We start from the raw sequence: 70311 nt of genomic DNA, 5'->3' as shown, positions 1-70311 counted from the left end.
TACTAAACACTTGGGAGAGTACAGTACAACAATAAACATTCACCCTCCCCGCCCCCAGGGAGTTTACTACGTTCCAAGCACCGTACCGATGGCTGGGACGGGTACGAGGTAATCGTCGGACACGGTGCCCATCCCACACAAGGCTCGCGGTCTCGATCCCCATTTTACGGAGGAGGCGACCGAGGCACAGAGAACTGAAGCGAGTCGGGCGAGGTCACACGGCAGACGGACGGGGGAGTTGGGATTTGAACCCAGCTCCTTCGGATCCCTAAGCCGGCGCTCTATCTCCCGGGCCACCCCGCCTCTCCCTGTTTTCTGGGCTGGCAGGCGGAAGGGTACCCCCGACCCCGTCCGCCGTGTCCAGAGAAGATGGCAGTAGGAACGGCTGAGGTTCTGGTCCGTCGGCTCTGCCGTCCAATGCGCGACCCTCCCCTCCGTCTCCCCGGCTGGACCGACAGCTCCTCGAGAGCGAGAATAGTGTCTTCTGCCTCTCTCGTACTCTCCCTGGCGATCGGTATGGCGGCCCGCACGTAGAAGACGGTAAGCTCCCCGAGGCCGGGCGTAAGGTTCACCAACTATCGTGCTTTCTGGGGCGTTTCTTTCAGCGCTCCGCACGCGGACCGTAAGCTCCTCGAGGGCGGGATCGATCGAGGCCGTCGGGTCCGTCGTACTTTTCCAAGCGCTCGGTCCACTGTTTTGCACTCACTAATCTCCCGCGGGGCACGGGTGAGGTCTACCGGCTCTCGCGTGCTATTGCCTGAGCGATCCACAGTGACTTCTTATTTACCTTGCCCCGAGTTCACGGGGCAAGTAAGAATATAAATATCTATGCATAAATAAGCATTGTCACGGCGAACGGCCTTTCTTTTAGATGGGACCGAAGAGATTCAACTCTGGGCTTGAGCCGGACCCTTGAAAATGAACATTGTAGGAAGGAAATCTGCATCCCGTGTTCTCCTGCCCACCTCCTCTCTGGGGTATGCCAAAGCCAGCCTCGATCTAAGGTACGGAGCCGGGAATTCGGAAAAAAGCAAGCGAGAGCACTCCGGATCGCTTCCTTCCCCTCTCCTCACCCTCCTCTTCCATCCCCCGAACACACGGGCTTCGTCTGACGTGCGGAGCCGAGCGTCCCGGGTAAAGGGGTCGAGAGGACTCTGGCTTCCCGCTTGTCCCTCTCCTCGCCCTCCTCTCCCCGTCCCTCGAACACAGCCTGAGCGTGCAATACAGAGCCGGGAATCCCCGGAGAACAGGCGGGAGCACTCCGGGCAGGGTGTCGTCCCCTCTCTTCACCGACTTCTCTCCACCCAGCCGAACATGGCCTGGTCCCGAGGTACGGAGGCAGAAACTCCGGGCGAGCGTTCGAGAGCTCTCTGGCTTGCTGCCTTCCTTTCTTCTTGTCCTCCTCTCACCATCTCCTGAAATGCATCTGTGTGTCCTCTAGGTGCTTCCGTTTGCGGGCGCGGCCGGGCTCGGCCCCGTCGCCGTCCTCCCCGCGAGAACGGTCCGTCGTCGCGGTCGAGCGCGGAGCCGAGCGGCCGTCGAGCGAGGCCGAGTCTCGCTTGTTTCCGGCATCGGGAAAACCGGCTCGTCGGAAGAAGGTGAGTGCCGCCCGGAGGCCGGATCCCCGGCCTCTACTCGGGTCCCCGCTGCCGCGACTGGAGCGTGGGCTCACCCCATGAGGAGGGAAACCTATTCGGCTCAAAGGTTCGGCCTAGAAATGGACGGGAGCACCCCGGGAACCCTTTGACTCGGACGGTCGAGGCTCTCGCTCAGAGGGCTTTTAGAAGCCGTGGGTCCCGGTGGGACGAGCCCGGACTTGGGAGTCGATGGCCGCGAGTTCTAGCGGAGGCTCTGCCGTTTGGCTGCGGTGTGATATTTCGTCGCCGAGTCACTTCACCTCTCTGGGCCGTCCTCTCCGCCTCCGTAACAGGAGGATTAAAGCATAATGATAACGCTAGCATTTATGAAGCGGTTACTACGTGCCAAGCACCGTCGTATGCGCCGGGGAGGTCACCAGGTGATCGGGTTGTGCCACGGGGGGCTCACGGTCTTCATCCCCATTTTCCAAGGTGAGGTCACTGAGGCTCCGAGCAGAGAAGCGACCCGCTCAAGGTCACACCTCTGTCACGTGGCAGAGCGGGGATCGCAACCCGGGTCCTTCCGACTCCGGCCCGCGATCTGTCCGCTGAGCCGAGAGTTCCTCGGCCCGATGGGATTCCTCTCTGGGCCTAGGCTGATTAGTAGAATCGAGTAAGACGTCTGATGAATGATAGTTGTGGTCTTTTTGGCCTGTGCTCCGCTGTGGGAGAGAGGAATAATTCGGTCCCACCTGGGCCTCACAGTTCAAAACGGGTCTCGAATCCCCGTTTTGCCGACGAGGGAACCGAGAGGCGGAGAAGTGAAGCGACTTGGCTTGGCAGGTGTGCCGTTTGACTACGTAAACCCCCCCCCCCCCAAAAAAAAATGGGGAGACCCCTAAATCACGTATGCCTCTCACTGACCGTGCAGAGCGGCGAATTGGCATAATCGGACACGCGACCCGGCCTTAGGCCGGAAGCCGAGCGGGACAGAAGCGGGGAGGAGAGAAGCCCCTCGGCTTAGTGGAAAGGGCGGGGGCTTGGGAGTCAGAGGCCCCGGGCTTCCACTGTGGTTTAGCTCCCGGGGTGTTGGGAGATCCTGGTCAAATCATCCTCCAAGATAAACTCTTACAGAGAGTAAGTACTCAGGAGGGGGATTGAGGTAGTAGACCCCTACCAGGATGCTGAGAGGGTCTCCGAGGGTAGATCTGCTGCCTCCAGGAAAGGGTTATGTGTATGTGCTTGCTCCGAGGGGCAGGCTCTCGGAGGCTCTGCCCACTAGATAACCTGCACGGTGTCAGCTGGGAGACTGAATGTGGCCAGGAGAAGCCTCTGCTCTCTCTGAGGGAGCCTGGCCCCAACGGAGAAGGTTAGCGCACCCCACCGCCTAACGCCCAGCCTCTGGTTTCCGAATCCCCCCTCTACCCCTCCAGCTCCGGGGTGGGCGACCCCCAGACACATGGGGCTTAGGAACCCCCAGACGGGACCCCAAATGCAGGGCTCATTTTTCACGGGCAATGTCGTTTACCGTCCAATTCTGTGTCTCCTTAGAGTGAAGGGGAGGATCGGTCTGCGTCGACTTTGATTCGATTTCGACCCAAAGGGACGTATCAAGCACACCACCACTGTGTCCCATCAATTAGCTCTCGTTCTGACCTCACGATTTTCCCATTAAGCCGATAGGCAACGGCGGAGAGCCCCTGCCTTGGTTTTCAGGGGGCGGCTGTGTGTGTGTGTGTGTGTGTGTCCAGGCGTGTTGAGGCCATCAAGGTATGTGCTCTATGGAGAATGGCTTTAGATTTCCCCACTGTGTTGCCTTTAACTTTGTAGCTCCACTTAGCAATTGAGATGGCAGAAGGGTCTAAACGGTAAGCTCACCTCTAGACTGTAAATTGGCTGTGGGCGGGGAACATGTCGACCAACTCTGGATTGTACACTACCGAGTGCCGATTGAGTCTGTCCGCGCTAAATGCTCGTGATTGAGGACTGTCTTTGCCTGTCACCCAGCTGAGCCTAGAGACTGAATTATGCATATTCTAGGGGGTAATTATTATTGTGGTATCAGCTGAGCATGCACTGGGTTCAATCAGTCATTTTGATGGAGCGCTTACTGTTTGCAGAGCACTGAACCGAACACTTTGGAGAGAACGGTACAACAGTAATCATTCCCCTTCCCCGGCCTCAGTGAGTTGACTACGGCCAAGCACCGTACCAATGTCTGGGACGGGTACGATGTAATCGTCGGACACGGTCCCCGTCCCACATGAGGCTCACCGTCTCGATCCCCATCGTACGGAGGAGGCACCTGAGGCGCAGAGAACTAAAGGGAGTCGGCCGAGGTTACACGGCCGACGGGTGGGGGAGTCATGATGTGAACCCAGCTCCTTTGGATGTCTAAGCTGGCGATCTAGAACAATAATCTAAATGATGGCATTTGTTGAGTGCTAAGTATGTGTGAAGCAGTGTTATAAGCGCTGATGGGGATACAAGGTGATCAGGTTGTCCCACGGGGGGCTCACCATCTTAATCCCCATTTTACAGATGTGGGAACTGAGGCTTAGAGAAGTTAAGTGACTGGGCCAAGGGCACACAGCAGACATGTGGCGGAGCGGGGATTCAAACCCATGACCTCTGACTCTAAAGCCCATGCTCTTTCCACAGAGCCACGCTGCTTCTCTATTGATGTACTATCTACTAGTAGATCTATCTCCTGGGCCACCCTGCTTCTCCAGTTTTCCTGGGCTCGCAGGCAGGAGGGTACCCCCGACCCTATGAGCCGTGTCCAGAGCAGATGCCGGTAGGAAAGGTGGAGGTTCCGGTCTGTCATCACTGCCGTCGAACGTGTGACCCTCCCCTCAGTGTCTCCGGCTAGACCGACAGCTGCTCGAGAGTGAGAATTGTGTCTTCTGCCTCTCTCATACTCTCCCAGGCGATCGGTTTAGCACCCCGCACGTAGTAGCCGGTAAGGTCCCAGAGGCTGGGCATCAGGGTCACCAACTATCATGTTTTCTCAGGCGTTGATTTTGGTGTTCTGCATGCAGACCCTAAGGTCCTCGAGGGCGGGATTGATCGATGGCGTCAGGTCTATCTTACTCTTGAAAGTGCTTTGTACAGTGTTTTGCACTCACTAAGCACCCGCGGGGCATGGAAGAGGTCTACCGGCTCTGTCGTGCTTTGTCAAGTGCATGGCATGCAGTAAGCACTCTTTTGCTATCGCCGGCTCGATCCTCAGGGACTTCTTTAGTATCTTGCCCAAAGTTCACAGGGCAACTAGGCATCTAAATATGTATTCACAAGTAGGCATTGTCAAGGCGAACCGCCTTTCTTGTAGATGGTCCCTAACAGACTCAATCCCGGGCTTGAGCCGAACCCCTGACGATGTATTTTCTAGGAGGGAAAATGTGCACCCCTTGTTCTCCCGCCTGCCTCCTCTCTGGGGTATGCCAAAGCCAGCCTCGACCAAGGGTACGGAGCTGGGAATTTGGAAAAAGCAGGCGAGAGTGCTCTGGGTTGCTTCCTTCCCCTCTCCTTGCCCTCCTCTTCCATCCCCCTCAACACACAGGCTTTACCCGATGTGCCGAGCCAAGCGTCTTGGGTCAAGGGGTCGAGAGGACTGTGGCTTTCTGCTGTTTCCTCTCCTCACCCTTCTGTCCCCGTCCCTCACACGGAGCCCGAGCGTGAAGTTCAGAGCCAGGAATCCCCAGAGAGCAGGCGAGAGCCCTCTGGGCAGGGGGTCGTCCCCTCTCTTCACCCACCTCTGTCCATCCCCCCGAACGCAGACTCGGCCCCAGGTACGGAGGCAGAAGCTCTGGGAAAGCAGGTGAGAGTTCTCTGGAGTGCTGCCTTCCTTTCTTGTTGCCCTCCTCTCACCATCCCGTGAATTGTGTCTGCGTGTCCTCCAGGTGCTTCTGTTTGCACGCGCGACAGGGGTCATCCCCGTCACCGGCCTCCTCGTGAGAGCGGCCGTCGAGAGAGGTCGAGTCGAGCTCGTTTCCGGCATTGGGAAGACCGTCTCGTCGGAAGAAGGTGAGTGCCGGCCAGGGGCCGGACACCCGGCCTCCGCTCGGGTCCCTGCTGCCGCAATTGGAGCGTGCGCTCACCCCGTGAGCAGGGAAACCCATTCGGCTCCAAGCTTTGGCCTAAAAATGGACAGGAGCGTCCCGGGAACCCTCTGGCTCGGATGGTCGAGGCTCTCGCCCGGAGGACCTTTAGAAGCCGTGGGGCCTACTGGAAAGAGCCCGGACTTGGGAGTCGTTGGCCGTGAGTTCTAACGGCGGCTCTGCCGTTTGTCTTGGGTGTGATCTTTCGTCGACGAGTCACTTCACTTTCCTGGGCCATCCTCTCCACCTCCATAATAGGACGATTACATCCAAATAATTATGCTAGCGTTTTTTAAGCGGTTACTATGTGCCAAGCACCGTTGTAAGTGCTGGGGAGGTTACTAGCCGATCGTGTTGTGCCACGGGGGGCTCACAGTCTTCATCCCCATGTTCCAAGATGAAGTCACTGAGGCTCGCAGAAGTGAAGCGACTTGCTGAAGGTGACACCTCTGTCCCGTGGCAGAGCAGGGATCGGAACCCGGGTCCTTCGGACCCCGGCCCGCGATCTGTCCACCGACCCGAGAGGTTCTCGGCGTGACGGGAATCCTCCGTGGGCCTAGGGTAATTTCTAGACTCGAGCAAGACGTCTGATGAGTGTTAGTTGTTGTGGTAGGGGCGTGTGCTCGACTGGTCGAGAGAGGAAGAATTCGGTCCCACCCGGGCGTCACAGTTCTAAACCGGTCCCGCATCCCCGTGTTGGCGACGAGGGAACCGAGAGGCAGAGAAGTGAAGTGATTTGGCCGAGGTCACACGGCAGACGAGTGGCGGAGCTGAAATTAGAACTCCAGTCCCCTGACTCCCTGGGTGCCGCTTTGCTCACAGGTAGCCCTCAATACATATGATGGATTGATCTTTCCATTGGGACGCACACCCTCCCCCACGTACCGGTTAAACATCCATCAGAGGTCTTTAAGGAACACTTACTAAGGACAGAAAGCACTGTACTACGTACCTGGGGGAGTTGAATGCAGTAGAAATGGCAAACGTGTTCCTTGCCCATAAGGAGCTGTCAGTCTGGAGAGTGAAAAACCAGCCTGGCCACTCTTCCCTGTCTTTGTCTTCCTGGGGCCTCCTCACCCTGGGCTTCAAAGCTGTCCATCACCTCGCCCCCTCCTACCTCACCTCCCTTCTCTCCTTCTCCAGCCCAGCCCGCACCCTCCGCTCCTCCTCCGCTAATCTCCTCACCATACCTCGTTCTCGCCTGTCCCGCCATCGACCCCCGGCCCACGTCATCCCCCGGGCCTGGAATGCCCTCCCTCTGCCCATCCGCCTAGCTATCTCTCTTCCTCCCTTCAAGGCCCTGCTGAGAGCTCACCTCCTCCAGGAGGCCTTCCCAAACTGAGCCCCTTCCTTCCTCTCCCCCTCGTCCGCTCCTCCATCCCCTCCCATCCTACCTCCTTCCCTTCCCCACAGCACCTGTGTATATGTATATATGCTTGTACATATTTATTACTCTATTTATATATTTTACTTGTCCATTTCTATTCTATTTATTTTATTTTGTTAGTTTGTTGGGTTTTTTCCTCTGTCTCCCCTTTGTAGACTGTGAGCCCAATGTTGGGTAGGGACCGTCTCTCTATATGTTGCCAATTTGTACTTTCCAAGCGCTTAGTACAGTGCTCTGCGCATAGTAAGCGCTCAGTAAATAGGAATGATTGATTGGTTCATTGTGGCCAGGTCACTTGCTTCCCCTCCAACTGTGTTTGTTTCTGGCCACCCTTCCCCTCTCGTTTTCTTTCTGCCCACCTCCCCCTCTCTTTCTGTTTGCTCCCCTCTCTTTCTTCTTGGCCCCCTCCCCTCTCTCTTTCTCCCTGCCTCTCTCCCAGGGTGTGTTTCTTTCTCCCCCCCCACTCTCTTTCTTCCTGCCACCATTCACTCCCTTTCTTCTTGCCACCCTTCCTGGCCCCCCGTTTCTTCCTGACCCCTCCCCTCTCAGTTGTCTTCTGCCCCCCTTTTCCCCTATTCTTTTTGGCCCCTCTCTGTTTCTTCCTGCTCCCCCCTGGTCCGAGGTTTTTCCTGCCCTCCTTCTGGCTTCCTGACCTCCCTCCCCTTTGTCTTTCCAGCTGTCCCTCTCTCTATTTGTTCTTGCCTCCTTCCATTCTGTCTGTCTTTCTTTCCCCTTCTTCCCCCTTCAGTTTTTTTGTGTGCCCATTCTGTCTAATTTTCTTTCTGCCCCCCTCCCCCTCTCTCTTGTCCTTGCCTCCCCATTACCTTTCTCTTCTTCCTGCTCCCCTCACCTTGTCTTTCTTCCTTCCTTCCCACCCTTCCCCTCTCTCTTTTTTCCTTCCCCCCCCCCACCATCCCCTAGTTCTTAGCACCTAGTAAGCGCTTAATAAATGCCATAATGATTGTTCTTGCCCAACCATCCCCTCTTTGTTTCTTCCTGCCCCCTCCCTCTGTATGCTTGACCCCCCTCCCCTTCTCTTTCTTGCTGCTCCCCTCCCCTCTCTCTGTTTCCTCTGGCCCTCCATCCCCTGTGTGTATTCCTGCCCCCATCCCCTATGTGTCTCTTCATCCCCCCATCCCCTCTCTGGGTCTTCCTGGTCCCCCATCTAGTTTCTTTATCTTCCTGCCCCCCATCCCCTTTAGGTCTCTTCCCGCCCTCCTCCCTATCTCTCTCTTGTTCTGCTCCCCATAATTTCTCCAATTTTTTCTGCTCCCCGCTTCATTCCTCCATCACTCTTCCTAACCCCCTCCCCCTCTCTTTCTTTCAGCACTCCTCTCTTTCTTCCTGCCCCTCCATTCAGTCTCTCTTTCTTCCTGTCCCTCCAGCCCCTCTGTTTCTTCCTGCCACCCTCTGGTTTTTCCAGCCCCCTCATCTCCTCTGTAATGCATCCTGGACCCCCAACCCCTCTCTCGTTCTTCCCATCCCCCCCACCCCCCCTCCGTAGACCGTGAACCCGGTCTTGACCAGGGACCGTCTCTTTCTGTTGCTGGTGTGTATGGACCAAGCGCTTAGTAGAGCGCTCTGCACACAGTAAGTGTTCAGTAAGTGCGAAGGAAGGATTGAAGGGTAATTCTGGCCCCCCCTCGCCATCTGTTTCTTCCAGGACCCCATTCCTGTCTCTGTTTCTTCCTCCCCCAACCCCCCTCATTCTTTCTTCCTGCCCCCATATCCTCTGTTTGTTCCTGCACTCTTCCCCTCTCTCGTTTTTCTTGCCCCCCATCCCCTCTCTCTTTCTCCCCGATCCCAAACGCTATCAGTTTCTTCGTGCCCCTTTCCCTCTCTCTGTTTTCTCCTTCTCTCGGTCCCCTCTATTTTTCTTCCCACCCCCCTTCCCCCCATCTCTTTGCTCCAGTTTTCCCATCCAGCTGCCTTGCTTCCGGACATCCACCCCTTCTCTCGGTTCTTCCTGCCACTGCTCCCCTTTCTCTTTCTTGCTGCCTTTCTTTCCCTGTATGGTTCCCTCTGCTTCCCCCACCCCTCCATCTGTTTTCTTCCTGCCCCCCATCTCCTCTCTGATTCTTTCTGAACCCCCATCCCCTCTTTTGTCTTCCTGCCCCCTCCCCCTTTGCCTTTGTTCCAGCCCACCCTCCCGCCTCTCTCTTTCTTCTTGCTCCTCATTCCCTAGGTTTTTTCCTGACCCCATCTCCTAGCACTTGGTTTTTCCTGACCACATCTCCTAGCACTTTGTCCGTGTCCAACTTCCCCCTCTCTCTTTTCTCCCGCTCGACGTTTTCTCTTTATTTCCCCTGTCCCCTACCACCTCTCTGTTAATTCCTGCAGGCCTCCCCTCCCCCACACCTTCTCGGTTTCAGGCTTCCCTCCTACCCCTTTCTGTGTGGTCCAGGCCTCTCTCCCCTTCTCTGTTTCTTCCTGGCCTCAATCTCTCTGTCTCTTCTGCCCATTTCACCCTCTCTGGTTTTTCATGCCCCCCCTCCAGCTTTCAGTATTTTTCTGCCACTTCTCAGCTTTTCTTTTTCTCCCCCTATGGGTTTCCTTATGTCCCCTTTCCCCTCTGTGTTTCTTCCTGCCCGCCCCCACCCCCAACCTCCTTCTCCCTGCTCCCCCATCTAGTCCCTCTTTCTTCCTGCCCTCCATCCCCTCTTGGTTTCTTCCTGCCCCCCATCCCCTTTCGGTTTCTTCCTGCCCCCCATCCCCTCTCAGTTTCTTCCTGCCCCCCCATCCCCTTTCTGTTTCTTCATTCGGTCCCACGGGTTCAACTAGCATCTCTACGCTGATGACACCCAGATCTACATCTCTGCCCCTGTTCTCTCCCCCTCCCTCCAAGCTCGCATTTCCTCCTGCCTTCAGGACATCTCCACCTGGATGTCCGCCCGCCACCTGAAGCTCAACATGTCGAAGACTGAGCTCCTTGTCGTCCCTCCCAAACCTTGTCCTCTCCCTGACTTTCCCATCTCTGTTGACGGCACTACCATCCTTCCCGTCTCACAAGCCCGCAACCTAGGTGTCATCCTCGACTCCGCTGTCTCATTCACCCCTCACATCCAAGCCGTCACCAAAACCTGCCGGTCTCAGCTCCGCAACATGGGCAAGATCCGCCCTTTCCTCTCCATCCAAACTGCTACCCAGCTCATTCAAGCTCTCATCCTATCCCGTCTGGACTATAGCACCAGCCTTCTCTCTGATCTCCCATCCTCGTGTCTCTCTCCACTTCAATCCAAACTTCATGCTGCTGCCCGGATTGTCTTTGTCCAGAAACGCTCTGGGCATATCACTCCCCTCCTCAAAAACCCCCAATGGCTACCAATCAATCTGCGCATCAGGCAGAAACTCCTTACCCTGGGCTTCAAGGCTGTACATCACCTCGCCCCCTCCTACCTCTCCTCCCTTTTCGCCTTCTACTGCCCAGCCCGCACCCTCCGCTCCTCTGCCGCTAATCTCCTCACCGTTAGGCCTCGTTCTTGCCTGTCCCGCCATCAACCCCCAGCCCACGTCATCCCCCAGGCCTGGAATGCCCTCCGTCTGCCCCTCCGCCAAGCTAGCTCTCTTCCTCCCTTCAAGGCCCTGCTGAGCGCTCACCTCCTCCAGGAGGCCTTCCCAGACTGAGCCCCTTCCTTCCTCTCCCCCTCGTCCCCCTTTCCATCCCCCCTTCTTACCTCCTTCCCTTCCCCACAGCAGCTGTATATATGTAAATATGGTGGCACATATGTATTACTCAATTTATTTATGTATGTATTTAGTTATTTATTTATTTTACCTGTACATTTCTATCCAAATAATTTTATTTTGTTGGTATGTTTGGTTTTGTTCTCTGTCTCCCCCTTTTAGACTGTGAGCCCACTGTTGGGTAGGGACTGTCTCTGTGTGTTGCCAATTTGTACTTCCCAAGCGCTTAGTACAGTGCTCCGCACATGGTAAGCGCTCCATAAATACGATGGATTGATTGATTGATTCCTGCCCCCCATCCCCTCTCCGTTTCTTCCTGCCCCCCATCCCCTTTCTGTTTCTTCCGGTCCTCCTCCCCGTGTCTCTTTTGTCTGCCCCCCGCCATCACCTCTCTAATATTTTCTGCCCCTCCTTCTCCTCTATCTTTTTTCCGTACCCCCTCCCCCTCTTTTTGTCAGCACTCCTGTCTTTCTTCCTGTCCCGCCACCCCCTGTCTTTCTTCCTGGTACTCCCTGTTTCCTCCAGCCCCCTCATCTTGCTTCTAGTTCTTCCTGCCCCCTCCCCCATCCCCTCTCGCTTTCTTCCTGCCCTTGCTCCCCCTCTCTAGACGGTGTACCCGTTCCTGGCCAGGGACCGTCTCTTATAGGTTGCTGACCAAATGCTGAGTGCAAGAGCTCTGCACCCAGTAGGTGTTCAGTAAGTACGAAGGAATGAATGTTGAGGTCTTTTTGCCCCTCTCCACATCAGTTTCTTCTAGGCCACCCTTTCTGTCTCTGTCCGTCCCCCCTCCCCCATCCCTCTCATACTTTCTTCCTGCCCCCCAATCTTCTCAGTTTCTTCCTGGGCCCCTCCCCCCCCCCCCTTCCTAGCCCCCATCCCCTCTCAGTGTATTCCTGACCCCATCCCCGATCAGTTTCTTTGTGTCCCTTTCCCCTTCTCTCTTTTTTCCTGCTCTCAGTCCCCTCTATCTGTCTTCCTGCCCCCCTTCCCCCTATCTCCTGTTTCCTGCTTTCTATCATCCGGACACCCATCCCTTCTCTGCTTCCTCGTGCCACCCGGCCCCTTTCTCTCTCCTCCGGCCCTCCTCCCCCTCTATTCTTCTTCCTGTCTCCCCTCGCCCTCTCTTTTTCTTCTTGCCCTCTCTCCCCTCTCTCTTTTTTCCTGCCCCCCATCTCTTCTCTGGTTCTTTCAGAACCCCCATCCCCTCTCTTTTCTTCCCGGCCCCTCTCCCTTGGCCTTTCTTCCTGCCCACCCTCCCCCCGCCCTTCTTGCCCCCCATCTTCTCTTGGTTTTTATCTGACCCGATCTCTTAGCACTTGTTTCGTGCCCCCTTCCCCCTCTCTCTTTCCTCCCGCTTTCCATCCCCTCAATTGTTCTTCCCGCCCCCCCGTCACCTCTCTGTGATTTTTGGCGGCCCCCTCAACCGGTATTTTTTTTTTTTTTTGCCCCCCACCCTTTCTCTGGGTTTCTGGCCTCTCACCCCTTCTCTGTTTCTTCCTGGCCTCACTCTTCTTGTTGGTTCCTGCCCACTTCACCCTTGCTGTTACTTCACGCCCCCCCCGCCCCCACTCTCTGTATCTTTCTGTTGCCTCTCCTCTTTTCTGTTTTGTCATGCCCCCATCCCCGTCACCCTCTCTGTCTCGTCATGCCCCTCTCAGGGTCGCTGTTTCTTTCTGCCGCCTTTCATCTTTCTGTTTCCCCCCACCCCCCCCGCCCCGTCTTCCCCTCCGTTTCTTCCTGCCCCCCTCACTATGTCTGTATCTTCCTACCCCCTCCCACTTTCTTTTTCCTGTCCCCCTTCCCCTATTTCTTTCATTCAGACTTTCATTCCATCGTATTTTTTGAGCGCGGACTTTGTGCAGAGCACTGTACTGATTGCTTGGGAAGTACAAGTTGGCCACCTATAGAGACGGTCCCTACCCAACAATGGGCTCAAGGTCTAGAAGGGGGAGGTGGACAAGGAAACAAAGCATGTGGACAGGTGTCTAGGTGTCGCAACAAATAGAATTAAATTAGATGTACTTCAGGAACCAGATAAATGGAACAGGAAATATGTACAAGTCCAATAGAGTAATCAATGTACACAAACATATGTACAGGTGCTGTGGGGAGGGGAAGGAGGTAGGGCTGGGGCGATGGTGAGGAGGGGAGGAAAAAGGGGGCTCAGTTTGAGAAAGGGGGCTCAGTCTCTTACCTCCTACCCCCCCATCACCTTCTCGGTTTCGGTCCTCCTTCACCCTCTCTCTTTCTTCCTGCCAGCTTTCCCCGGCTTTCTTTCTTCCTGCACCTCTGTGTTTCTACCTGCCCTCCTTCACCCGTTGTTTTTTCCTGCCCCCTTCTCTGTCATGTAGCCTCCCCTCTCCCTTTGGGTTTCTTCCTGTCCCCACTCTGTTTCTTCTTGCCCCCCTTCACCCTTTGTCTTTATTACTACACGCTTCCCCCTCGTTCTTTCTTCCTGGCCCTCTGTATCCTCTCTCTTTCTTCCTGGCTCCAGGCCCCACTCTCTTTCTTCCTGCCCCCCTTCACACTCTCTCTTTCTGCCTGCACCCCCTACCCACTGGGTTTCTTAGGGCGCCCTTTCCCCCTGTATTTTTTCTGGCCCCCGTACCCTCTCTTTCTTCCTGCCCCCATCTCCTCTCAGCGTCTTCCTGCCCCCCTCTCTGTTTCTTCCTGCCTCCCCCACCACGTTTCTTCCTGCCCCCCCCGCCCCCCTCTCTGTTTCCTTCTGCTCCCCCCCACCCTCTGTCTTTCTTCTGCCTCCCTTCCCCTCTCTGTCTCTCCCGGCACCCTCCCCCACTCCACCTCCCCCGGCACCTTTGGGGATTTCCTACTGCTCCTCCTCCCCCTCAGTTTCGTCCTGCCCCCCTTTACCCTCTTTTTCTTCCTGCCTTCCCTTCACCCTCTCTGTTTCTTTCTGTTCTCCTCCCCATCTAGGATTCCTCATGCTCCCTTTCACCCTCTCTGTGTCTTCCAGCCCCTTCATTTCCTCTCAGTTTGTTCCGGTCCCAAATGTCCTGTCTGCTGCTTCCTGCACCCTTCCCCCTCTCTGTTGCTCCATGCTCCCTTTCCCTCTCTGTTTCTTCCTGCCCCCCTTCACTCGGTTGCATCGTTTTCCCATCCCCTCTGCCTTTCTTTCTGCACCTCTCCCCTCTCTTTCTTCCTGGCCCCCATCCCTTCTCTGTTACTTCCTGGTTCTCATCCCCTCTCTCTTTCTTCCTGGCCCCCCTCCGGTCATTCTTTCTTCTTTCCCCCATCCCCTCTCTCTCACTTCCGGTCCGCTCCCCTTTTCAGTTTCTTCCTGACCCCACATCCCGTGTCTTCCTGCCCCCATCCCGTCTTTCTTCCTGCCCCCTGTTTCCTCCTGCCCCCATCCCCATCTCTCTGTCTTCCTCCCCCATGTTTATTCCTCACCCCCATTCACCCTCAGTCTTATGTCCTGCCTCCTTCCCCCTCTTTGTTTTATTCCCCCCCACCCATTTTTCTTTCGGCCTCCTCCCCCCTCTGTTTATTCCCGCTCCCCTTCACTCTCTCTCTTTCTTCTTGTCATTTCTCCCCCTCTATCTTTCTGCCCCCTTTTCCCATCTGGTTCGTTCAGCCTCCTATCTCCTCTCTCTGTCTTCTTGCTCCCCCCTTTCTTCCTGCCCCCATCTCATCTCTGTTTCTTCTTTGCCCCCGTCACCCTGTCTTTCTTCCTTCCCACTCAACGGTTTCCTACCTGCCCCATTCCCCTTCTCTCTTTCTTCTCAGTACCCCCACCCTCTGTCTTTCTTCGTGACCCCCATCTCCCCTCTGTTTCTTCTGGCCCTTTCTACCCCTCTTCTTATCACCTAGGAAGCAGTTAATAGGATCCAAAAGAATGTTCTGTGAGACTTGCGATACCCTGGGCATCAGTGCTTAGTACAGTGCTTGGCCTTTAGTAAATAACTAAGAAAGACTCTACTGATTAGGTTGGGCCAAGATCTGCCTGCGCCCTCAGTGGCTACTGTAGTGGCCAGACTTTAAGCTGACCTGCCTGTCGTTATTCTCTTCCTTCTTACTCTTCACCCATTTCCTCCACTCTCCCCAGGTAACTGGGTTGCCCCCCCCCCCCCCCCCGCCCCCCGCCAAATTTGGCCCCCACAACCTATCTCTTACCCCCACGGTGGTGGAACATCCTGGAATGGGATGGCCCTCACGGATTTGAGGCCCCGTCATTGGGTGTAAACCGAGCCTTAGCCGAAGTCACACCATTTCGAGGAACACGGAGGAGAACTTTGCGAAGACCAGGCTGAACAGCCACTGTAGTCATTCATTCACTCGTATTTATTGAGCGCTTCCTGTGTGCAGAGCTCTGTACTACGCGCTTGGGAAGTCCAAGTTGGCAAAGTATAGAGACGGTCCCTACCCAACAGCGTGCTCACAGTCAAGCAGTTAGGCTCACAGTTTATTAGTGCAGTCAGCCGTCAGTATGGAGAACCTACGGTGTGCAGAGCACGGAACCACGCGCTACAGTTTTTGGAGTGAACTTCTGGTTTAGGAAATCTTTTGTAAGTGGCGAATAGTCCTGCCGTATAGAGGCAGTGTCACCCAGCTCAGGCCCCTAATAGAACCTTGTCCACCAAGCGAGTCGCCTATGCGATTGTTTGTCATGCGCCTGTGTTGGGCTGTATTCTTTGGATCGACATGTGAAAGAAAAACTGCTAACAGGGTTCTGGCATGAATCAGTTCCCCAGGTGTGCTGTTTGACTACGTGACCCACAAAAAAAGAAAAGGGGGAGACTCATAAAGCACATATGCCTTGGACTGACGGCGGAGAGCAGCGAATTGGCATAATCGGACACGTGACCCGGCATCTGGCCGGAAGCCGAACCGGACAGAAGCGGGTAGCGGAGAAGCACCTCGGCTCATTGGAAAGCACGGGGCCCTGGGAGTCAGAGGCCCTGGTTTCCCACCTTGGTTTCGGTCCTGGTGTGTCTGGAGATCCTGGTGAAAGCACCCACCGAGATAAACTGTCACAAAGAGTAAGCACTCAGGAGGGGGATTGAGGTAGTAAACCCCTCCCGGGATGCTGAGAGGGTCTTCGACGGCAGACTTGCTGCCTCCAGGAAAGGGTTAAGGGGATGTGCTTACTCGGAGGGACCGCTTCTCTGAGGCTCCGCCCAGTAGGTGACCTGGAAGATCTCGGCTGGGAGACGGAATTAGGCCAGGAGAAGCCCCAGCTTTCTCGGAGGAAGCCCGGCCCCAACGGAGAAGGGTAGCGCACCCCCACCGCCTAACGCCCAGTTTCGGGTGTCCGGATCCCCCCTCTACCCCTCCCTGGTGGGCGACCCCGAGACAGATGGGGCTTAGGAACCCAGAGAAGGGAGCCCGAAAGTTTGGCTCGTTTTCCACGGGCAACGTTGCTTTCCGCCCAATTCTGTGTCGCCTTTGAGTGAAGGGGAGGATCGTGCTGTTTGGACCAGGACTCAGTTTTGACCGAAAGGGACGTATCGAGCGTTCCCTCAGTTTATCCTCTCAATTAGCTCTCGTTCAGAGCTCAGGAAGTCCCCGTGAAGCCGAGAGTCGTCGGCCGAGAGCCGCTGCCTTGGTTTTCCCGGGGCGGCTGTGCGTGTGTGTGTGTGTGTGTGTGTGAGTCTCCGGCTGTGTTGATGCCATCAATGTAGGTGTTCTGTGGAGAATGGCTTTAGAGCTCCCCATTGTGTTGCCTAAAACTTTTTCGCTCCACTTAGCAATCGAGATGGCAGAAGGGTCTAAACGGTCAGCTCACCTCTAGACTGCATATCGGCCGTGCCCGGGGAACATGTCTACCAACTCTGTATCGCACACTCCGGAGTGCCGATAGAGTCGGCCCTCGCTAAATGTCTGTGACAGAAGACCGTATTGGCTTGTCACCCAGCTGAGCCTAGAGACCCAAGTTACCATATTTTGGGGGGTAATGTTTTTCGGGTTATCTGTTAAGCACTCACTCTGTTCATTCAGTCGTAGTGATGGAGCGCTTACTGTGAGCAGAGCACTGTACTGAGCACCTGGGAGAGCGTAGTAGAACGGTAAACATTCCCCTTCCCGGCCCCACCGAGTCGACCACGTGGGGAGCACCGTACCGACGGCCGAGACGGGTAAGAGGCAATCGTCGGACACGGTCCCCGTCCAACCTGAGGCACACGGTCTCGATCCCCTCTTGATGGACGAGGCGACCGAGGCACAGAGGACTGCAGCGAGTCGGCCGAGGGTACGCGGCAGACGGGCGGGGTAGGTGGTAACGGAACCCAGCTCCTTTGGATTCCTAAGCCATCGCCGTATCTACTGGATCATCCCGGTTTTCCTTTTTGTCTTGACTTGCAGGTGGGAGGGTCCGCCCGACCCCGTCCGCCACCTCCAGAGAAGATGCCAGTAGGAAGGGCTCAGGTTCCGGTCTGTCGGCAGCGCCGTGGAATGAGGTACCCTCCCCTCCGTCTCACCGGCTAGACCGACAGCTCCTCGAGCGCGAGAATTGTGTCTTCTGCCTCTCTCGTACTCTCGTACTCTCCCGGGCCATCGGTACGGCAGCCCGCACGTATTAGACGGTAAGGTTCCCGAGGCCGGGCGTAATGTTTGCCGACTATCGTGCTTTCCCGAGCGATGATTTTGGCGCTCCGCATGCAGACCGTAAGCTCCTCGAGGGCGGGAGCGTCGGAGGGCGTCTGGTCCGTCGTACTCTACCAAGTGCTCCGTACAGCGTTTAGCACTCACAAGGTCCCCGCGGGGCACAGGTGAGGTCTACCGGCTCTCTCGTGCTATTGCCGCATCCATCCTCCGTGACTTTATCTTTCCCTTGCCCCAGGTTAAGGGGCAGGTATGAATAGAAAAACGTATTCATAAGTGAGCATTGGCACGGCGAACGGCTTTTCTTGTAGATGGATCCGAACAGATTTGCCCCCGGGCTTGACCCGGACCCTTGTAAATGAATATTGTCGGAGGGAAAATATGCACACTGTGTCATCCAGCCCGGCTCCTCTCTGGGATAGGCCAAAGCCAGTCTCGACCTGAGGTACGGAGCTGGGAATTTGGAAAAAGCAAGCGAGAGGGCTTTGGGTTGCTTCCTTCCCCTCTCTTCGCCCTGCTCCTCCATCCCCCGGAACACACGGGATTCGCCCGATCTGCCGAGCCAAGCCTACTGGGTAAAAATGTGGGCCGGACTCTGGCTTGCTGCTCTTCCCTCTTTTCCGTCTGCAGTGCCCTTCTCTCCCATCCCCCGAACGCAGCCCGAGCGTGAAGTACGGAGCCGGGAATTCCCGTAGAGGAGGCAAGAGCCGCTCCATCCCCCTGAATGCGGCCTTGGCCCGAGGTACGGACTCAGAGACTCTGGTCAAGCGGTCGAGAGCACTCGGGCTTGCTGCCGTCCTTTCTTCTTGCCCTCCTGTGACCGTCCTCAGAAAGGCACCTGTGCGTCCTCCAGGCGCTTCCGTTTGTGGACGCGGCCGGGGTCGGCCCCGTCGCCGGCCTCCTCGCGAGAACGGTCCGTCGCCGCGGTTGAGCGCGGAGCCGAGCGGCCGTCGATCAAGCCCTGGTCGGGCTCGTTTCTGGCGTCGGGAAAACCGGCTCGTCGCAAGAAGGTGAGCGCCGGCCGGGGGCCGGACCCCTGCCCTCCGCTCGGGTCCCCGCTGCCGCAAGTGGAGCGTGTGCTCACCCCGTGAGCAGGGAAACCCATGGGGCTCCAAGGTTTGCCCTCAAAACGGACGGGAGCGCCACGCGGGCCATCCTCTCCGCCCTCCGTAATAGGGGGATTCCAGCCAAATAATACTGCTAGCATGTATTAAGCGGTTACTAGGCACCAAGCACCGTTGTTAGCACGGAGGAGGTGACAAGGTGATCGGGGAGTGCCAGGGGGGTCTCACGGTCCGCTTCCCCAGTTTCCAAGAGGAGGTCACTGCGGCTTAGAGCAGAGAAGCGACTCGCTCAAGGTCATACCTCTGTCGCGTGGCAGAGCGGGGATCGGAACCCGGGTCGTTCCGACGGGCCCGCGATCTGTCCCCTGAGCTGACGGATCCTCGGCCTGGCGTGATTCCTCTCTGGCCTTAGGCTGATTGGTAGAATCGAGTAAGATGTGTGACGAACGATAGTTGTGGCATTTTTGGCCTGTGCTCCGCTGCGGCCGAGAGGAATAATACGGTCCCACCTTGGCCTCACAGTTCCAAATGGGTCTCGAATCCCCGTTTTTCTGACGAGGGAACCGAGAGGCGGGGAAGTGTCGCGACTTGGCGAAGGTCACGCGACAGGCAAGTGGTGGAGTGGAGAGTTTCACGCCAGTCCTCTGACTCCCTGGCTGTTGCTCTCCTCACAGTCAACCCTCAGTACATCTGACGGATGGAGGTTTTCAGTGGGACGTACCCCTTCCCCCACAAACCGGTGCAATATCCCTCAGAGGTATTGATTGAGCACTTACTATGTGCAGAGAGCACTGTAGTAAGCACCTGGGGGAGTACAATGCACTAGAGTTTGCCAAGGTGTTCCCCGGCCTGAAGGAGCTGACGGCCTGGAGACGGAAACACCAGCTTGGTCACTCTTCTCGGTCTGTGTCGTCCTGTGCTCACTTCACCGGCTTCCCCCCCAACTCTGTTTCTTTTCCCCCCGCTCCCCGTCTTTCTTTTTTTCTGCCCACCTCCCCCTGTCTGTCTTCTTGCCCCCCCCACTGTCTCTGTTTCTTCCTGCCTTTCTCCCATTGTCTTTTTCTTTCTCCCCCCTCACTTTCTTCCTGCCACCCCCCCCCCCCCCCCCGCCCCGTTTCTTCCTGCCACCCTTCCCCCTGCCCCGTTTCTTCTCGGGCCCAGCCCCCTCTGTGTCCTCCTTCCCCCACCCTTTCTTTTTGCCCCCCAACCCTCTCAGTTTCTTCTAGCTTCCCCACGGTCTTTGTTTCATCCCGCCCTCCTTCTTGCTCCCTGACCTCCCTCCCCCTGTTTCTTTTTTGCTGCCCCACTCCCTATTTCTTTGTGCCCCTTTTCCCTCTGTCTGTCTTTGTTTTCCCTTATTCCCCACTTGGGTTTTTCAGGTGCCCATTTCCTATAATTTTCTTTCACCCTCCCTCCCCCTCTCTCTTTTCCTGGCTCCCCCATCCCCTTTCCTTTCTTCCTGACCCCCTTCCCCTCGGTCTTTCTTTCTGCCCACCCTTCCCTTCTCTCTTCTTCCTGCCCCCCATCACCTAGTGCTTAGCCCGTAGGAATCGCTTCATAAAAGCCATCACGAGTATTGTTGCCTACCCATCGCCTCCCTGGTTCTTCCTGCCCCCCTCCCTCTTTCTTCCTGACCCTCTTCCCCTTTTCTTTCTTGCTGCTCCCCTACCCTCTTTCTTTGTTCCCGCCCCACCTCCCTTCTCTGTTTATTACTGTATCACTGTCCCTATCCCCGATGGGTTTCTTGCTGGCCCCCATCCCCTTTCTGTTTCTTCCGGCCCTCTTCCCTATCACTCTTTTGTTCTGCTCCCTATGTCTCTAACAATCTCTTGGTTTTTGCCCCCCCTTCACTCTTCTATTACTCTTCCTAACCCCCTCCCCCTCTCTCTTTCTTTCAGCACCCCTCTCTGTCTTCCTGCCCCTCCATGCAGTCTCTCTTTCTTCCTGTCCCTCCATCTTCTCTGTTTCTTCCTGCCGCCCCTGTGTTTTTACAGCCCCCTCATCTCCTCGGTAATTTGTCCTGGTCCCCGCATCCCCTCTCTCTTTCTTCCCACCCCCTTCCTCCTCTGTAGACCCTGAACCCGGGCTTGGCCAGGGACTGGCACTCTCTGTGGCTGGTGGCTACTGACCAAGTGCTTAGTACAGTGCTGTGCACATAGTAGGTGTTCAGTAAAGATGATTGACTGTTTCAAGGTTTCGTCTTGCCCCCCTCCCCATCGGTTTCTTCCAGCCCACTGTTCCTGTCTCTGTGTCTTCCTCCCCCATCCCTCTCATTCTTTTTTACTGCCCCCATATCCTCTCTCTCTCTTTCTGCCCCCTCCCCCTGTCTTTTCTTCCCCCCCATCCCATGTCATTAAGTATGAACGAATGATCGAAGGTTCCTTCTTGCCCCCCTCCCCATTGGTGTCCTGCAGCCCACCGTTCCTGTCTCTGCGTCTTCCTTCCCCATCCCTCTCATTCTGTCCGTCGGCCCCCATATCCTCTCGGTTTTTTTCTGCCCCCTCCCCCTCTCCCTTTCTTCTTTCCCCCCATCCCCTTTCTGTTCATCCCCGATCCCAAACCCTATCAGTTTCTTAGTGCCCCTTTCCCCCTCTTTTTTTTTGGTTCCCCTCTCTCAGTCCCCCCAATTTTCTTCCTGTCCCCCTCCCCCCTATCTCCTTCTTCCTGCTCTCCAACCCAGCTGTCTTTCTTCCGGACACCCATCCGCTCTCTCGGTTATTCGTGCCACTCCTCCCCTTTCTCTTTCGGGCTGCCCTTCTCTTCCTTTATCGTTTTGCCTGCCTCTCCCCCTTCCCTTTTCCTCCGTGCCCCCCATGTCCTCTCGGTTTCTTCCTGAACCCCCACCCCCTGTCCTTTCTTCCTGCCCCCTCCCCCTCTGCCTTTCTTCCAGCCCCCCCTCCCCCCCTCTCTTTCTTCCTGTCCCCCATTCCTTTGCTTTTTTTCGTGTCCCCATCTCCTAGCACTTTGTTTGAGTCCCACTTCCCCCTCGCTCTTGTCTCCGGTTCGACGTCCCCTCTACTATTTTCCTGTCCCCCAACCTCTTTCTGTTAATTCCTTGTCGTTCCCCCCCGCCCCGGTTTCTTGGTGTCCTCTTGGCTTCTCTCCCTTTCTCTGGTTCTTTGTGGCCTCAGTCTCTCTGTTTCCTCCTGCCCACGTCATGCTCTCTGGTTTTCCAAGCCCCCCCTCGGCAGGCTTTCGGTATTTTTTGCTGTCTTTTATCGTTTCAGTCCCCCCCCCCCCCACCCCCGTCACTTTCTCTGCATCTCAGGCCCCTCCCCTCGTGCTCTCTGTTTCTCTCTGCCGCCTTTCATCTTTCTGTTCCTCCTCACCCCGCGTCTTCCTCTCTGTTTCTTCCTGCCCCCCTCACCATCTCTGAGTCTGTCCACCCCCCCCACCTTATTGCTGTCATTCATTCATTCAATCATTCATTCAATCAAATGGTGTTTTGGAGCGCTTACTGTGTGCAGGGCACTGTACTAAGCCCTGGGGAAGTACAAGTCGCGTGGCTCAGTGGAAAGAGCACAGGCTTTGGAGTTGCAGGTCATGGGTTTGAATCTTGGCCCCACCCCATGTCCCCTGTGTAACTTTGGGCAAGTCACTTCACCTCTCTGAGCCTCAGTTATCTCATCAGTAAAACGGGGATTGAGAAAGGCAGCCCCCCGTGGGACAAGTCAATCTCCTTGTATTCCCCACCAGTGCTTAGAACAGTGCTGTGCACATAGAAAGCACCTAACAAATGCCATTATTACTCTTACAACTTGGCAACATAGAGTGATGGCCCCTACCCAACAACGGGCTTATAGTCTAGAAGGGGGAGACAGAGTACCCCAGCAGACCGGTGGTCCGGTGTCAGGCGCGCCGATCCAAAATCAAGGTAGATGCACCTGGTTGTCCAAAGAAAGAGAAGAGTAAATATGTACAAGTAAAAGAGAGGAATACATTTGTACAAACAAATATACAGGTGCTTTTGGGAGGGGAAGGAGGTCGGGCAGGGGGATGGGGAGGAGGAGCGGAAAAGGGGGGTTCAGCCCGGGGAAGGGGGCTCGGTCTCTTTCTTCCTGGCCCCACTCATTTTCTCTGTGTCTGTTACCCTATACTCTCTCTTTTTCTTCCCACCTCCCTTCCCCGTCTCTTTTTCTCTCTGTCTGCTTTCACTGGCTCTGTTTCTTCCTGATGCCCTGCACCTCTCTGTGTCTTCATACCCCCTTTTCTTTCTTCCAGCCTCCCCTCCTCCTTTCTGTTTTGCTCTGTCCCCCCCTCTGGTTCTTCGTGGCCCCCAGTCTCCCTTTCTCATGTTTACTAACCCCTTCCCCGTCTGGCTTCCTTCCTGCCCTACTACCCCTCTCCCTTTCTTTTGGGCCCCTCCCATCCCCACTGTGTTTCTTTGTGGCCCCTTTCCCCCTCTGTCATGTGGTCTGCCCTTGTATCGTCTCTTGTTCTTCCTGCCCCCATCTCCTCTCTGTTTATAGCTGCTCCCCCTCACCGTCTCTCTTTCTTCCCGCCGCCTTCCCCTCTCTGTCTCTCCTGCCCCCCTTTGCCCTTTCTGTATCTTCCTGCCCCTCCTCCCCCTCTCTGTTTCTCCTGCCCCCCTTTACTTTCTCTTTTTCTTTCAGGTTTCCCCTCACCCTCCCCGTATCTTTCGGCCCCCACCTCCTCTCTGTTTCTTCTGGTTCCCCCGCACCCTCTCTCTTTCTTCCAGCCCCCTTTCCATCTCGGTTTCTCTGGACCCCCTTCGCCCTTTCTGGTTTTTCCTGCCCCTCCTTCCCCTCTCGGTTTCTTCTGGCCCCCCTCTACCCTCTCCTTTTTTCCTGCCGTCCCTTCACCCTCTCTGTTTCTGGGTCCCCTCCTTCCCATTTTTGTGTCTTTGGGCTTCCGTTCACCCTCTCTGTTTCCTGTGGCCCCACATCCCCTGCATGTTTCTTCCTCCCCCCTTCCCCCTCGTTGTGTCTTCATGCTCCCTGCTCCTCTTTAGTTGTGTTTTCCTGCCCCCACTTCAGTCTGTCTTTCTTCCATCTCCCATTCCTTCCACCTATCTTCCTGCACCTCTCTCCTCTGTTTCTTCCTGCCCCCATTCTCTTGCTTTCTTCCCGGTCCCATCCCCAGTCTTTTACTTTCTGCCCCCGCTCCCCCACTGGTTTTTTCCAGCCCTCAGATTTCATCTTTCCTCCCTCCCCCATCCCCTCTCTCTGGATTCCTGCCCCCCTTTTCTTCCTGCCCTCTATCCCCATTTGTCTAACTTTCTCCCCCAGGTGTATTCCTGCTCCCCTTCGCCCTCTGTCTTTCTTCGGCACCCATTCCCCTCTCGGGGCATTCCTGCCCCCTCCTCTTCTTTTATTTCTCTCTCCCCCTGGTTTCTGTGTGCTCTCCTTCATCCTCTGTCTCTCTTCCTGCCCCCTCCCTGGTTCTTTCTGTCCCGCTCCTCTTCTCAGTTTCCTACTTCCTCCTCCTCCCTTGGTTTCTTCAAGTTCCCCTCCCCCCTTTTTTTCCTTTTTGTCTCCTCCACCCTTTGTTCCTATTGCCCCCCTCCCCTTCTCTCTTTCTTCATTGCTCCCCCTTCCCTCTGTCTTTCTACCTGCTCCCTGCCCTTTCCCCCCACCGTCTCTTCCTCCCCCCAATCTTCCCTCAGATTCTTCCTGCCCTCTCTCACGCTCTGGTTTTCTTTCAGTAAGCAATGAACAGATAGTCCCCCAAAGAGTGTTCTGGGAGACTCGTGATCTCCTGGGCATCGCGGCAAAGTACAGTGCCGGGCCTGTAGTCAACGATTAACAAATACCGCAGTTAGTACCGGTCCGAGGCCGGCCAGGGCCCTCAGTGACCATTGTCATGACCCAACCTAAAGCTGACCGGCCTTTCCTTAATGGGTTCCTTCCCCCCCCCCCCCCCCCCCATTTCCTCCACACTCCCCAGGTGACTTGGTTAAGATCCCCTCAAACCTGGGCTCAGTTCATTTCTCTGTGTCTCAGTTACCCCATCAGTGAAATGGGGAATCAGACTGCGAGCCCTCCCGCGGGACAGGGACACTGTCCAACCGGATGACCCCGTAAGCCTCCCGGTACTCGGAACGGTGCACGGCACTTAGTAAGTGCCAAACGAACATTGCTATTATCAGTAGTGGTCTAGTGGAGTAATGGCATGATAATAACTGAGGACTTGAAGAGCTGATATGTCGGGCTAGGCCATTGGGTTTCAAACATTCCCTGCCCGATTTGGGTCTCGCCACGGTAGCAGACCTCTCTCCCAAATCTTTCCCGACCTGAGCATTCGGGTCCCAGGAATCGAGGCTCAGTGTAGCCGACGTTAGTATGGATTGAGCACCTGAGGTGTTCTGACCTGTGAATGCTGGGGAGAGTCGACCCACAGAACCCGGAATGGGGAGAGGTGTTCCTTTCCTTAACGTTCTTTCCAAATGTTTTTTTTTGTTGTTGTTAGGTGTCCCATTTCTTCCGGAAAGGAGGTCCGAAGGTGAAAAGACCATGCGTCAAACCGGTGTCCCCAGTGTGGGGGCTTCCCCGCCCGAGACTTAATCCATTTCCGAAGAGGACAAAAATGGAGGCAAGGCAGTTTGAAAGCAGTCCCTGTCCCAGGTGGGCTCACGGTTTCAGGTGGAGGGAGAAGAGGAGTCCTATCCCCATTTTCCAGATGAGGAAACAGAGGCACAGGTAGTGTAACTTGCCCAAGTTCTTCTGGCAGAGAATTGACAGAGCCTAGGTTCGAGTCCAGGTCTCCCGACTGTCAGGACTGCGGTCTTTCTGTGAGACCCCAGTCCTTGGCACCCAGAGCTTCCTGCGTCGAGCGGTAGTCTCCCCCTCATGTGATTTGGGCAAATAATAATAATAGCAATTATTCGGGTCTCAGTTTAGCCCGTACCGCGTTCCGGCATCGTTTGAGCCGACGGGGTCTGATACAAGCGGATCGGGTCGGACACGGTCCCCGTCCCACGTGGGCCTCATGGTCTCCATCCCCATGTTCCAGATGAGGCAAGTGAGGCACAGAGAAACGAAGGGACTGGCCCGAGGTCAGACAGGAGTCCGGTGTCTGAGCCGGCGGCACAACCCCGGACCCTCAGGCTCCCGTGCCCGTGCTCTATCTACGGTGCCGTGCTCCAATGGCACTTGGCTTCTTCATCTCTGTCCCCCTGTCGATGAGGAAGAAAACAATGGAGGTCGTTTGGAAAGGAGGCTTTTAAGGCAGGTGTGTTCTGACCGGACAGGTCTGGGCACAGATTGGTATGGTTTTAGGTATCCTTAAGGTTGTCATCATGGGGAACTCTGTACGTCTCTTCCACTGCATTTTTCTGTCCCCACAACAGGAGGAAGAATCATTGTAGAGAAGTCCAAGGGACCTGGGTTCTATTTCCAGCTGTACCATGTGCCTGAGAGGTCACTCGGGGAAGTCATAGGTCTGTACCTCTGTCTCCTTATCTGCATAACGGGCAGTAAGGCAGTGAGGCGTCTAGGCCGCTGTGGACTGGACTGCATCAACCGTAGTGCTTGGTTTGCTGCCTGGTCCTTGGTATATGTTTAAAGAGTGGCCAATGTGCACTGCCCGAGGGCTGAGTACAGTGCCGTGCACACAGCGAGCACTCAGTACATACCAGTCGAGTTGCAGAGATGGGGATAGATTCCCGAGTTGTTGCCCTCCAGGGCCCGTGCTCCTTACAGTTGGCCGAGTGGGTTCCCCGTATTCACCGTTGCAACGTAAACCACCTCCCCAACCTCGAGGGAATCGCTCCCGGGTCTTAGAGTCCAGAATCCCCTCTGTGGTGTCCTGTAAACCTGGCTGTGCCTTCATTTATGCAAGGCTATGAGATGTCTGTCTTTTTGAGAGAAGATGAGCAGTCGCGCCGTAGTCCCTTCTCATGACAGAATTAGTGTCAACCTTTAAGGTCGAAATTCATCAAGATCTCTGAAGGGGAAATACCTTTGAGTTTTCCGTGTGGAAACTAGCCATTGAGTGGAGGGATTGATTGAACCGGGGCAAAATCTCCGGTTTCAGTTCCTTTCCCTTACTGAGCGGAGGAGTGTCTTAAGATTAGTTTATTTTCCTGGGCAGGTGTGCGTCTAAATGTCTATTTGTAAGTAAGAATCCTCACGCTCTACCACCTTTATTGTAGATGGGACTGAACAAATGGAATTCTGGCCTTTAGCCAGACCCTTGAGACGAATTAGGAAACGCAGGAGATGATCCTAACCGGCTTCTCCCGCCCCTCGCCTCTCCGGGATACGCCCCACACAGCCGCGTCCCAAGGTAAGGAGCCGGGAGTCCAGCTTAAGCAAGTGAGAGGTTTCTGTGTTTTTCCTTCCCCCTCTCCTCCCCCCTCTCTTTTCAGCAGCGCTTAGAACGGTGCTTTGTACCTAGGAAGCGCTAAATAAATGCCGTGATTACTATCCCCACTGAACACACAGGTTTTGCCTGAAGTACAGAGCCAAGCATCCCGGGGCAAGCAGGTGAGAGAACTCGGTCTTCCTGCTTTCCGCTCACCTTGGCCACCTCTCGCCGAGCCTCAAACGCCACCTGCGCCGGAAGGACTGAGTCGGGAATACCGGGCAAGCAGGCGAGAGAAGTCTGGGCAGGGTGTCTTCCCTCTCCTCACCCATCTGTCTCTGTCTCGATCCCCCCGAACGTAGCCTCGGCCCGAGGTACCGTGGCGGGGACCCTTGGGAAGGCAGTTGAGAGATCTCTGGGTTTGTGCCTTCCTTTGTCCTTGCCCTCCTCTCTCCATCCCTTCAAAGGTTTTTCTTGTACTTTGACTGACTTCCGTTTGTAGGCATGGCGGGTGTCGGACCTGTCACCGGCCGTTGCGCGAGTCTGGGCCTCGCTCGTTTGCGTGCCTCGGAAAACCAGCTCGTCGGGAGAAGGTAAGCGCCGGCTGCGGGGGTGCGCCGCCTGGGTTCCCGCCGCCCTAGTCGGAGCGTGGGCTCTCCCCGTGGGAAGGGACTCCCGTGCGGCTCCCAGCTCGGGCGTGAAAGAGAAGAGCTCGGTGGCTCCGATCCGCGACCCTTCGGCTGGAGGGTCTTAGGAAACCATGGGGCCTAGTAGAAAGAGCGTGGGCTTAGGACTCTATGACCCGGAATTCTAAGTGAGGTTCTGCCGTCGGTTGACCGTGTAATATTCGTGGGGCAAGTCACCTCACCTGGCCGGGCCCCCCTCTCCGCTGCTCTCAACTGAGGATGCAATCCTACTCCCTCGTAGGTAAACCACATAGGAGGGGAACTGGGTTTCACCCATGGATCTGTTATCTACCCCTCGGGCCGAATTTGGTGCCTGGCACACAGTAAGAGTTGAACAAATGCCGCCGTTAGGAATGAGAGGATGTAAGTGTTTGATGGAGACTTTTGTATTTGGGATCGATATCTGACTGTTGTAACGAATTGCATTGTTATTAGCATAAGGAGCTCCGTTCTTCAAACGGAAAGAATGTCCATCAAGGGTCCAGGTTGGAAAGCTGAACGGAGCCCCCACACTTCATCGAGTCGTAGGGCAGGCCCTCCGGTGGAAAAGTTGAGTCGAGCGTGAACTTTGTAGTGTAAAGGAGCAGTCCACAGTAAGAATGGTTAAAGAAGAGGAGAGAAAAAAAAAACTCCCCGGCTGGCACAGACGTACCCGAACCGTAGGGATGGGCGTAGTAGGCCCGAGCCTTCCAGTGCCGGCATCGGGCCCGGAGGAGAGTCCGACGGCGGGGAGCCTCGGGAGCCGACAGCGCGGCCCGGGGCGGACCGTCGCCGGCCGTGGCCGGCTCTCCCCTGGCGCGGAGGGCCGGGAGGGGCCTCCAGCCTCGGGGCCTGCTCGGCCCCGAGGAGGCGAAGCGGAGGGGGAAGAACGGTGGTCCGCGATCGATCGGGCGATCGAGCGATCGGTCCAGATCGGGAGCATTAGAGAAAAGGCGCCGCGTAGCAGAAGGAGCCAGGGCCAGGGAGCCGGAGGACCTGGGGTCGAATACCAGCTCTGCCATTCGCTGGTTGTGGGACCCCGGGCGAGCCGCAGAAGTATCCCGCGCTTCAGTTCTCCGGTTCTCCCACCGCCCTGGACTCTGAGCTCTCGGCGGGCCGGGGACTATGCCCGACGCAACTAGCTCTCCCCGCCACAGAGTACAGAACAGTGGTAGACCCGCAGAAAGGGCTCAACCGGTACCACCAAGCGCAGAGAAATGAACCAGCTCTGTAACCCCGTAAAGCTCGTCATGGGCAGAGGATGTCTCCAAATCTGTAGTTTTTGGCCCCTGCCGAGGGCGGAGTGCACTGCTGGGCATAGTCTCAGTATTTCCTGAATACCGTGGATTGAACGTTTGATAGTCCCAGCTCTGGCAGTGGCCCGCTGTTTCGATATAGGGCAAGTCATGTAAGGCCCCAGGTCTTCAGTTTCCTCACCGCTAAAAGGAGTCAGTGTAACACTTCTCCTTCCTTTGCCAGTGAGCTCCATGGGAGACACTGACTCTATCCAAGAGGAAAGCCTCGCTTCAGCCCTTGCGCTTAGAGCCGAGGAAACCCGGAGAATCTCATTGGGTAACCGGAGAGATGTTCTGTGGTTGTAGAGCATCAGCTCGGTAGACAGATGGAGAGCTGGATGTTTGGGAGTCTGGGTCCTCTTCGCAGCCTCACGTTGCCCACTGCCGTCCGCTATCCCGATGGACGAGGACCATCCTGGGGCTCTCGGTAATGACCGTAAGATCAAAGTGCTCACTGGGTGCCAGCTACCGTGCGTAGTGCTGGGGTAGATACAGGTAGTGTCTCGCAAAAGATGTGGCCATTAAATCAATAGAGGCTATTAGGTGTATGGGCCTGGAAATGAATGGGAGCTGAAGAACAAGGAGGTGAACGGGAGTTTTCCTCAAGGAAACCCAGTCACGGTTCTTGACAGAAAGGACTTTGAAATGGTGAGTTGCTGTCGTGGAAATCTAGCTCCAGACGCCCGTTGTAGATTCGGAGAGGAACCCAAACTCCTTTCACTGCTCTGTGACAACACACTAGTCCCCGTCACCGCATGAGTACTAGCACTCATCCGATCCTGAGCGGGTTACCGTACCAGCCTCCTTTCGGTCCTTCCAACCTCCGGTCTCTTCCCCCTTCCGTTCGTACTTCACTCTGGTCCCCGTAGTTTGTTTCTCCAGAAAAGTTCAAGGCCGGTCACCCCCATCCTCACATTCTCCAGCGGTTGCATATCAACCTCCTTACCGGACAGAAACTCCTCACCATGGGCTTTAAAGCTCTCCGTCACCTTGCCCCCTCCTCCCTCGCCTCCCTTCTCTCCTTCTACATTTCAGGCCGCTCGCTCCGCTCCTCCGGTGCTAAGCTTCTCACCGGGCCACCAGCCCTTGCCCGTTCCGGCGTCCAGCCTTGACTGAAATCCTGCCTCTGGCCTGGACTGCACTCCCTGGTGAAGTCTCCCAAAGAAGCACAATTTCCCCCCTGGGAAGCCCTATTTGTCATCCCCCCTCTCCCCACCCATTGTGCTCATATATATATGCAATCCAGGGGTGTAGAATATTCCCTATTTCGAAAGATCCCTTTTTGTTGGCTGTGATGTCTGTCTCCCCCCCTCTAGATCCTAAGCCCATTGTGGGCAGGAATTCTCCTTCTCTAGAGTAGAAGGAAACTTTTCCCATGCTGAGTACAGTGCTCTCCTAGGGGAGGAGAATAATGGTATGTTTTAGGCTTAGGGAAGGATTTCTGAGCTCGAGTATGAGAGAAATCCAGCAGGGTCCCGTACTCCACGATGAGGAGGATGCAACCATTTAAATCGACCTTGAGCCGTCCGTGGGACACAGATCGCGTCGGTTCCGCGTAGCGTGTTTTTACCTCGGGAAATGATTTTTGTATTTGACGGTACGTATCGTGCGCCAACTGCGTGCACAGCGACGTACCAAGCGCTTGGGAAATTGAAAACGGCAACATAGAGAAACGGTCCCCACCACACAACGGGCTAACAGTCTGGAAGGGGCAGATGGGAAACCGACCAAGTAGACATGTGTCCGTACCATCTGAATCAATGGAATGATAGCTATGTACACATCCCTACTATAGTAGAGTGATAAGTAATACAAAGTGTAAGCCTGTGTTGTGGGGAGGGGAAGGGGATAGGGCAGAAGGAGGGGGGAGATGGGGCGGAGGAGGAGAGGAAAAGGGGGGTCTCAGTCTGGTAAGGACCCCTGGAGGAGGTGAGCACTCAGTTGGGCTTCAAAGGGAGGAAGAGAGTCAGTTAGGTGGATGTGAGGTCGGGGGGCCCTTCCAGGTCAGAGGAAGGACGCGGGCCGGGGGTCGAGGGCGGGATGGGCGAGCAGGAGGCCTAGTGAGGAGGCGGAGGAGCGGAGGGTGCGGGCTGTTCAGTCGAAGGAGAGAAGACAGGGGGAGGTAGCAGGGGGCGAGGCGATGGGGATGTTGTAAATGGAGATTGCGGCTCGGTTGCCGGATTCGAAGGTCGCTAGGCAACCGCTGGAGATTTTAGAGAAGGGGCGTGACAGGCCCCGAACGAATGTAAAGAAAGACCATCTGGGCAGCAATGTCAGTAGGTGAATCCCAAGTGCTGAATGGTTGGAAAAGATGGTGGGGTGAAAGGTTCCCTCCAATCGGTGTATTTATGTACCTTTAGTTGTATATACACGATTTCATGTGTTATTGCGTAACATTAGCGAGGTAGGAAAGTATCTGTTGCTGCCACGAAATCTTGTAGACCCTGGCGTCGAGGCACAGGAATTCCACCGAGATGAGCAGTGGAAGCTAGACTCGGAGCTCAAGGTGAGTCAAGAAAGTGTCTGACGGTCAACAGTACTCTCCCCAGCATTTTGTCCAGTGCCTAGCACACAGTCAGTGCTCTGGAAAGACGATCGAATCGACGAAGAAAACTATTTCTTGTTTGTGTAGTGCTTGTTAAGCGCACAGGCACCTTGGGGTGGATACAAGGCAGTCCGTCGGACACAGTCCCTATCCCACGGGGGGCTCACGGTGTCACTCCCCATTGGACAGAAGCAGCCATTCAGTCATATTTATAGAGTGCTTACTGTGTGCAGAGCACGGTCCCAAGTGCTTGGGAAGGACAATTCGGCAACATGTATCGATACGGTTCCTACCCGTCAACGGGCTCACGGTCTCGAAGGGGGAGATGGACAACCCCATTCAAGTTGTGGACAGGTGACAGCGGAAGTTACCAACTCCCCGAGAAGTGAAATAAAGTGCCCAAGGTCACACAGCGGACCCGTAGCGGAGCCGGGTTTGGCGCATATGATAATCTGCCTGTCAAACCCGTGATCTCTGCCACACGGCTTCTAGAAGGCAGTGATGTTTGCATCACACTATAGGAAGTGTGTTTCTAAAGTGGTCATGTAGTTAGTATTGGTAGTGCTGAGTCATTGGTAGTCATTCCTGTAACATTGGAATGTCCAGTGTACTACTCTGGTTTCCTTTTGAATCTGTGGTGAGATGAAATCAGTAACGATGCAGTGAAGAATTCCAGAGAAATCATTTGTGCAGCGTTAAGGGTTTCCAGTCATTTGTAGAAATGGATTACAGTGACAGGGTTAAGGCCAAAGAAGTGAACCCATTAGACGGAAAATGCGAAATCTTCCTTGTCATATAAAGCGATTTTATGTGGGAAAGGAAAACACTCCTCCTTTTGGACTAGATGTTTTCACGACTGTGATCGGATTCTCCGAATTGTAGTGTCACGTTGTAGTAGGAAGAGGCATAGCCTAACGGAGCACGGTGCTGGAAGTCAGGGACTGGGGGTCATAATCCTGGCCGCGCCACGTGCCTGGAGTGGGATGTTTGGCCAGTCACCTCCCTTCTCTGGGTCTGAGTTGCCACCTTGGTAAAGTGTGGAAAAGGACTCTCAGCTCCCCGCGGGAGCGGGACTCTGTTCAACCTGCTCATCTGGTCACTACCCCAGCCTGTAGAACGTGGCTCGGCCCAGAGCGAGCAGGTAGCGTAGTGCACCGTTATTTAACTGTCGTATGGTTGAATAACGTGATGATAAGAGTGGCGGAGTCTAAGATGGTATCGGTCCCGGTGGTAAATCGGGTCTAAACGGTTCCACGAAATTCTTTTCCCCATCCGACCCAATCGGAATGGTCGGCTCCCAGGAATTGGGGCCGAATCCAGCCATTCGCAGTACGGATTCCAGCATCTAATGTGTTCAGAGCTCCGAATGCCGGGGAGACTGCAACCGCGGAAATGGGACTGTAGAGAACTGTTGGTTTCCTTAGCTGCCTTTCCCACAGTTATTCTTTTATCTCTCCCAGGTCTCCGGAGAAGGGAGCGCGGAGGCGAAGAGCCCCGCGCGTCCAAGCGGAGTCCCCACGCACGGTGCTCCCCCCACCTCTGGGAATGGAGGAAACACTGTGAGGAAGCGTTCCGATCCTTACGTGGTAAGCACGTAATGCAGACCAGATCAAAAGCACATATAGATATGGTCCGGTTGGGTAGGAAACAGTCCCTGGCCCACGTGGGCTCATGGTGTAGGGGGAGGTAGAAGAGGAGCCACATCCCCGCCTTACAGAAGAGGTAACGGAGGCACTGAGAGCGTAACTCACCCGAGGCCATCTGACAGAGAAGTGGCAGAGTCAGGGTCCGAATGCAGTTCTCCCCACTCTCAGGCCTGGGCTTTTTCTCCTCGACCACCCCACTGCCCGCCGCTCCCGGCGCGTCCCGCGTCCCCGTCTCAGCTGTCTGGCAAGGTACCTGGGCCAATAGCGATCCCAAGCAGTATGGTTTTTGTTAATCATTCTCTATGTGGCGGCAGTCTTGGAAGCGCTGGGGTGGGCCACCGGCAGAAAGGGCTGCACGCGGACCCGCTCCCACCTGGGGCTCACGGTTGATTTTCATGAGCATTCTACTCGTCATCACGGGGAACTCTGTATACCTCTTAGGAGATATTCCTGCATCGGCGAAACACGAGAAAGAAGCATTACAGGAAAGCGTACGGGACCTGGGTCTGAATGCGGACTAAAGCACTCGACGGAGAGGTAACCCTGGAACGTGACTTGCCTAGGCGTCACGGACCTCATCGGTCAATTGGCGATGCAGACTCAGGGCTGAATCCAACCTGACGCCATGTACCCCAGTGCTCCGTTGGGTGCCCGTTCCCGGGAAAGTCCCGAGCAAGTGCCTTCAAACAAAGGTTCATGTTTTAAGGCCTCAGGGTCTTCATCCGTATAATGTAGATTGAGTATCTGTTGTTCCTCCTACCTAAATAGGGAGTCCCATATGGGAGAGGGAATGTGTCTGGCCTGAGTCTTTGGTCTCCTCCGCACCAGGTAGTTGAATGTTTGGCAGTAAAAACCTAACCGATAGGTCAGGTATTATTAATTGGGAGAAGCGATTGTCTATCGGGCTCGTGGGGCCTGACCCTCAGGACCGCCCTCTTCTGCTCACCCTCCGTCATTCGGCCATTCAGTGCTATCGAGTGAGCGCTCCCCCTGTGCGAAACATCGTACAGAGCTCAGAAGACTCCGGGTGGCCCTCTGCGGCCCCGTGGCCCGTCGGGCACGTTACGTCGGGGAGCGCTTCCTCGGCCCGAAGGCGATCGCAGTGGTTTGCGTGCTATCGAGAGGCCCACTACATCTGCCAAGCGATGTTGTGAGTGTGGGGGTGGATTCCAGCTAATCGGGTAGGACCCAGTCCCCATCCCACGAGGAGCTCAGTCGAAGGGAGAAGGCAGTTGGTGGGGAACCCTTGTTGTGCAGAGTGGGAAGGTGAGGCCCCGAGAAACGGAGTGACGTGAGCAAGGTCCAACAGCGGGCAAGTGGCGCAGCTGGGGACAGAACGCAGGTTCCCTTCCCCCCGGGCACTGTGCCATATCTAGGAAGCTGGGCGGTTTCCCTGCTCCGTAGTCACGGTCCCAATTGGAGCCCACCCACCTCCCCGCAGTCGGGGGTCTCACTCCCGGCCCGTAGAGTTCGGCGACGGACCTCTCTGTGGAGTTTCCCGAGCCGTGTCATTCCCCGGTTTACGCAATCAAACGAGATCTCTGTCGCCGGGAGAGAAGGTTAGAAGGTGAGACCTCACCCTGTGGATTCCCCTGAAAACGTGATGATTCTGAATCTGTAGAATGTGAAGGGGAGGAACATGTTTAACTCTTCTGCGTATCCGGTAGCCTTTGGATAGAGGGAAGAATTCTGCCCGTGGAAGTTATCATCAGTTTTCAGATGCTTTCCCAAAAGGACCGGCAGAGTTTGAGAAGAAGGTAAGAAGTGCAGAGTTCCCTCATCCCGAAGGACTCTCAATGGCTATGAAGAAGTTAACGTAGTCGTGGTGAACCTCCTGTATTGTAGAAGGGGACTGAAGGAACCCTAGGCTTTAGCCAGTCCCTTGACCCGGTATAGGGTAGGATGGCCAAGTTCGGAAGCGTGGTGTCACACCGTCCTCCGGTCATGGCTACATCGAACAGTTCCCCGGCCAGATTCACGGAGGCAACAATTTGTGGCGAGTTGTGGAGAGATCTCTGGGTTGCTGCAGTAATTTCTCTTTGCCCTCATCTCTCTGTCTCCCAAAAGTGGTCTGGATTGGTAGAGGTGCCTCTGCCCGCGGGTCTGGCGGGGCCCGGCGCCCTCACCCGCCTCCGCACGAGAACGGCCCGTCACCGTGCCCGAGTGGCGGGGCCTCGCTCCTTCCCGACATCGGGAAAACCCGCCCGTCGGGAGAAAGGTCAGCGCGGGCCGAGCGTCGGACTCGCGGCATTGGCTCGGATGGCCGCCGGCACAGTTAGAGCGCGTGCTCACCCCGTGAGCAGGGAACCTCGTTTGGATCCCTGGGTTTTCATCGAAAAGGAGGGGAGTACCCCGGTAACCCCTCGGTTCGGACACTCGGGGCCCCTTCCCCGAGGGTCTTTGGTAGCCGTGGGGCCTAGTGGAAAGAGGCGGGGTGTTGGAGTCCAGGGACCCAAGTGGAAGTGTAGACTCTGCCATCTGTCTGCTGTGCCTGCTGTTTTGGGAGAGTCACTGGAATGGTCTGGGCCCCCCCTCTCAGGCCACCCTTTCACCACGTAAAGGCTTGAAGTCCGAGTCCCTCCCACTCTGACGTTGTGGGATAGGGTCTCGGTTCTACCAGCGTATCTGACGTCTACCCCTGTACCTGAGTTTACTCATGGAAACAGAGTTAGTGTAGAGCTAATGCAACTCTGATGAGGATGAGTATCTAAGCGTGTAACGGACAGTATTGTGACTCTGTGAATGTTTGGACAAATAGGATCAGCGGGACCATGAGTAGCCTGGCTGTTCCCGAGGAAAGAATGTCCATCGAGGGAACAGGCCAGAAAGCAGCTTCAAATTCCCTGTCCTCGTGGAGTCGTAGGGAACGGGCTCAAGTGGAAAAGATGAGGTGAGTCTGAACCTCAGAATGTTGATGAGCGGCACAGACTGAGCGCTTAACCAATACCAGTGGAAAGCCCACCTGAAAAGACTTCCCAGCGTGCCCGGACGTCCCCGCGGTCCGTGGATCGGCCTATTAGGCCCAGTCCTTCGGGGCTCTCCCCGGGGCCGGAGGGGAATCCGATGGCAGCGAGCGTCAGGAGGTGACCGGTCTCCCCGGACCACCCCGGGCACGTCCGGGCCCGTCCGTCCCCTGGCACGGGGGGCCAAAAGGGACCTCCAGACTCAGGGGTCGAGCGTCATCGCGGAGGCGAAGGGGAGGGGAAGGAGCAGCCATCCGCCATCGATCCGCCAATCGTCCGATCGCTCCGGCCCGGGGGCGTTAGAGACGCGGTACGGCCCGGTGGAAAGAGCCAGGAGCCGGGAGTCAGGCGGCCCGAGTTCCAATCCCGGGTCTGCCGGTCGCTTCCCGTGGGACCTCGGGCAAGCCGCCTAACCTCTCTGTGTCTCAGCTCCCCTCTTCTTCCTCCTCCTCGGACCGCGAGCCCCGTGAGTGCCGGGGTCTACGTCCGACCCGATCGCCCCTATGCGCCCGAGAGTACAGAACGGCGTTCGAAGCCCTCTCGGTTTCTTTCGTCCCCTTGCCCCTCTGCCTTTTTTGCCTCCCCCCTCCCCCCCCCTTTTTTCCTGCCCCCCCCGTCCCCTGTTTGTGGTCTGGGTCAGACGTAATCGACGAGGTCCAGAGAAGCGAAGAGATCCGACCAAAGTCACCCATCCGGTCCCCGGCCGAGGCGGTCCGAGAACCCGGGTACCGTGACTCTGAGGCCCGGGTCTCTCCCCAGCAGGGCCCGCCGTCGCCGCCGAGCCCCGTCCGGCCGCTCCGCCTCTCCAACTGGGAGGCGTGCTCCGCGTCGTTCGATCGATGGGTCGGTCACGAAGGCGGGCCCTTTTGAGCGATCAGGACGACGGGTCCTCGGCCGTTCGAGCGATCGCGCGAGGAGGACGCCGGGCCCGCCGTCGTCCGCGATGCGGTTTAGATGGCCGGAGAGGTCCCGTGGGGAGAGGCCGGATCTGGGAATCGGGAGACCCGGGCCCCGGGTCCGGCTCCGCCCGGCGCCGGCCGACGCGGACCCGGACGACGGGCGCGTGTCCCGTCCCGAGCCGCGCCCCCGCGTGGCGAGCCGCCGGCCCCGGAGGCCGCTCCTCCCCGCGGGGTCGGCACCGCGTCCCGCCCGATCAGCTCGCACCTTCCCCAGTGCTACGTCGTATCGAAATCCGGCCGTGCCGCTCGTCGGGCGGGTGACCTCGGGTAAGTCACTCGGACTCTCTGTGGCTCGGGGTTCCCCTATGTGTAAAATAGTAATAGTAATACGCAGAATCCAGAAGGCATCTGCTCAGGGCGTACTACGTGTGAAGCACAGTTGTCAGCGCCGGGGAGGATACGCAGGTGATCGGGTTGGCCCCCGGAGGGTCACGGTCTACATCCCAACTGTACCGATCGGGGAACCGATGCCACGGAGAAGTGAAGCGATCGGGCCCCAGTCACACAGGTGACAGTCGGTGGGGGTGTGATTTGACCCCGCGACCTCAGACCGCCAAGCCTGTGCACTTTCTGTTGAGCCACGCCGCTTCTGTAATGGAGATTCAGAGCGTGAACCCCATGGGTGACCGGGACTGTGGTACCCGTATGTACCCCAGTGTTTCGCATAGTGCCTGCCAGCAAGCAAGGGCCTAACCGATAGCTTTGTCCCGACCGGAAAAAAGGAGTGACGTAGGAGATATCGTCCAGTCGGGCTCGAGTTCCCAAAAGTGGGCAATCCTGGGGCTCGTCTATAGTCAGCAATTGTGCCTGGTTTGCGTAAGAAGTTTCAGATTTAGCATCAGTGATGTCAGCAACGAAATCTTGCCTAATCACGTAATCACCGTCGGTGCAGGCGCTATCCTGGAAACGCTGGCCTCAGATCCTAAGTTAGGACGAGGGCGTCATCGTGGGGTGTATTAGCGTGGAACCCGGTATTCCACTCCGGGAATGTCTCCCCCAAAAATCCTGTGAATCTGACATTAGACCTGTAGAGTCGAAACTCTGGAGGTCGTAGATTCGGCTCTATTCTGGTCCCCGGCTGGTGTTTGATTGGGTTTGTGGTCAGACCGAGGGCTTTTTGAGGAGGCCCGACGAGCGCCGTGGGGAGTGAAAAGAAGAAGAAGTCTGTTAGTAAGCGCTTACTCTGTGCAATGCACCGTTGTCCGCGCCTCGGAGGATGCAAGGTGATCCGATGGCCCCACGTGGGGCTCCCCATCTGTATCCCCGTTTTACAGATTCGATCCCCGAGGCCCAGAGAAGCGAAGCGACCTGCCCGAAGTAACGAAGCTGACAAGTGGCGGAGGTGCGATCGGAACCCACGAGCTCCGACCCCCGAGGGCGTGGTCTGTCCCCGGACCCACGCCGCTTCTCCGTCATCTTCACAGTCGAAGTGATTTAGACCAAGCAAAGTGGGTGAGGTGAAATTTTTTGGAAAGCATCCTTCCTCGCAATCGGGCGGTTCTTATTCCTTCCCTTCCGAGAGCCGGTGTGTAGAAAGCATGGGGTCCACGGGACCCCCGACCCCCCGCCCCTTAGAGTCCTGGGACGGGCGGTGACTCGTCAGTGTAGTCCGTGGGGGTCGTGCTGGAGGGTCGCTTTTTCCTCCGGCGTCGGGTCAACCGAGAAGCTCTGGAAGTGAAAAGGGCCTTTTACTCTGGGGGAGTGGGAATGCAAGCGGCTCGAGCTCGGAGTCGGGAAGGGGAGGGATCGGAGAAGGCCCGTGCTCAAGCCGGCGGCGGATGGGTCGGGGAGCCAGAAAGCCCCGAGTCCTCATCCCGACCGCCCCCTTTCTGGGGTCGGACCCCTTTGTCTCAATGGGGATCTGTAGAAAGGGAAAATAGGACCCTGACCCCCATGTGGTCGGGGGGCTCACGGTCTTCATCCCCATTTTCCAGGGGAGGAAACCGAGGCCCAGAGAAGTGAAGTGACTCGACCAAGGTCAGGCGGCCACAGAGCAGCGGCAGTGCCGGGATCGGAACCCACGTCCCTCAGACTCGCGGGCCCGGGCTCTATATGGGCACGTCCAAACCGGCACCACCCTGGTCAGCTGGACTGTTGGATTTCCAAAACGCCATCGGAGGAGGAGGGGTGGAGAGAGCAGCGGCTCGGCTCGGTGGACAGGCCACGGGCTGTGGAGTTCGAGGTCAAGGGTTCCGATCCCGGCGCCGCCAATTGTAAGCTGTTTGACCTTGGGCAAGTCAGTGCAGCTCTGTGGCCCTCAGTTCCCTTGCCGGAATAATGGGAATTAAGACGGGGAGCCCCCCGGGGGACAACCCGATCACCCTGTGAGCTCCCCAGTAGTTCGAATAGAGCTCTGCACATAGGAAGCGCTTAAAACAAGCCATCATTATTACTGAAATCAATATGAAGATAAGAACGGTAAGAATCGTTCTCGCCCGTCCCGCCGTCTCCCCCCGGCCAACGTGCTCGCCCGGCCCGGAACGCCTTTCTCCGCACATCCCCCAAGTTTGCTCTCTTCCTCACTTCAAAGCCCTACTGAGAGCTCACCTCCTCCAGGAGGCCTTTGAAGACCCAGCCCCCTCTTTTCTCTCCCCTTCCTCCCCCTCTCCATCCTTTCCGGCTTTCCCGATTCCCCTCACCACAGCACCTGTATATCAGTATAAATGGTCGTAGGTATTTTTGACTCTAGGGATTAGCGAAGTTTCTTGGCCCCAATGTATTTGACTGTAGTTTTTTTGTCAAGATGTCGAGTTTAGTTGTCTGTTCCCCCTGTTAGACTGTGTGCCCGCTGTTGGTTAGGGACCGCCTCTATGTGTTGCCAACTTGAACCTCCCAATTGCTAAGTTCAGTATTCTGCACACAGTCAGTGTTCAGCAAGTACGATGGAATGAACGAATGAATCCGGGCCCCGGACCCTGTCCCACCACATGAGATGCGCCGTACCCCAGCCTTTAGCCGAGTGCCCGGAACATCGTTGGAAAACATAGTAGCGATAAGCGAAACGAGGGGGTTTAGTCAGCGCCGACTAGGCGCCGAGCGATGTTTTAGGCTCCGGGGAGGTTACAGGCCGACGGTGTCGTCCCAGGGGGGGCTCACGGTCCCGCTCTCCGTTTTACAGAGGAGGAACCGGAAGCCCAGAGCGGCGAAGGGACCTTCCACGGCTCACCTAGGGGAGAATCGGCGTAGCGGGACTTGAACCTGTGACCTCTGCCCACAATGGGCGCGATCGTCCTCCCGAGCCACGCAGCTTCTGTCACACGGTGAGGCCTGGACCAATGGTGGTCCCCGAAGAAGCCACCACCAGCCAAGGACAGTAAGCAGTTCCGGCACTTCGGTGGTGGTCTGTTGAGCGTTAAGCAGTAAGCGCTTGGGAAAGGACACTACCGCGGGATCGGTCGGTAGGTTCCCGGCCCGTCGTGAGCTCACGTGTCTCGACGAGGACGCGAGCCCGTCTCCTAAGGAACGCTGTCCCCCTTTCTTTCGGTCACAGTATCTGGTAAGCGTGTAGTATGTGTCGGCCAATGTCGTAACGGCCGGGGCAGATCCGGGCGAATGCGGTCGGACACGGTCCGTGGCGTTCCCGGAGCGGACGTTCTCGCTCCCCTTTCCACAGTCACAGAGGCCCAGGGAAGTGAAGCGAAGCGATCGGGCCCAGGTCACCCAGCCGACAGGCGATCCAGAGCCGGGAGGAGAACTCGGGGCCTCCCGACTCTCAGGTCCGGGCCGCCTCCCCCAGCTCACGCCGTCTCCGATCCGAACGGTTTTCTCTCGGAGGACAGGAGGAGTCCGAGGTCTCCCGTCGGCAGCCGGTACGGCGCTCGGCCTCGGTAGCGGCTCCGTCGGTCAGAGCCGTACATCCGGAGGCATACACGACGGCCCTCGGCGAGCGGTCGGCGTTCCGGGACAGCGCGCCGCTTCCGGTCGGCAACCGGACCGGTGCTTTCCACCCCACCGGTACCCAGTAGAGTTGTCTGCCTACAGTAGAGCTCCCGGTCAGTTTTTGATAGGTAGCAGTGTAGCCCAATGTTCTGCACATGGAAGATGGCCAGGTCAAGGGGTCTGAGTATCGTAAGGATGGGAAATATTAAGCGCTAAGTGCAAAGCATTGTTCTAAAGGTTGGGGAAGTTACAAGGTGATCAGGAAGTCCCACGGGGGGTTCACAGTCTTCACGCTCATTTTCCAGATGTGAGACCCGGGGCCCAGGGAAGCGAAGAGACTTGTACAAAGGCACCCAGCCGAACGGCGGCGGGGCCGGGATGCGACCCACCGAGCTCTGACTCCAAAGGCTGGGCTCTTTCCGTGGAGCCACGCCGTTTCCCTAACGCGGAGCTCTGTATAGGTTAAGCGTCTCCCCCCGTGGGTCGTCAGATCTTTGAGGGCAGGGATCGTGTCCACGCACGCTACGCAACGGGACCGCCCGAAGCATGTCGCCTAGCCCTCTGCGCCCAGCCGACGGGACGCTATCTCAAGACCAGGCTCACGTCGAGTGTCGGAATGTGCTCTCCCGAGTCCTCGGCACAGCGCTCGGCCCACAGTAGCGTGTAAGGTATCGGAAGGCGGGGAGTGGGGCCAGCGACGCTTTTGGACTCTCCCAGGTGCTTAGGACTTTGGGACGCAGACGTTTGACCGGCCACCCCTCCCTCCAGGACAGGGATCGTTTCTACGGTCCGTCGGGCATCTAGCCAGAGACGTCCTGGCTGATTTTTGGGACGAGTCTCTTTCTGTGAGGAGACAGTACCGAGGGAAGGGAAACGAATGTAAAAGAAGGAGGTCCTCGGGCAATTGGAGAAGGAGGATGCGTGCATTCATTTAGGAGTACCGAAAGATGATGGCACGGAATAAGCACCATCTCTGGGCAAAGCACCGGTCGTCGCGCCGGGGAGCCGACCGGGCGATCGGGTCGGTCCACGGGGGGCTCACGGTCTTCATCCCTCTCTTTCCGAGGAGGGAGCCGAGGGCCAGAGAAGCGAAGCGACTCGCCCACGGGCTCCCGGCGGACAAGCGGCGGAGCCCGGACCGGAACCCACGACCTCGGACTCCCACGCCCGGGCTCCTCGCCCCGAGCCACGCCGCTTCTCGTATGTACGGAGTGCCGACTCTGGGCAGAGCACTGTACAAAGCCCCAGGGAATTGAAAGTCCAGCCTTACGCAGATATCGTTCGTCCCCACAGTGAGTTAACGGTCCAGGGTTGGGGAGACAGATGTTCGTAGAACAGAAGATAAAGACAGCTATGTACGTAAGTGTCGTGGGGCCCGTAGGGGAGAGGATCGAACATCCGTTCAGGGCCACGCCGAAGGGAGCGGGAGCCGAGGAAAGGACGGCTAAGAGGACGGCCTCTTGGGGGAGATGGGCCTTATGGAAGGCTTTGAACCGGATGGAGATACAGAGGGGAGTTTGGAACCCCACAGACTTGTATCGCCGTGTCGGGAGCAGGTATCGGGTGTCTGTGTCGGATCCCCCTCCCCTCCCGCCGGGAGGTCACGTCCGCCCCGATACTCGTGCCTCAGAAGCCCCCTCCCCCGGGCTCGGTGGCGAGTCGCCCGCCGCCCTAAGGGAGGAAGGACCCCTTCCCCCACCCCCGGTATCTGCGTCAGATACAGAGGGGAAGGGACCCGGGGAGGAAGCGGCCCTAGCTGCGGTGGGGAAGGGAAAGAGGGCGGGCTAGCGGACGGAGTTGGCGCCCGGGAGCCCGAAGGACTCGGGTCGTCTTCCCGCCGCCGTCGCTCGTCCGTCGGGCGACCTTTGCGAACTCCCTGCTCTTCTCTCGTCCTCCCGTGCCTCCCCTGGAAAAACGGGAAGCGGGCTCGGGAGCCCCAAATAGCACATGGCTTGGGTCCACCTGGATCGCCTGGAATCTCCCGCGGCATCTAGCGAAGTCCCAGGCAGATAGTGATCCCTTCACGCCCGATTCCACCGGGCCTCTTTCTCACCGGTTCTGCCGGCGACCCCCGGCCCGCGTCCTCCCCCTGGCCTGGAACGCCCTCCCTCCCCACCTCCGCCAAGGTAGCTCTAGCTCCGTTCCTCCCTTCAAGGCCTCACTGAGCGCTCCCCTCCTCCAGGAGACCTTCACAGATGGAGCCCCTTCCTTCCGTCCCTGCCCCCGGCCCCCAGCCTAACCTACTTACCGTCCTCCCAACACCCGTATATCCGTGTAGATGCTTGTCAGCATTCCTTAGTGTATAGGGTTTTTTTTGGGGGGGGGGGGGGGGGGGGGGGAACAGGTTAAATGTTGTATAGTGTATTTGGCCCAAATGTTGGGTCTGTTTGTCTGCCTGTCCCTTTTAGACTGTGAGGTCACTTTCAGGTAGGGACTGTCTGTAAATGTTGCCAACCAGAACTTCCCATGTGCGCAGTACAGTGCTTTGCACCCAGTCGGTGCTCACTATAAACGAGTGAATGAAAGAAAACCTCCTCTTTCAGTTCCTTCCTAAAGATCGGTGCCTGAAGGGCCCGAATCGTCGGCCGGAGTCCGTGCCTTTGGACCGGGCAAAGCGGGATTAGTCTCTCCTCTGTCGTCGGCCTCCACAGGAAATGATCTCCCGGCTCTTGCGAAGAAAGGTTCCGTAGGGGTGCCGATAATGAACGACCCCCGTGGACTCCAAAGAGACAGTTAGTCTCTGGAACCAAGTGGCGATCGGGGGGTGAGTGTTCTGTTTTGATGTTTAGCGTCGATGTGCGTCGCGTGATAATCGCCGTGGCCGTAGGCGGGGATCGCTTTGATCGTACTAATCGTGGATGGCAAGGTAGGAAGTGCGGATGTCAGAGGAGGGAAGGAAAGAGGTCATCCCCTGTGCCTCGGGTCAGTGATGGCCAACGGGCCTCGTTGTGTGCTGACCTCAGTGGAATCCCCTTTGGTCTCTTGTTAGAGTTCCAGAGAATAAGGGAAGTCACTTTGGACGGACAAAGAGCTCAGAAACGAGGCCATCGGTTCCTCTCTGTCCCGATACGTGGGTCACACGCCACTCAGGAATCTCCAGGTGAAGCCTCGACCCTCGTCGCCTATGGGCTCCTGGGGCCGGGTGGGGGGGGCGGTCCCTAAACGGGGAATCCGGGGCCGTCTTCCCGCCGCAGGGACCTCAGTCCGGGTGGCGGAAATGGACACGGAGCGGCCCGAGAGGGGGATCGAGACCCACCCGGCCCTCCGTTAGCGGTCGCGGGCCTTCGACGTCCCGCGAGTCGGTAGCTCGAGAGGCGTCGCGGAATCCGATCTAAGCAGAAGAAGCGGCACGGCCCGGGGGAGGCTCTCGGATCCCGGAGTCGGAGGATCCGGCTCCTTTTCCGGGCTCTACCGTTCTGTGGGTTGTGGGCTCTGCACACAGTCCGTCGTCCAAACGTGGGACGGAAGGATCCGTCGTTCTTTCCGGCGGAACACACCCGTTACCCCACATTGGGGTCCGACATCCCTCAGTGGTAGGTAAGGAATGCTTCCTCTGTGCAGAGGGGACCGTGGTCAGCACCTGGGGGAGTCCCAAAGGAGACGACAAGTCTGGATCCCGGCAAACCCACCGCGTCCCCCTTTCCCGTCCGTGTCATCCCGCGCTCACAACACTTTTCTCAGGTTTCCCGCCTCCCCTTCGTTCCGGTCTCCTCCCGCCCCCCCTCCCGTTTTCTGTTTCTTCCTCTCGCCCGGATTCTCATTTGGTTCCATTCGCCCATCCGCTCTACTGTTTATCCTGCACCTCTGCTCTGTCTTTGTTCACGTCCACTATCTCTTCTCTGGTACTTTCCGCTCCTCACCCCCTCTCTGTTTCTCCTTTCCTCCCTCCTGTCTCTTGGTGCCCCTCCCCCATTCCCTCTCTCTTTTGGACTTCATGCCTCCTACCTTTTCTCGTGGGTTCCGGTCCCCACATTCCCCGTCTTTCTTACTGCCCTCGTTTCCTCCGGACCCACCATCCCCAGCTTTCGATCTCCCTCCCCTATGTTTCTTTCCGCTCCCCGTCACCCTGTCTTGTTCCCGGCCCCCTCCCCCTCGCAGCTTATTCCAGCCCTGCCTGTCCTCTCAGTGCCTTTCTGCCTCCCCCTGTCCCCCTTGTGTCTTCCTGCTCCCCGTCACGGTCTCTCTTTATCCGCGTGACCCCTTCCCCTCTCTCGGCCTGGCCCTTTTCTCCCGCCGGGTCATCCCTCCCCCTATTTCCTCTCCCTCTCTCCCCGCTCCCCGGTATATCGCCGCCCCCGTCCCCTCCGCGTCCTCGGCGTCCCCCTCACCCAGTCGCTCTTCCTCTCCTCTCTCCCGTTCTCTGCATCTCACCGGCCCCCTCCCCCTCTCTCTTTCTTTCCGCTCTCCCTCACCCACCGGTTTGGTTTCCGGCCACCAGTTCCCCTCGGTTACCTCCGGCCCTTTCTCACCGTATCGCTGTTGGGTAGCAAGCAGGCGACGCCGTCCAGAGAGAATGGTCGGTGAGTAACGTGAGACCGTCGGGCCCGAGCGCTCAGTATCATGCCGGGCCTAAAATAAAGGAGTCGGAGAGATTCCAACTGTGCGGTCGGTCCCAGATATCCCAGCGTCCTCAGTGGCCAGCTTAATGGCTCGACGTAAAGCGGACCGGCCTTTCCTTTAGCTCTTCCTTCCCCACACCACCCTTTGTCTCCACTCTCCGTAGGCGATGGGGGTAAGCGGCCCCCAAAAGCGGCCTCCACCACCCACCTCTCACACCGACGGTCGCGGAACACGAGGCGACGGAATGGCAACCGTGGATCCGGGGCTCCGCCGTGGGGTGAAAGCCTCGCCGTAGCAGAGGTAATCTTGGTCGGTGGAACTCGGAGGAGAATCGTGCCCCAATCCGGCAGAGAAGGAACAGTTTGGAGTCCTGTGCTCCTAAAGTACGGAGTGACTACTGTGTGCAGAGCCCGGTAGGAAGCGCCGAAGGTCTTTGAGGGAACGGTCGGTTTTGCAAAAGCTTTGTAAGCGGTGACCGGCACTGTGGGTTAGAGATGTGGTCTCCTCGCCCCGGGCCCGAAGAGAACCCTAGATGTCACGGTGAGTCGCCTCTGAGAGTGGTTGTCACGCGCCCGAGGAGCGCTGTCAAGTTTGGCAAGTAATGGTAAGGAAAAGGGGGCGTTGGGCCTCCTGGCCAAAAATCCTTCCCAGGTGTTCAGTTGCCCCCCACCCCCCCCCCCCCCAAAAAAAAAAAAAAAAACGGGAAGGTCCTCTAATGTGCGAATGCCTCTGATGGATCGTGCAGAGCAGCGTATCGGGCCGATTGGACTCGCAGCCCGGTCCTTGCCCGGAAGCCGAACGGGACAGAGGTGGGGAGGAGAGAAGCCTCTTTGCCTAGGGGAAAGGGCCGTGGACCCTGAGGCCCCGTGTTTCCCCCGCGGTTCCGTTTGCAGGGGGTTTGGGTAGATCAACCGTCACGGGAGTCAGGATTCAGGAGGGGGCTTGAGGTTTTGAACCCCTCCTGGGATGCCGAGAGGGTCTTCAAGGGTAGATCCTAAGGTTCCAGGCAAGGGTTAAGTGGTTGTGCCGGCCCCGGGGTGGGCGGCTCTCGGAGGCTCCGCCCACTAGATGACCTGCACGGTTTCAGCTGGGCAAGGCTAATCAGGCCGGAGAAACCGCAGCTCGCAGCTCTCGGTGGGAGAAAGGAGGCCCTCCCAGCCTGACCTCCTTCTCTTCCCCATAGCACTGGTAGACAGGGATAGGTGCGGGTCCGGTGTTCTAACAGTTGGTAAGAGGTTGATTTGCACAGAAACTATTATAAGTGGATTTGTTCGATTTTAGGTGTCGCGGATTTCTCGGGCTCCGTCCTCTAGCTTGTGCGCGCATTTTTGGGTCGGGACCCTCTCTGTATCTCGTCAGCCTGTACTTTCCAAGCGCTTAATACGGAGCTCGGCACGCAGTCGGCGCTGCACAGAGACGTCTGAAGGAAAGAAGGAAGGAGGGAGCACGGGCCCAAGGGATCAGGTCAGCGTACCCCTCTGCCGAACGCCCATATTGCAGTGGTTCAAATCCCCCTTCCGCCTCTCCGGAAGCCTAGTGGGCGACCCCCAGGCAGACGGCGCCCTCGGAACCCCTAGGCACGATCCCGGGAAGCGTCGCTCGGTTTTGGGTGGCAACGTCGCTTACAGGCTGTGTTTCCGGACCCCTCGAGTCGAGGCGAGGATCGCCGTCTATTGTGTTTGACGCGGTCGGCCCCCAAAGGGACGTAGAGAAGACTCTTCCACTTTGTTCTCTCCATCCTCTCTCATTCCGACCGCACGACATCCCCGTGAGGCGGAGAGTCGTCGGCTGAGAGCCGCCGTCCGCGGTTTCGGGGGGCGGGCGTGTGCGCGTCTACGGACGCGTCGGTGCCGTCGAGGGGCGGGCTCTCTGCCGCATCGCCGAGAAGGCCCCCGCAGGTTCCCGGCCCCCATTCCCTAGTCGTCGTTCGGTTCAGAGGAAACAGTCGAGGTACGGAGCCCGGAAGAGCCCCGGCCAAAGTCACCCACCCGGCTCCGGGACGAGACCCCGGGTCCCGTGCCCCCGAGGGCCGCGTTCGCCCGGGCCCGGCCGCGTCGATTCCGCTCTCGACCCGGGGGGTCGAGACCGCCAAGCTAGCTGTCTTCCTCCCTTCAAGGCCCTGCTGAGAGCTCTCCTCCTCCAGGAGGCCTTCCCAGACTGGGCCCCTTCCTTCCTCTCCCCCTCGTCCCCCTCTCCACTCCCCCATCTGACCTCCTTCCCTTCCTTACAGCAGCTGTATAGATGTATACACGGTTGCACAGAAGTTTCACGCTATGTATTTATGGAGGTATTGTACAGATCTATCGTATTTATGTTATCTGGTTGATATGTGTGGTTCGGTTCTCTGTCTCCCCTTTTAGACTGTGAGCCCACTGTTGGGTAGGGACTGTCTGTCTGTGTTGGCAATTTGGGCTTCCCAAGTGCCTAGTACAGTGTTCTGCACCTAGGTAGCGCTCAGTAAAAATGCCGGATTGATGGATCGACTTTAGCGCTTTCTCGGCGGAGTACTTGTGTGCTCGATACACCGATCGTAGCGTCTGTGAGGGCGGGGCGGATAGAGGGCGGCCGGGCGCGTCAGCTTTGCCAGGATAGCGCCATAGTGCGTTGCCTGCACTGAGCCGCCGTGGGGCCGGGATGAGTTCTGCGGGATCTTTTAAAGTTTTTAGAGCGCCCGTCCCCGTGTCAGCCCTCTGCCGCTATCGCCAGATCGATCCTCGTCGACTCATCGGTTTGGCGCCGTAACATTCCCTGGGCAGGTTTGAAGGAAAAGTTCTTGGCTGGAGGAGCCAGACCCTTGAGAGTGTCAGAAGGACAACTGGCATGCTGCCGGCTCCTGCCGCCATCCCGCCCGGCAAGTGGCCAAAGGCATCTGCAATCGGAGGTACGGAGTGGGGAATTGGCAGCCAGCAAGTGAGAGGACTCTGGGGCGGCTCTGGTGCCCGTCCTCGCCCTGTGCCTCGGTACACCCGAAGCCCCGCCCTTGGTGTGCCGCACGGAGCAGAGCGTTTTGGGTTAAGGGGGTGGCGGGGACTCAGGTTTTGGGCTTCTTATCTCTTTGTCCTTCGCACTGGGCCCGGAGAGAGCAGGCCAGAGCCGGGCATCCCCGGAGCGCAGGCGAGACCGCTCCGGCCAGGGGGACGTCCCCAGTCTTCAGCCGCCCCGGCCCACGTCCCCGAAGGCAGCCGGGACCCGAGGTTGGGAGCTGGGAAGTAGGGGTAAGCGGGTGCGAGGTCTCCGGAGGTACGCCTGGGTCGTTTCTTGCCCTCCTGGCTCCATCCCCCAAAAGCAGACACAGCTTGAGGTCCAGAGCCCGGAACCGTGGGACGGCAGTCGAGAGGGGCCCGGCCCGTCGACTCGCTTTTATCTAGCCCTCTTCTGTCCGTACCCCGAGAGGTCTCTGGGTTTGCTCTGGGCGCCTCCCTCGGCGGGCACGGTGGGAGTCGGCTACGTTCGCGGCCCCCTCACGAGAAAGGACTGTGGTCGCGGCAGAGAGCGGCGAGGGCAGTGTCCGTCGAGGCTGTCCGTGGCGTGGCAAGTGTGTGTTTTGGGTGAGGTGTTAAGGTCTGGGACATAGGACGGAACGCGTCCGTCGCCGTTTGCCGTAGCGCACAAGTTTTCTCCCGCAGCAGGCTACAACATCCCTTAGGGGTCGGCAAGGAACGCTAATGGTGTCGGGAGAAGACCGTGGCGAGCACCTGGGGGAGTCCAGTAGGATCCAAAGAGCCAAAGGAGCGGACCCGTCCAGAGGTGGGAAAATCTGGTGCGCCGCACCTCTCGGGTCTGTGTCCTCCCGTGATCAGACGGCTCTGTTCCGCGTTTCCGCTTTCCCAGCAATTTGGAGTTTCCTCGGCCTCCCCACCCGTTTCTTTCTTTGCCCGCGGCTTGAACTTGAGGTTTTTGGCTGTCTCCCATCGGTTTTATCTGTTTGGCGGCACCTCTTCCCTGTTCTTCTTCCTTTCCCCTATTGGTTCTTGGAGACTTTTGGCTTGTCCCCCCGTCTCTCTTTTTCCCTTTCCGCACTGTTGTCTCTCCCCCCCTCCCCCACCAGCGGCCCCAGTCCCTCATGTGGACTGCCAGCTTCCTCCCTTTTGTAGTTTCTCCCCGTCCTCTCATTCTCGGTCTTTCCCACTGCCGCCGTCCAGTCATTTGTCGTGCCCATCTTTCCTCCTTCCCTTTCCCGTCATCCCCATGGCTCTAGCTTCCCCCTCCATCTAAAATATGGCTCCCTGTCCCCCTGTGTGGTTCCCGGCCCAGTTACCCTTTGCAGGTATTTTCAGCCTCTTGTGTTCCGGTACTGCATAGCTTCCTCCTGGATCTGTTCCCCCCCCCCCCCCCCCCCCCCCGGGTCTGACAGGTAACCCTCATGGACTCGGGTTCCCTGGGCCACCCCTTTCCCTCGCTGTTTTAGGGCCTTCTCCCCTGGCGGCGTCACCCCGCCCCTCAAGTCCTCTCTTTCTTTTTCCTCACAGCCGCCTTTCTCGGAGCCCTTGCCTACTCTGTTTCTTAGGGGGCTTTGTGACCCGGTCTTCCTTTCTTCCTTCCCCTTCTGAGCATCTGGCCGCCCCCCTACCCTTTTCTGTGTCTTCCTGTTCCCTGTCACTTTTGGAGTGGTGCCAGGTTCCGAAGACCCTCTCGTCTGCCGGTGCGTTCTCACCCTCGTGCGATCACCAGGAAGTGGACATCAGCCAAAGAGAAGCGTCAAGGGCGAAAGGGGAGACGAAGGGTCGCGGCGCTCTGTACCGTGCCCGGTGTGGACGTGATGATGGCGAAAGACTCCAGTGGCCGTGGTGCCCGCAGATCTGCGATCGACCTCAGCGGCCACGGCCGCGGCCAGCCCGGATGCGTACGTCCCGTTCCGTATGCCGTTCCCTGGTCCCACAACCCTTCCTCCCACTGTGTTTAGGCGATGGGGAGAAGGGAACTCCCAAGGGGGTGGCTGCCACCTCCCCCTCACAACCGTGGTCGCGGAACGGCCGGCGACGGAACGTCACCCGTCGAGCGGAGCTACCGCCGTGGGCCGTGAATCCGGCCGTAGTTGAAGGCACACTGTAAGTGGGAACCGGGAGGGGTGCGGTGTCCAGAATCGGGTGAACGGCAACAGTCCTCTTCCAGGAGGTTCTAAAGCGTGGAGTGCCCGCCGTGTGCCGAGCAGGGGTTAAGCGTCGCCAACCTTTACGGGGACTGTCGGTCGAGCCGATCTCGCGTAAGTGGTGAGAGCACCTGGGGGTTTGAGATGTAGCTATCGGGCCGCGGCCCCGAAGAGAACCTCAGCAGTGAACGGAGGTGCCTCTGTGAGGGCCGGTCACAGCCCAGCGGTGTGCTGTCTCGGCGGGCGTGAACAGAGAGGGAAACTGGGATTTAGGGCCTTTGGGCCTGAAGAGTTGGCCATGTGTTCAGTGGGAGGGCCACCCCCACTCTGTAATGGGGGAGACCCAGGAATTCACGGTAGATGCGTCCCGGGCCCTGTAGAGAAGCGAAAGGGTCTAACGGGACCCCTAGCGGGCCCCTCGCCCCGAAGACGAGCGGGATGGAGGCGGGGAGTCCAGGAGCCATTTGGCCGAGCGGAAAGGGCTCGGGAGTCGGAGGTCCCGCGTACCCACGGCGACGGAGCTTCCAGCAGCGGCGGGAGAGGCACTCGGACGGAGAGTCGGTAATCGGGAGGGGGATGGAGGGGGAAAGCTCGGTCCCTTAGGCAGAGAGGGTCTTTTAGGGCAGGCTCGGTCCTCTCGGGCCAGGGTTTGGAGCGGAAGTGGCGGCTCCGGGCAGGTGCCCGTCCCTCGTTCCGTCCAGTCACGGATCCGCAAGGAATCAGCAGGGAAACCGTCTTGTCATCGAAAGGTGAGCGCGGGCTGCGGCGGGGCCCTTGCAGGAAGCGGCAATGAGGTCACGGCCCTGACAAGTCCCTCTTTGAAAGGGATGTCTTTTAGGTGAGGTGAGTCTGTGTTTTGGCAGCGTTCACCCCGGCATGAGGTTTTGGAGCGGCGACCATCCCCCGGTCCCACCGGTGTCGTCCCAGGTGCCGTAAGTTCTTGCATCCCCTGCCTGGGTTTTGTCGCCGGCCCCCCATCGCCCCCACCCCCCGCCCCCCGGTCTTGGTTCCTCCCACGCCTTTAGTGTGTAGTGGTACCTCTTCTTGTTGGCGGTGGTCTGTTCCATCGGCACGTGGGTCTCCCCGCCGTGCCACCCCCAGCGGGAATGTCGTGCCCCCTGTTCCTGGGCAGTTTAGCTGTGCAGTCACATTGCTGGCCTTCCTGGCAAAGGTCCCATTTCCTCCCCCTACCTTGCCAGTCTTTGCTTTGGTGCCTCACTGCAGCTTCTTTCCCCCATCCCCCTCGAGTAGGGATGGTGGACCAGGCTCGGGGGGAAGTGAGTCTTGGCTCTCACTGTCAGCGGTTTCTCGCTAGTATTTCTTGGAGGGTATTCCTGCCTCTGGACAGGCTTGCATTTTGGAGGGCCCCTCCCCGGCTGTCTCGGTAGCCCCCAACACGGGCTCGGCCCATCCCCTCGTACTGTCTGTGAGTCCTCGGCGCCCAGCCCCCTTCTGACCCCGCGTCTCGTCGGCCGGCCCCCCGTCGTGTAGTCAGTGGCTCCCCTTTGCGTGGTTATTTGGCAGGGCACCAGTGCCCCCGGACTTCCCTCTGTGACCCCCATCTCCGTTTTGGTGTACTGTGGCTCACATGCCCTAGAGGGTTGTCAGTGGCCCTTTGCCCCGTGGTTGGGTGGTAGACGCACTCTTAGAAGGACGCACCCCAAATGGGGGCGGTGCCCGGCGCTTTGGCCCGGCTCATTATCCGCCACTCTGTCCACTCCCCGTCTTCTGGGCCCCCTATCCCCGTGTGGTTTCCGCCCCCTCGTCGGGGGCACTCCCGTCGGGCCGTCTGTCGGGGTCCCGGGTCTCCCCGTGTGCCAAACTGGAGGTCGGCCCTCCTCCCCATTCAGAGCGTGAGGTCGTTCCGGTGGGCAGCGAAGAGGTCAGCGGCACGCCGACGGCGCCAGCGACGAAGCGTTTCCCGGAGTTTCCCGCCGGCAGCAGGAGGCCCAGAAGCGGGACCAAAGGACTTGTTGCAGGTGACTTCTTGGCCAGTCTCCCCTCTGTTGATCCTGTAGTGCACAGTCGAGGTCTCAGCGCATCTCACGCTTTGGTCCCGTCAGCCTCGGTGCTCCCCGTCCAGCGCTTACACAGCCCGCCTCCTTTTTTGGATGTGTTTCCATCCCTTGCGGTGTACTCCCCTGCCCCGATCCCGGCCTTTCCCTGTCGGTTCTTTCCCGCGTGGGTTTTTGCCTGGACGGACGTGCCCCGGCCAGACCTTCCCACGGGCCCGTGGTTTGGAAGGTCTCGCGTGTCCCTCCCATCGGCGGCGGGGTGTTTGTGACCCTGTCCCCTCAGGTGGCCGCGGTGGGGGCGGGGGGGGGCGGGCGGCTCCTGGTTCCAGGGTCTTCTGTAGGCCCGTGCATCTCCTCTAGGTGATTTCTGGCTTCCCTTCCCGTAGCTGTCCCCCTCTTCCCGAGCCGTATGGCCGTGTAGTTGGAGTGCGCACGGAACCACATGGCCTCAGTGGGCAGTCGTGGGGGGCGGGTCCCGTTGACCAGTGGGGGTGGGAGTGGAAGCGTCGCACTGCAGCTCCTCATCTTCCCTTACCACCCCACCTCCTTTCTGTGGGGTGTAACGGTCTGTCTCCCCTCGGTCCCACCTTTCACCGACTTCGGGGGTGTCTGTGGGGGAACCTCAATCCCGTCTCAGTTGTCTCCAGCTCCCGGGCTTTTTGGCCACGGTACCCATGTATCCTTGCAGCTTGGGTGGGGAAGAAACCCAGTCTTGGGGGGGTGCGTCGTCAGCCTCCGTGCTTTTGAGGGCTGGCTTGGGGCCTGTTATCCCTTTCCCTGGGAAATTGGGGGCCAGGTTCCCGTGAGGTAAGTACCCTCTCCCTCCCGGTCCGGTGGTGGGGTCCCGACGCTAATCCCTAATGGGTGTCGCGGGCCTCACGCTCCTTTTCGGGCCTCTCACGGGCCGCCGTCTCTCTGGGTCTTCCCGTCTCCCCGGAGTCCCTCGTCTCGCGGGCGCGATGTCGGTGTGGACTGTATGGACGTCGCCCGGCATCGGTTGTGGGTGGGGTTCGGCCCTTCCCTGCAGCGCCGCCACCCCGTCATTGTCTTTTGGTAGCTCTCCCGTTCACCCGCGTTGTCAGCTTATGCCCTCCGTAGGTGTTGGGACCCCTTCCCCCCCCCCCCCCCCCCCGAAGTGCCTGCCTGGCTCCCCTTCTCCCAGAGCAAGGTAGGGCGCGTGGCGGATAGGAAAGGAGGCCACGCTTCGGAACGTGTCTTTCTCTCGAGTACGTCGAAGGGAATGCGGCGGGCCGGAAGCCCTCGGACGAGTGGACGTCAGGTGCGAAGGAAGGCAGTTTTTGCGGACGTCCTCATCGGAGCGCAGCCGAGACGTGGCGGGCGTCCCGGTGGGAAGAGTCGTGCCAAAGCGCCCACCCGGTAAGTAGTTGGGCGATGTCACCTCGGCGGCAGGGGTACCCTATTCCAAAGCTGTCACGGGAGGAGGTACGCGGAGTACCTCCCCGTCGGACCCGCCAGGGAGGGGATGGGGTGTCAGCGGTGCGGGCGCATGTCAATGTTCGCCGGGAGCGTGGGTGGGACGTACGGTGGGCGCCGTTTAGTCGCGTCGCCCCGAGGACTCGGCGGTCATCTAGGGTGGCGGCCCCCCCCGGTGTGGACACGGTACAAGCGCCAGTTGTCGTGTCCCTCACGGTTCGGCCGTCCGGGAGCCGCATCGGGCGGCGGGAGCGACCTTCCGTGACGGCCCGGGGTACACAAGAGGGCCGCAGGCCCCTCAGTTTGCCCAGTCGCCCGGAAGGGACCTGTGGTGGAAAGACGGGGTCGGCGGGAGAGGGTCTCGTCAGGTGCGAGTCTCTCGCGGCTAGCGGCCCACAGTTACAGGGCCCGTGAGACACGACAAATCTCCAGGGTGGATCCCACCGTCACGGAGCGCGGCGTCAACGTGCAGGTGGGTGCTTACGGCGCCGAGTCCCCAAAGGGGCCAAGTCGCCCCCAGCTTCCCCGCGGGTCACGGGCGTGGAGGGAGAGCGGGCCGGGCGGGCTCCGGGTGGCGGTTTTGGGAGTCTCTACGTGGGCTCTCTCGGGGACGTGGCCGTTGTCGACGGCACCTTCCCGCTTGCCTCGGTGTGGAAACGGGTGGGGATCGGTGGGCCATTTGGGGGGGAGCCCCGGATTCGGACCCCCGCCGCTGGCGCTCTAGCCCGGGAGGCCCGTTCCCCCGGGGCCTTAGGCGTCACGAGTCGCGACGCAAATGTTTCCCGTGGAGATGCGGAGAGCGCCGGTCGTTTGGTGGCGAAGCGCCCAGGGGACGAGGGCCCCGGAACCGGGCTCGACGCGAGTCGTGGGGCGTGCCGGCACGATCCCGTGCGGGCCCGCATCGTCCTCCCTCATCCCGGATGCCGATGTGCATTCTGTAGGTCAACTGTGTCTGTGGTCCCTCCAGACAAGGTAACGGGTCGGGTTCAAGGCAAGGGCCAGAGAGTGTGCGTGTCTGTCTCTGGAGCAGGTGCCGTCGAAGCGCGGCGGCGCCCTCTGGTCTAGTCGCCTCTTTGTTCTGGAGCGGTGGAGCGAGCGACTGGCCGGGCCGTAGATTTCCCATCGCCCACGGATCTCTGGAGGGAGGTGAGAGTCCCGAGAGCATGCGTGCGGAGGCTGCCCTCCCGAAGTTCCGGGGGTCCAAGTTGTCCCCCAAAAGGTGGGTCGCGTCTGTGTTGGTGTGGAGGTAGTCCCAGGGGCAAACGTGGCTTCTGCATCGTGACGGCGATGGATCGTCTCAGCAAGGAGGAACGCGCGCCTCGAGAGGTCCGTGTCCCGCCGTCCGCCGGCGGACCCTCGGACCCGGCGGCGGGTCGAGTCCCATCTGGCGAGTAGGTCTGTGTAGAGCAGGAGAGTCCGGGGAGGTCCGGTGGCTGAATCCGATGCAGGGTACGGGCATTCGGTGCGGGGAGGCAGGGAGCATGTCACAATAGGGCCCGGGCGGGAGCGGGGGCAATTCGTCCGAGGCCGCGGGCTCAGGTTACTCTGGGGATGGCAGAGAGAGAATGTGCCGGAGGAGGAGAATCTCGGAGTCGGATCCCGTGGCCCGAAGTAAGGAGTCGTGGCGCGTCGCGGTTCAGAGCCTGCGTTTTAGGATCGGGGTGCACGATCGCCTGTCGCGCAGCCACGGTTTGGGCAGGTGAGTCATTGCGACATGCGTGGCGTCGGCTCGTGGGCGGTGATGGGAGAGGTTCCTCGGGGTTTGCCGCTCGGTCCCCAGCCGCCTCCCACTATGGAGCGTGGGACCCGTGGTGAGCGGCGATGGGGTCACGGGACGAGAGATCCCTGGGGCGTGCTCCGAGGGCCTCAGTGCGGTGCCCTCGCCCCGTGGCGGAGGCAAGGTCTCGTGGGGTTGGCCGTAGGCTTTGTGGCCCGCCTGGATCCGAGGGCGTGGGGACTCGCGTCTCGATCCTGCAAGGTAGGTGACGCCTCCTGTCCCTTTCCCCAGTATAGCGTCCCCGTTCGGATGTCGTGTAGGCTCGGGGGTGGGTGGCGTTCCCCCACAGAATGGGGTCGTCTTGTTGCTCCGACGGGAGAACTTGGGAGGGGAGGTCAGGAATTAGTTGGGGCTCAAGGGGGAACGCTCCCGGGGCTCATCGGGAGTGGGCGAGCCCGGGCGGGGACGGTCCGGGCAAGGTCCCGACGGACGCCGTGCGTCCCGGCTCCTGAAGTGCCCACGGTGACTCGGTCGGGTCGTCCAGGGGTAGCTGGATGGAGGTGGGAGGAGGCCAGCGAGATTGCCCGTCAGGTAAGTACAGATGCCACGGGAATGTCCCCATCGGTGGGCGTGGTTCCCCACGCTCCCCTCCTGGGTTCTGCGGGCCTCACTCGGTCTTGGGGCTGGAGCCTGTCGGGTCCCGTCCCTGGGGTCCTGGGTCCCTACCCAGGACGTCCCCTCCCAGGTGACAAGCCCCCCCCCCCCCCGCCTTCCCCGAGAGGTCACCATTGTTTGGAGTGGGCCTCCTGAGTCTGGCCGACAGAAGATCTCCGAGGCGGGACTGGGACTGTCCTAGCCATGGCTGGTCGTCCGGTCTGTGGAGTCTGTCCGGAAAGCACCCAAGGCGATGCGCTGTTTGGGTGGATTCCCCGCCCCCCCCCCGCCCCCCCACTGAGAGTTCCTGGGAAATAAAGTGTGTGGGATGGACAGTGATGTTGTTTGTGTTTTCTTGGGACGTGTGACAGGGTGGGGGAACGTAGGGAGAGGTCTCTGGAGTGTCGTGAGGAGCCATTTGGTCACCCTCCCTGTGAAGCGGATCTCAGTGGGCTGTTGAAATGTCTCCTGTGGATGGGCTCGGTTCTTTTCGGCATCAGGAACCTGGCCGGGGGGAGGGGGGGGGGGGGGGGGGCGTTGTAGCTACAGAAACCATCAGTTTACGGACATGGCTGTTTCGGACCAAGAATCGCATGGAGTGTAGCGTTTAGCCAAAGTTGGGTGAGGGTGGAGTGGTAGGTGGCCCTGTCTGTGGGTGCTCAGGGGGCAGGCCATACTCAGGTCGGAGGGGGCGCTTTGGAGGTGGAGCATGGAATCTCCAAGTCTGTGGCTGCACTGTAGCTTTGGACATGGTGTCGGGGGCAAGGGTTCTGGGTGGAACTTGGTGGGACAAAGAGGGAAAACTTTCACAGTCAGGGAGAGGGTCAGGGGCAGACCGGTGGGTCTGGTGCCGACAGGGACCGGAATGCTCGGAGGAGATGTGGGAGCGGTTTTGGCCTGGATCGGGGGAACCCCAGCCACAGCTCCTTGCTGTGGGTTTCGGGGTGGGAACTTTTCTTCTTCTTCTTCTTCTTCTTCTTTCTTCTTCTTCTTTTCTTCTTCTTCTTTTCTTCTCTTCTTCTTTGTCTTCCTTCTTCCTTCTTCTTCTTTTCTTTTTCTTCTCTTCTTCTTCTCTTCTTCTTCTTCTTCCTTCTTCTTCTTCTCTTCTATCTTCTTCTTCTTTTCTTCTTATTCTTCTTTTCTTTATCTTTTCTTCTTCTTCTTCTCCTTCTTCTTTCTTCTTCTCTTCGTCTTTGTCTTCCTTCTTCCTCTTCTCTTTTCTTTTTCTTCTCTTCTTCTTTTCTTCTATCTTCTTCTTCTTCTTTTCTTCTTCTTCTTCTTTCTTCTTATTCTTCTTCTTTTCTTTTTCTTCTCTTCTTCTTCTTCCTTCTTCTTCTTCTTTTCTTTATCTTTTCTTCTTCTTCTCCTTCTTCTTTCTTCTTCTTTCTTCTTCTTCTTTTCTTCTTCTTCTTTTCTTCTCTTCTTCTTTGTCTTCCTTCTTCTTCTTCTTCTTCTTTTCTTCTTCTCTTCTTCTTCTTCTATCTTCTTCTTCTTCTTTTCTTCTTCTTCTTCTTCTTTCTTCTTCTTTTCTTCTTCTTCTTCTTCTTCCTTCTTCTTTTCTTTATCTTTTCTTCTTCTTCTCCTTCTTCTCCTTCTTCTTCTTCCTTCTTCTTCTTTTCTTCTTCTTTCTTCTTCTCTTCTTCTTCTTCTCTTCTTCTTTCTTCTTAGTCTTCTTCTTTTCTTTTTCTTTTCTTCTTCTTCCTTCTTCTTCTTCTTCTTCTTTTTCTTCTTTCTTCTTCTTCTTTCTTCTTCTTCTTCCTCTTTTCCTTCTTCCTCCTTCTTCGTCTTCTTCTTCTTTTCTTCTTCGTCTTGGGGTGACCGACACTGGGGGCACTGCCGACTACTTCGTCCGGCCTTCTGACAGGTCTCCCATGGGCCTGGTGGAGGCGCGATGAAAAAACCCACGTTCGACTTATATATATATATATATAAAAAAAAAAAAAAAAAAAAAGAGTCGAACGTGGCCGAATCCGACTCGGAAAAAAAGGCCAGGTCGGGCGAGAGTCCACCTTGGCCCCGTCTACCTTGCGCCCGAGTTTTCCTTGCACCCGGTCCCAAACTCCGACCGTGCCCGAAGCCCTCCCACCACGCAACCCCGACAAACAGCCAAAACTCTGCTGCTCTGAGGCTGAGGACTAACGTCCATCCGGCCCATACCCAAACTCCAAACTCCCACCTGGCCTCCTTCCAGACACCCCCCACCCCCCCCAAACACACCCCGACACACCCACCATCACGCACACACCGGCATCCGCTCGCCATCCCACCCACGCCATAACTCCTTCCTTACCCCACATCGACACCCTCCGAGCCACCTGAAACTGCCTCGGGACTATCGATCTCGACTACCTCAAACCTACAGGTCTAACCGTCACCACACCTCTGCCCCCGCCACCGCGCCGACCACCCCAAACGCCTAACCTCCAGGTGACGGCCCAGGCAGCCGCGAACCTGAAATGAGACCGACGAGCCGGCCGCGATCCCTCCGGGATGGCACGGCGACCCCCACGACGCCTCGCGTCTAAAACGACCACCACGGCGGCACTGTTCGGGAAACCCTGCTCGGCGACCCGTACAAGCCAGGCACTGACACACACGCACTCCCACACGCACGCAACCGCACCCACACAAACGCAAACACACACACACACAGCCCCGACAAGAGCTAGCCCACCGCTCTCCAAAGACACCCCACCCCAGAACCACTCTAACTGCTTCCTCTCCGACCACACAGCAGGCTCTGCACATACTAGCCGCGGACACTAAATCCTTACCGATGCTAACTACACCACACTCACCCCCACACAAAGAGACCCACAGAGACACACACACACACACACACACACACACACACACCCCAAAAACAGTTTCGCCAGACCGCCTACCACAGAGTAACGCCCCCGGAATGGGTCCGACAGTCACCCTTACAAGTCCCCCTTAGGCACCGTTACCCGAGCTGCCTACACTCCTCACGTTCGGGCCAAACAGCCACCGCCCCAAAAAACCTACACTACCCTTTACACCACACTCCAAAAAGGGACCGGCTGCCGCTACCTATCCTACCCCCGCGGCCCCCCCCCCCCCCCCCCCCCAACACAAACACAGAAGCGAGCTTTTCCCATGACTACAAATGCCCACGCAACAACGCTACCGTTCAAACACCCAGCCAAGCGACCCCCGCAAGAGAACCCAGAACCCAACCGGACGCACACACACACACACGCACAAACGGCACCCAAACGCCTCCCACCCGTTTCGATCCCTTTCGAGCCTACCGCTTCCTCTCACAGACACAGCCACACACTAACAACCCGCCCGCTCCCACTCTCCACCCTCGCACACCCACTAACACCCACAAACACGCACACACGCCCCACGTCCCAAGACAGACCCCAACACTCTCCACTGCGGCCCCCCACCCTACACCGCTGTAACTGCTTCCTCTCCTGCGACGCGGCATTCCCGACACATACACCCCGCCGGCAGATACGCCGCCCCGGCCAAAACCGCTAGCGCAAACACTCACCGCCCCCCCCCCCCCCCACACACCACCTCACGCTCACTCCCACACAGACACACACCCACACCGACACACACCCGCAGCCACACACACACCCGCTAACTCGTTCAACCACCCACCCACCGCAACGAAACTACGCCTCAGGAAGGCGCCACAGAGTCACCCTAAAACCTCCCCATTCGACAAAGATACCCTACCTGCCACCGCTCCACACCTGCACTCCCAACACGCACCCACCGAAATATCCTCACTAACCCGGACACTAAACTCCACAAAGGGGGCCGGCTGACGCGAATGATCCTACCCGCCCCCCCAAACACACACACACACACACACACACACACACACACACACACACACACACAAACTCTGAGGCGCGTTTTGCTAAAGACAACTTACACCCACGGGACTGGGAACCGGTCCACCACACACCCCGGCGATCCCCTCTACCTAACCCAAAAGCCGCCCGGACACCCACCGCACCAAAACCCCTCCCGAACTTTTCAAACCCTTTCTGCCCTAACGTTTTCTCTCCCAGATTAAGCCAGACCAGCGCTCCTCCCTAGCCGACCCTCCGACACACCCGAACAACCACACCCACAGACCCACACACATTCACCCCTACTGCTACCACCCCACACCCACCATCCACACCGAGACGCCCACACTGGTATACACGGCGGCGACAAGGCTAGACTCTTGACGCCCACACGACTCGGCGCCACCCGAACCGCCCAAAGCCGCTGCCGAGCCTAAAGCATCCACCCGACCTCCCCACGGAGCCAACCCCGACAGGGAACTGGGCCCCTCGCCGCCTTACCCCGGCGGCGCCCGCCCGTGACTGCCCAGGTCCTGCACGCCCGCTTCCCCGTCCGAGCCGTCCACCGGCTAACCCCCTATCTCGACCTGCCCGGCCCACCGTCGCCTCTCCGGCCAAAGACAAGAAAGGGAGCCGCGAAAACCCCACGACCCCTCCGGCCGCCACGGCCGGGAACCGGGCCGGCCCCACACGACATTCGACGGCCCACCTCGGACGCCCCGGGGCCACTCCCGCGTCAAAGGAGCCCGCGAAACGCCGGTCGACCGCCGAGAAAATCGCTCCCCACCGCTCCCGGAGCCCCTCGCCTACAACCGCCGCGCCCCAACCGGACCGACCCGGATTACCTACGCACACCGAATGCCGGAGGCAAAAACGACCCGCCGTAGCCCGAGATTCTTCCTCCCCTCCCGAAAAAAACCGGGGCCAGGGAAAATAACGAACCGCTAGGGCTGCGGGACAATGCCACGGGGCCCTCGCGCCGAGGGTCGCCCCTGGACCGCTTCGGCCTCAGGCACCACCATCCCCAAACCCCCACCCGACTGCCTAAACGCTGTCCTGCCCGCACGTCCCCCACACACAGACACTAACCGACACACACACACACACACACACACACACACACACACACACACACGCACGCCCTCCAACACCGGCGGCGAGCACTAACAGGGCCAGATGAGCCCCAAAGACCTAGTAAAGTTCGCCAGGCGACTACAGAGCCCACCCACGCTACAGCTTTCCACTACCTGCCCCAGAGACCCCGTGCCACTTACGCTAAACTCTCCCGCAAACAAAGCTGACCACCACGCTTGACGCCCCAGGCCTAGGCGGCCTCGGCGCCCCCAAAGCAAGAAAATCTCCGCAAAAGACTCACCCCTGCCCGCGACTCCACGCGCTGGCTACAGACTAGCTGCCGCTGTGAACGCGGAAACACGTCAGCTTCCGGAGGCCGAGTGACCACGCCCGAGGGAGGAGCCCGATACGGTCCGGCCCCGGACCGCGCCAACCCCCGCCCCGCGTGAAACAAATAGGAAAAAGGAGAAAAATTCCCCAAACTTCTTGGACCCCGGCCTACGGCGGCCAACACGTCGCCCGACTACAGAAAAGCCCGCACACTATCCCCCCCCCCAAAAAAAAACCGGCCACAATCCACCCCTACGCCAAGGCTACTCGCCCCATCACACGTCCCAACCCGTCTATCCGAGGAAACGCCCCAGGCCGTTCCACGCTGCATCCGACCACAACACCGCGACGTGTCCCAAAACCCCCGATGCGGGCCGGGGGGCGACCCAAAAGAAAAAACACCCGCAAGGGAACGCCCGATGACCCCCACCCGAAAAACCGCGGACAGGGTCGTTTCCTCCGCTTCTCCGGACGCTTCCGAGGCAAAAACAGGCACGCGGGCCCCGCCGACACCTCCCGCATCCCCCCGAAAACACACTGGCCACTGCACGGCCTATGGACCCCTGCCCGATACGTCCGCGACCGTCCCCCGGGCGAAACCCATAACGCGCCGACACCCCGCCGCTCCTCATTCCTTGCCGAGCGAGGGTTCCCGTCCCTCCGCGAAGAGTCCCACCCTAGCCGGCCCACACCACGCACCGCCAGACACCGCGAGCGACCCGCTCGTTGACCCCGGGAAACGCTGCCAGTCCCGACGATCGTCGCCTCCGTTCAGCGCCGACAAGGTGCCGAGCACTCTGCCGCGGGGCGACAAGGTGACAAGCTGATCGGATTCTCGCCCGGGGGGACTCCCGCTCGTCACCCTCCTGTGCCAGATGACTACACCGAGGCCCACGCATAACCTATCTCCCTAGAATGCCCGCTCCACACACGCACAATGTGCCGAGCGCCGTTAGGCGCCCGGAACCGGGGACCTGGGGATCGCGTGGTGCCGGAAGGGCGCCCGCTTTTCCCCCTCGGAGAACACGTTAGGCGACTGAACCCCAGGGAACACTCCTCATTACTTCCACGACCACATTTCTTCGGCGCTGACTGTGTACAGCTCGCCATTCCAGGGGCTGGGGACGTGACGTGCCCAGTGGGTGAGCCCGCAGGAGTCGCGCGCGCTTCAAACCATTTCCCTACATGACTGCGCTGCAGCCCTCATCCGAGTCGTCTGACTGACCATGACGGGCCTACACAGTCTACACACGACGCCCCCCCCCAAACCACTAATGGCCCGGGTCGCCCAACGGCACTGCCCACAAACCTCGTCCCTTAAGAAGGACGACTGATACGTTGCCCCGCGCCGCCCTAAAAACGACTCGCCTCCGGGCACCGCACACGCGACCGGCCACGCTGACCCGTAAAAGCACTAAAACCGCTAAACCGCACGGCAGGGCTGCCCCTGATACAACACTAACTTCCCGATTCGTAACCAAGACTCGCCTTCCCGCCACGCGACAAAACCCGCACTGGCAACTCCGAACGAGCCACGCACGAACTCTGAAAAACCGTTTTACGAGGCCATCCCAAAAGGGCCGAGCCAAACCGCTGCTTGTCCCCGACCGCGGCCACGGCCGAACCCCAGGGGGCCCCTACCTGCCCTACCTTCCACCGACGCTACGCAAACGTACGCCGCCCCGCAACGCCACTTCTGAGGATCACCGACCCCCCCCCCCCCCCCGGAGCCGGCCCCCTCCACTACTACTACCTTCCCCTAAAATACCGCCTCGGCCCCAGATCCGTGCCCGGAGCCTCTCCCCGAGCCCACAAGACACCCATCCCCGTAAACACCCGTCTGGCCCGGGAAAGTCCACAGCAGACTAAGGGGGCCCCCTTCGACCCCTCCTCTTACGTCCACACCGTCCGACCCCTACACAACGAAAACCACATCCACACGCCCGACGAGACCCGCAAGCTCCCTCGCTGACCTAGCCCTCCTCCGGGCACCTCCGACTGACTGCCCTAGGGACGGACGCCTCCATCACAAACGGCAACCCGAGCGGTCGGAGCCACACCGAAAGGGGCCAACGACCTCAAAGACCGAGGGCTCGCCAAACCCCCCCGGCCCCTGCCCGGACCGACGAAAGGACGGGCGGGGACGGCGAACACGGTCACCCGAACGGTCGGAGCCAGACGGACGTTGGACATGGAGAACGGGGACCGATGGGTCGCCAAACCCCCCAGGCGAAGGAGCGTCCCTACGGTCTTTACGACTGTGAGCCCGCTCTTTTACACTGTGAGCCCACTGTTGGGTAGGTACTGTCTCCATGTGTTGCCAATTTGTACTTCCCGAGCGCTTAGTACAGTGCTCTGCACCTAGTAAGCGCTCAATATGTACGCTTGCTTGATCGACTGATTGATTGCGGAGGGGCAGCGGACGCGAGGGCCCGCGCGCCCCCCGCCCGGACACCGGACCCCCGCCCAGACCGCACGCAGGGGAAAAACGACGATAAATTCGAGGCGCCCCCGTCCCGGCCCCCAATACCCCCGCCCCTCTCCGTGGCCCCAGGTAGGAGCCCGCCCGCCGCCGAAAGGGCCCGCGGGGGACGGCCGAGCGCCAGGCGCTTCCCAAAGAAACGCGGCCCGAAACCCGCCGCGCCGACCCGCCTACGGGACCGCGGACAGCGCCCACTGCGCGCTCCGGGAAACTGACATCCGACCCCGATCCGAGGTCCTGAATGCAAACTGACCCTACAGAAGGGAACGCTGCACGCCGACCGAAAAGGCCACTGACCCCGACGGACCGAACGGGCGAGATCCCTTTCAGCCTACAAAGACGGGCACCGCGAAACGACGACCCGGGTCGGACACGAACGAAACTCGGGAGACCCGCCGGGGGGACGGGGACCGCGAAATCCCCGCCACGGACTGGACCGGCCCACGACTACTTGGGGGACGCCACGTCCTAAACTACCCCGGGATCCAGAAACCCCAACTCGAGGGGCCACGGCGGCTGCCCACATTGCCTCCCACCGCCACCCTGACGACGGCGAGACGGGCGCCACAGTCCACGACCCCGCTCCCTCCCGACAGAGTCCACACGACCGAGAAACCAAAACGCTCCGACGCGACGTGACCGCCCGGGCAGAGGCGCCCAACGGGAAAGCGGGAGAAGGCAACACCGACGACGATGCCCCACGAGACCGACGTCCGGAACGGGGAAGCATACCGACGGAAATATTCTGCCCGCACACGGTCGCCACGGGTGAGCGAGAACCCCAGCCGAAGCGACCCGCTCGGTACATTGCCACCCACGGACCAGAGAACCCGTCTAAGACTCCAACATCGACCACTATCCCCTCAGACCCTGAGCCGATGCCGCTCCCAGAAGCGCCCCTCGACTGTCTCGGACACAACACAGACACCTCCGGACTTCAAACCCCGCTACTCGACCTGACCTTAACCCACAGTACCCCTACGGCACGATCGACTCGCTCCACACGCGGACTGACCGCACACTATTCTCCCAGATGCTCGGAAACCAACTCGGCCCGTCTGACTCTCGGAGAGGAACGCCGCGAGCTCTTTTCAGGGGGCTGGAGAGGCGCGCTAACGGCCCAGCCACCAAGACACCGCCTGGGCGTCACGACCCAACTCGAAAAAGACCACCACCCGAGGGGGACGCCGGCACATCCGCGCAGCCCGGTTCTAACCTCACACGCGCCCCTGATATGACGCGACATACCCCCCTAGACCCCCGACGCTAGGTTCCCTGAAACAATACCTCGATCTGTCCCCTCGACCCCACGCCGCCAAAGCCCGGACACCCCAGACCGCTGACCCAAAACCTACACCGGCTGGCCAACGCCACCGTTGACACATCCGAGGGGAGACGGGACACGAGCCTCGACGAAAATAGGCCCGGGGCCAGAGGTGACCCGAACGATGACACCTCACCCCCGCTTGGACAGAGTCCGGGCTCGGGCAGCCGAGCCCGACCTCGAGGGTGACAAACACCGGAAAACTACTTGGGTCCTGTCCAGGCTAACGTGCCGACCGGCCCCGGATCACCCACACTGAGTTCGAGAACCGCCCCGAGGACAACGCCGTGCTCTCTACGGAGACAACGACCGGCCCAGAGGCGCGACCGTCCAAGCTGGCCCCGATCCCCCCGCAAACCACAAACCGCCTCACGTCCTACACAGGACCTGCCGGCGAGCGGCACGAAGCCAGGAGCCCAGGCCCGGGCTCCGCCAACCTCCAGAACGCTGTCGTACGGACGCGCCCCCGAAACAGCCCGGGCTCCGAAGAGCCCGGGGGCCGCCACCCAAACAAAGGACCCGCCGACTGGAAACTCATTCACACGGCCCGGGCGCTAAATACAAAGCAAAATCGGACCCCGACGCCACTTAAAAGCTCACCTGAAACATTCCGCGGCGACAGAACGACGGCTCCAAAGGCTCTCCGGGCGGAATGCGCCGCGGTCCGGAACGCAAGACCACGAAACGGCAAGCGCCGTGTCCCCGCTCCGTGCACAAACGCCGCCTGCTACCTCGGGACTCACGGACGCTAAAGCCAACGTGACCGAAAACCGCCTCCGGAAAGGCGCCACGGGCCACGCCCCCCGCCGGGTTCTTAAACGAGCCCGATTCGCACTCGCTGCGCCGCCAAAAATCTCCCCGGACCCGACCGAACCCTAGTAACGACGCTCGTAAACTAAGGGCACCTCTTTCTGACTCTATTGATTGCTTTCTGTCTGTCCCTTGTACATTTCTGTGTATTTCATCTTGTCCACCTAGGTTCTCTGTCTCCCCTTGTTAGACCGTGAGCCCGCTGGGCCATACGGACTGTCTCTCGATGTTGCCCACTGGTACTTCCCGAGCGCTTACCTCACTGCTGTACATACAGTCACCGCTCACTAAAAACGATTGCTACTGATGCTCCACTATGACGGGGGCATCTCCGCCCTTGGGCACGTGGCGTGGGCTCCGCGCCGCCTGGGTACACGCCACCGGACTGATCTCTGCTCCCGGACAACCGGCCGGTCTCCTGAAACGGTCCCTACCCGACAACGGGCTGGCCGGCTAACGGTGGGGGCGATACCAAGCACCCCATTTCTCCCCCCAGATATGGCCGTTCCACTACCCTCTAAACCTGACCCGCTTTCTGGGTCCCGTCCTGGTCACCACCGAGAGACCCAGGGCCGAGACGGGGACGGAGGAGAAGGGGAAAGCCGGGAGCGGGACGCCGGGAAAGAGGGGACACATCGACACAAAACCCCCAGAAACAAAACTGACTCGCTCTCCACAACTGACGGACAGACCCCAAAACGCCACCGGCTACCACCCCGACCCGGCCGATCACTTCGAGAATACACTGCCGTACACACAGCACGGAACGGCTCAGGGTTCACGGCTGCCTTGCACGGAGCAAGGCGCTCTAAGGAGGGGAGGGAAATCCCTCCTTTTACAGGATCCATCCTGTTTACTGAGCTCTTCCCGAATACAATGCGCTGTACTCCACACTCTGAATAACCAATGGACCGAGAGGGAACCACGGCAACTAACGCGCGGACGCCTAATACACGAGCCAAACGGTAACTGTTTCTCCTCAATACATACGACTCTATGACCCTCTTCCCTCCTTCCCTTCCCCAGGGCACCTTTAAAGAAGTTGCAATGTTGGCCCCTTTCCGTTACTCCCTTCATCTATTCGTGACTTCTCCCTGGACACATCTCGCCTCTTTATTTTCTGTTGGGTGGACGTTTGCTGGTTTTCCCCGTCTCCCCCTTTTACACGGTAACCCCACTATGGGGTACAGACAGGCTCCCACTGCTGCCGACTTGGACTTCCAAAGCGCTGGGTCCACGACTCTGCACACAGTCGTCACTCGATAAGGACGATCGATGCTGATCACTTGCGAAGGGACAACGGAGAATGAGTCCCTATATCCCTATAGGGCCTTGAACGACTACTCCGGGGAGGTCAGGGAAGTCGGGCGCAAAAGACGGGGGGACGGGGGCTCCCCAGGACTTATCCCAGGACCCCGGCGACCTGACGAAGCCCGAGTTTCTAAGGGACCGCCGAAACTCACATCTGCACAAGAAACCCTCTAGATATCGCCTCGGGACGCTTCAGACCCAGACTTTCCCAGGGACTGACGGACATGCCACCCCTAAACCTACTATGCAGAGGCTACCGGGCGAGGACGGAGGTCCTCCCGTACACAACAGACACCCGAGAACGCCGAAAAACCTCCACCAGCGACCGGGAACAAGGAGCTCGACCAAAACCCCCACCTCGACAGAAGGGGCACTGCCCCGAGGTGGGCGTTCGCCACGTCAGGGAGCCGCACGGAAATATCTGCGCCTTGACGGGGGCTGACAGAGCGGATGACCCTCCGGCGACTAGTGTGGGAAAGCGGAACAGGGAAACGTCCACACACGTCCCCGGACGGGCAGCGTACTCCCCGCCTGGAAAGGGGAAGACCGAAAAATGACCCAACCTCTTCGCCCGAAAACCTGACCGTGCCGCGAGAAGTACTGCTCGCCTGCGTAACACACACACGATCGGCACGACGCCCAGACAAAGCGCGACATCATACGGCTGCTCTACAGACTTGAACGAGGGGACACGGGAGTGGGGGGGGGGGGCCCAAGAAATTACCGCGCCGAGGGGGACCCGTCAAAAGCCCAACACAACTCCCCCAAAGTTCACTCCACGTACTCCCTACAATACCCACTTCCCGGGACCGACACACAGGGGAGTGAACCGACTCCAACGTACGTACGGGCCTATATGCCGATCTCGGGGGCCCGTGGGCAACGGGAGAAGAGAGAACGTGTCAACACGGTCCCCGCCCGCCGACGGCCTCCCGGCCCAGAACGCTAAGACGGATCGCACCGGGGGCGACGGGACGACAATCACCACCGCAGAATACATCCGTACCCCGGGGGGGCAGACCTAGACGGGCGACTCCCGTCCACGCGACCATCTAGCCTGCCCGACGGATACGGCGTGGTAAAAGGAGAGGCGATCGGTAGGACCAAGACAAGGTGGGACAGACGGGAGCCCCGACTAGACCACCCGCCATGAGTACAATGACTGCAAAACCATAGTCGTGACGACACACGGCCATCGGTGCAGACAGATGGGCGATGGAGGTACGCCAGGGACGTCAAGGGAAAACGCCTCGGGACGTGGCCACAAGTGCGACGACTTCGGACGGTCCCGGACCCACGGCAGCCTAGGACCCTACATTCCGGGAAGGGACCCTTTAACTAGACAGCTTCACCCACTGGCCAGACGACTGTACGTGTGAAACACTACAACACACAGACCTGCGGTCTCCCCATGAGGGACCGACAGATATGCAGATAGACGCGGACTGTGCGGAGACGCGGGAAAAGCCACCAAGAGCGGGGGGGGGGGGGGTGCCAACGGGGCGGGGAAGGTAAAAGGAACCCAAACACGAGACCTCACCCTGCCTCTTCAGCAACTAACCTCGGCCAAGATTGCCTCCGTCCGACTCCCTGAGACACCTAGACCGAGGACTCCACACGTCCACGCCGATTAACTCAGACACCAGAGCTAGGGAAGGGGAGGACGGTCACGCGGGACCGCAACGCATGGGAGACCTAGAGACGCGATCCCTATCCGACGGAGACCGGACGATCGGGAACGGGAAAACGGACCACGACCCCGAAAGAGTTGGGCCCATTCGGTCCGACGCATATCTATACGCCTCATCTCTAACAGCATAAACACCCTCTCGCCGACGTCACCGCTTATATAGACCGAGACCGGTGCCGTACGGAAGGACGGACTCAACGAGGGGGAACGCGGAAAGGGGACGAGAAAAACCGTGTACAAACTCTCCCGGACCGCCTACGCCCTCTCGGACCGAGATGGCACGATGCACACCTTAGACGGACCGTTGATCCCGATTTCCCTCCGTCCTTAACACCGTCAAACCACGAGACCGACAGACGAGAGGCCAGAAACACCTGCCACCACCACAACACCGTCTCCCGGGCTTGGGGCACGGCCGGTTGGAAACACGGAGAAAAAAAGGGGAGTGGACGAGATCAAACCTCTAAGAGCAACCAACCTCACGATAGTTCCAGACGCCCATCGGGAGCCCCGATTTCTAACACGCACCTCCACCCGTACGAGGAACCGTCAAACCGTTCACACACCCACGCAGATCGGCGGCTGCCGTGCTTAGGGGAAATACGGGAGGCGGGTAGGAGGAGAAGCGGGGTAAAGGGGGACAGACTGCCACAACCCCAGGGGGGCCGTACACCAAAACCCGCTCCCGCTCTAGAAAGGAAACGCGGAAAGCCACGCGGACCCCAGACACGGGAAAACATCCTACCGGGTGAACTATGCCCACCAAAGATATCGACCGAAACACAGTACTCGGAACGGACAGGCACATACAACTAGACACCGATGCCGTGAGGAACTGGACACATCCAACCATCGATCTATCACTCGTCGTTCTAGAACGCCCCCGATGTGCTGAGAACTATACTGACCGCTTGGACACTTACCTTTGGCAACCTACAGGCACAATCTCTAACCAACACAGGTCTCACAGTCTAACAGGGCCTTACAGAACAGAAAACCTACCAGACGTACTTCCTCGATCTCATACATTCAATAGATAGGTTCAAGTCTGCCTTCGACCATGCCCGTGTCTCTCCCGTCCTAATCAAAGCCTCTCGACCCCACCTCACCTTCCAGTTACCGTCCCATCTCCCTGATACCGTTCCTTGCAAAACTCCTTGACCGAGTTGTCCACACGCGCAGCCTACGATTCCTCGACGACAACCCTCTGCTCGACCCCCTCGGAACTGGCTTCCGTCCCCTTCGTTCGACGGACGCTGCCCTACCGGACGTCTACGACGACCTCCCGCTTGCCAAATCCGACGGCTCCTGCTCTGTCCCGATCCTCCTCGACCTCTCGGCGGCCTTAGACCCTGGGGACCGCCACCTTCTCGTCGACACGCTCCCCGCCCT

The sequence above is a fragment of the Tachyglossus aculeatus genome, chromosome 15 (genome assembly GCF_015852505.1).
Source record: "Tachyglossus aculeatus isolate mTacAcu1 chromosome 15, mTacAcu1.pri, whole genome shotgun sequence".
Taxonomy (NCBI): Eukaryota; Metazoa; Chordata; class Mammalia; order Monotremata; family Tachyglossidae; genus Tachyglossus; species Tachyglossus aculeatus.
This window is presented reverse-complemented; position numbering follows the sequence as displayed.